At 40.2% G+C, this 72,089-nt stretch overlaps 1 protein-coding gene across 3 annotated transcripts; it reads right to left on the reverse strand.

Moving 5' to 3' along the window:
• Positions 1-30,204: 30,204 nt before the first annotated feature.
• LOC131251699 (cytokinin dehydrogenase 7) lies at positions 30,205-36,051 on the reverse strand. 3 transcript variants are annotated; one of them, XM_058252592.1, is made up of 4 exons: positions 35,174-36,049; positions 34,141-34,407; positions 33,044-33,306; positions 30,205-30,723 (listed from the first exon to the last, which is right to left on the reverse strand). In XM_058252592.1, the coding sequence occupies exons 1-4, from the start codon at positions 35,846-35,848 to the stop codon at positions 30,405-30,407; spliced, it is 1,524 nt and encodes a 507-aa protein (XP_058108575.1). In that variant the 5' UTR covers positions 35,849-36,049; the 3' UTR covers positions 30,205-30,404. The 3 variants fall into 3 exon arrangements, with proteins under 3 accessions (XP_058108575.1, XP_058108574.1, XP_058108576.1); XM_058252591.1 differs by having other exon boundaries at positions 34,132-34,407; positions 35,174-36,047; XM_058252593.1 differs by lacking the exon at positions 30,205-30,723 and adding an exon at positions 32,339-32,949 and having other exon boundaries at positions 34,132-34,407; positions 35,174-36,051.
• Between the last annotated feature and the right edge of the window lie 36,038 nt (positions 36,052-72,089).

Below are 72,089 nucleotides of genomic sequence, written 5' to 3' on the forward strand. Positions count from 1 at the left end.
GAGATGTCGCTCTACATTATTCCGGTTCAGCCGCTCCGCCGTACTTTATCTGCACTCGCTGGCTGCGGATTGTGCGGTAACTCACCACGCTATATCGCGGTGAGTGAACTCTGTGGGGCCCACCGTGATGTATATATCATTATCCACGCCGTCCATCCATTTTAACAGATCATTAGTGCATGAAACTAAGATTTAAACATATCTGAAGCTCATGTGGACCACAACACAAAGCAGTAGGGACAATGACATCCACCTTTGTAGCCTTCCTAGGGCCCACATTGATATTTATTTATCATCGAACCTGTTCATAAGGTCACACAGACATCTGTAAAACGGATGGACAGCGTGGATAAGACACATACATCACGGTGGGCCCCACAGAGTTTACTCACCACGCTATAGCGTGCTGAGTTACTACACAATCCGCGTCCGCAACCACTAGGCTGTAGCAAGTTTTATACCCTACACGTGGCACACGTCCTTGCGGATTCATGAAAGTGGGCCCGTTTGGATGGAGAATGGCCCTGGCATTATGTTGTTTGAATGATCCGACCAGTGACCAGCAAATGGACGGCTGAGAAGGAACTCGTAAACGGCTGAAAATCGCCAACAATTGGGCCAGTGAGTTGGATGGTCTGGATCATGCATGTGTGACTGGAGGGTCGGATGGCTATCCAGCCATCAACCAGCGTCTTTCACAAATCCTGGAATGACCAAATTGCCCTTTAGGGGTGTAACTATCAACTTTAGGGAGTAGAAAAGTCAGATTGGAGAAAAAGACGAGGAATTTTTGTCGCCTTCTTCTCCCACGCTTACGTAAATTCGAAATCTCGTAGATTCTCTTTGGGCCCACCTTTCACTTTTATGAGAAAGACTTGGTACTCTGACAGAATGTGATGGATGATACGGAGGCAAATAGAAATTCCATATATGGAGACAATTAAATTTAAAATAAACCGTCCAAATTATAGATTCATGTTTAGATTGTTCCATGAATGAAGATCGTGTATTTTCGATCATCTGATTATCAGATTGTTGGACATATATTGAACGGTCAAAAACGCAAACATGGAATGGTTCTATTTCAATAAACAAAATTTCACGAATCAGAACTTAGAAAGACTTAAACGATCCTATTTTAGGTTTGTAGCTTAGAAAGAGTGGATCCCACAATCTAGTCGGTTGATTTTGAGTTAATATATTCCACGTATGCATTTTCTTACTGCATGATCATCAAGCGTCAAGAACTGGCAGAGTATCAAATGGCTCTCCTTTCTTTATCATTTGCTATTTGGTACTCTGGCTGAGGGAGATGGTTGATAGGTCCGCACGCAGAGATGGTTACCTGGCGATTGACGTGCATGTAGCTCCAAATACTGTGTAGACAACTCCCACCATTGATTAAAGGAAAGCTGGCCAACCGTCTATTAGCTGTCCATCACCATCACGTCAGAATAACACTTGCCTGGTCATTTTTTTGTTAATGGGCCTTTTATAGTTTTATTTTTCGTACGTGTCTGCCACGTGTAAAGTTTCCAAGTGCATGCGTATGGAGAACCATACTCTGCCAGAGTATTAAAGTTTTCTTTTTCCCTTCTTTCTCAAAAGCGTTGAGACGAAATCACAGAGATATCCAATCATTCTCTCTGGTTTGGTGAACATATTTTTCTATATGGAATTCCAATCTCAGTCGCGGAATCTTCACGCGCGAAACAAGATCTGGACCTTTGTTCATATTTTCCTTCTGTTGTGTGTGTCTCACCTTAAAATATCAGGCCAGCCCAACTCTTTGGAAGAGAGACACGTAAATATTAAATCTACACCGTTGTTTATATTTCAACCGTCTATTTTTCCATACATGTATATCCAACCTGATTAAAAGAATGAAATGGAACTTTGGCTTAATATATTTTTATCTAAGGAAGTCTCTGATAAACGTATGAGATCTTACATCCGTATTCCACGTTGGCCAGCATGATGCACTAGGGTTTGGCGCTTGAAGATCGGGCGACTTGAATGGTCAGGCGAGGATTATTATAACATAGTTGGGAGAGTATGAAATTTTATACGGATGCACACAGCCACTGCAGACATGGGATTCATATACATTAATATAAACCGTCCAAATTGTGGGCCTCACTTTTGATGTGGTCTAAAGTAATGGTTGGTAGAAAATGGTCAGCACATGGAGAAAGTAGTGGCAGCTTGGGGTAAATGGGTCACGTGAGGTAGGAGCATTAGTCATGCAATACATGATATATGACAAGTAGAATATAAAATCCAGACGGTCCATCTACTAGATCGCTACTTTAAATGGCCGACAGTGGAAAATGACAGTGAATATAATATCCTAGCATTTAGTTTTTCCTATTGAATTTTAACCATCCATCATTGAATATATCAGTGTACGGCACTCGTAGAGATCACCACCGTATAACTAAATTTTAAATTCAATGTGATTTTCAATCAATCACGTTCAATTAGTGGGTGATTGGGTGCAAAATGTGTGAGATCTGGACCATTCATTAGGTAGGATACGTCACCAACATGCCATTGAACAAAAATAATTTTGGTACGCTAATCAGCCAACTCAGACTTACATGAGAAAATGGGCGGTTAGGAAAAAAAAAAAAAAGAAGAACAAGTCCCGCTATCCTAGTTCAAAGTACTCATGCGTCTCGCTCGACGAGAGCCGTACACTGATATTTTGGGAAGCGGATTACGGATATCCGTAGTGGCAAGTGCTGTGGGGCCCACCTTGATGTATGTTTTTAATATCTACACCGTCCTATCATTTTACCAGATTATTTTATGATATAAGACCAACAATGAAGTAAATCCAAAGCTCAGAAGGACTGCACCACAGGAACATTGGGGATAGTGGCACCAACCGTTGAAACCTTCCTGAGGCCCACCATAATGTTTATTTGCCATCCAAACTGTTTATAAGGTCACGTAGACTTGGATGAAGGTAAAACTCGAATATCAGCTTGATTCCAAACTTCCGTTGCCCTCAATAACTTTCCAATGATAAACATTCAATCTCCGTTCTTTCTGTGGTCTACTTGGATTTGCTTCATTTTTAGGGCCTTTTTGGCAGTTGCATTAGAAGGGATTGGATGGTAAAATCCCGGGATATGCCAAACGTGCCAAACAGACCTGGTGAACTTGTCCCAGGATATAGCAAACCCATGTATCTTGAACTAATCCACTTACATCACCATCATTACCTTAAAATTGATCCTATCCCATTTAATCGGGCTCGGGCACATTTGGACGGATGGATTAGAAGGGAAAATCCCAGGATATGCCAAACGTGCCAAACAGACCCAGTGAACTTGTCCCGAGATATAGCAAACCCATAGATCTTAAATTAATCCACTGACATCACCATCTTTACCTTAAAATTGATCCCATCCCTTTTAATCCCGTTTAATCAGGCCTGGGGTGTGTTTGGAGAGACAGATTAGAAGGGAAAATCTCGGGATATGCCAAACGTGCCAAATAGACCCGGTGAACTTGTCCCAAGGTATAACAAATCCATGGATCTTAAACCAATCCACTGACATCACCATCATTACCTTAAAGTTGATCACATCCATCCTAATCCCGTTCAATCCGGCCGGCCAAACAAGCACTTAGATTCTTACCATAAACGAAGCTAGCAAAACAGATGGTGTGTATAAAACACATACATCACAGTGGGGCCCACAACACCTGCCACACGGGATCCGTTTCCCATTTTTAGTACCTAACTAATGGACGGCCCACGTGATAAGCAGCCTTGACGCATCTCATTCTATGGAAAAAAAAAAAAAGAAAAGAAAAGAAAAAACATTAATACTCCACTAGAGTGTGATGGATGATACATTGGCACTTAAAAATTGCACACATGGCATACAAGTTACATTAGACTGTCCAAATCATGGTTCCCATCCAACTAGATATTTATTGGACAGTTAAAAATGAATAATGATCCAACAACAAACATGTATGCCACGTAGACAATTTCTGAGTGCCGGTCTATGAAGCCTCGTACACAACCCGAGTATCATAAACTCCTCTTCATAAAAACCATGCATGTGTACGTTAGAATATGCTGAAAATTCAAAAAACATGGAATTCCCGGGTCAAAGAGATGGATTTGAGATCTAATGACAAGAATCGTATGGAATAAAAAAACCCAAGTGGATTTAAGAAAGAGGAGAGATAGAATCTATATAGGAAAGTGCGAGAAATCTTCTTTTGTGATGGAAAGAGAGAGAAACCACATCAAAGCAGATGAGCTGAGAAACCGAGGTTTCTCTTTTCCTTGTGATGCGGGTATGCATGCAACTACGAGGGAGAAAGAGAGAAAGAGAAAGAAAGGTATTTTTCTCGTGCATGGGACATCGGAATGAACGAAGATCTCCTCTGATTATAGCTTTTGTTTGGTTCAAAATACGGCGGAGATTTTTTAAATCTCTTGATATTTTCAAAATCTATAATGCCAAATAATCGTACGTTTGAGAGTTACTTTAGGGGGGGTGTTTGTTTTTTTAATTAGAATTATAGATGTTTATTAAAAGGTAAATAGCTAATAATAGCTTTTGAAAGTTGTTTGTTTGAGAGAAATAAAACTACATCCAAATGTAGGGCATCAAAGAGAGAAAAGAGTAATGTTGAAATTTGTGGGTCCCACAATGATGTATGTTTGTGATCCATGTCGTAAATTTGTTTTATCATTTTATTTCTAGGCTGATTAAAAATTCAAATGGACTACACCATAAGAGACATGGGGTTAATGACAAGCTATCCACAGTTCAAAATTGAAATCTTCCTAAGGCTAGTAAGGAATGTATATCAATCATTAGAGGTGTACACGAGTCAAATCGAGTTGAGCTGAGCACAGCTCGACCACTAGTTGACCCCAACTCAAACTTTCCTCAAGCCTGATTGGCTAGCTCGGCTCGGTTTGGTCAGCAGCTCGGGTCAATTTGAGCCAAGATTGAGCTAAGTTCGTTTGTGCGGCATTTTCACAAACAGTGCACCTTCAATTTCTCACAGTACATAAAACAGAAGCAACAGTTTTCAACTATTTCATCAAACGGTTATTTGGCAACATCAAAATCAAGATACAAGGTATTTGTTTCATAACTATACCTTTCTCGTTACCAGCCAACACTTCATTGAGTCATTTCAACAAACACTTGGTGTGCAACATCAATATCAAAATAACCGAGTCATTGAACTAGTTTGATTTGAGTTGGAGTTTGACCTGAGTTGAGTCGAGCTTGAACTCGGTTCAAAAAATTTTTGAGCTCAAAAAATTAGCTCAACTTGGCTCGAACTCAATTTCAAACCGAGTTGAATTGAGCGAGCTAATTGAGCCAACTTGGTTCATGTATGGATCTATCAATCATCCAACCCGTTTATAAGATCACATTTACATGTACGAAGAGTATATACAAATATCATTTTGATCTAAACACATACGTGGCCCCTAACATGTTTTTAGTGTTAAGTGTTCAATTCCCACCATTTCCTATGGTGCGGCCTACTTGAGCTTTGAATCTATGCTTCTTCTTCTTTTTGTTCATGCCTTGAAATGAGTTGCTAGAACAAATGAACAACATGGATAAGATGCATGCATCACTGTGGGCCGCACAATTTTCACATGCAAAAATTATACAATGCTCTACAAACAATTTCCTTGTCAACATTGACATTGGAAACATTACTCTAATTACACCAGTAAATAATTATAACTTATTCAAATCGAATTATGATTGTAAATAAGAATTTTTACTACAAAATTTTCATGAATTATGATTGTAAATAAGAATTTTTACTACAAAATTTTCATGAATTATGATTTTTCCAAATAATGACTCTTAGATCCTTCTTTTTTTTTTTGTTAGTTTATTAGTACACCCCACTCTCAGTTCACACTTCACTGTTAGCCACCCCCACTAGGGATCGATGCCAAGACCTCAATGTTGGAACGAGGTATCTTTCACTCAGTCTACCACTTGAGCTATGGATTGGGGATCTATACCAAATAATCACTTTTAGAACTTACACTATAGGTAAGTGCTTTTTAGGTTACGGTATTTTCATAATGCTCACTGGATAGGCTTTTATTTTTGGTTGCACATAATGAATATATTACCATAATGCTCATTGTATACGGATAAATGTAATGTCGGGAATAATTTAAAATTTGTTCAAACTAAATATAAGGTGAACTATGCCGTAAAAAATAATATGCACAATTTGAAAATATTAAAATTCCTGTGCAGCTCATCGGATTATTGTATGTATCACTATGTATTTTACAAGTTGAATGTCTTATAGATATCATTTGGTCTTCAAAATTTTTCTACTTCATTACCTTTTAAAGAAAAACAATGAGGTGGATACTTTGGTTATTTTCCTCCTAAAAATACTATCTAGATATTTTGATTTATAGAATAATTCTTTAGTAAATATGAAATTAGTGAGAAATTTTCCAGTAAAAATTCCATCAAAATACATGGGTTTGCAAAATAATAAATTTGAAATTAAATCCTAAAATTTTAAGAAAATCATTATTAGAAAATATATGAAAAACCCAATGTTATAAAAATATTATTTTCTTTTCAATGCTTTCCATGAAACCAAACAAGCCCTTGATTGTATCGTGTTTTCAGTCCTTTTGTGTCTTAAAAAAACCCTCAAAAATCTTAAATCCCCACTATCACAATGCCCCATGGCACAGTATGGTATATCGCCCATTTCCACCCTTATTGCATCTTTAATTGATGATCTGAACCGTTAATTTTCTCTGTCCTATCCTATCTGGGCCATAGTAAGGAAAATTCATTGAACGGGTGATTGTGCATGAAGATGAGTATTTAACCGCTAATATTCAAATGCAAGATTCAATGGAGAGGATCATAAATGAAGCATGAATATAGGTCCATAGCTTCTGCATATTAGAAGTGAGAACTGAACGGTTCAGATCAATCTAAGGATGCAATCCGGATGTGGAAACAGGCAGGGGGCACACGTCCCTAACCAAAAAGGCGAAAACCCATTTGATAACATCAGTTGTTACCGTTTAGGCATATGAATACATAGCTACAGATAGCTAACCGTCTCTTAACCGGTGGTGACTCATCTTTATAATCAAAATCGTGGGCCCCATGTTTGTGGATGGAGCAAATCCCAAACAAAATTGCTGTTCGAATGATCATATCCATCAGTTGGATGGGTACCAAATGGACGGTTAAGATTGTCCGACGAGATTTTTGGTCAATGCTCATCCACAATGGTGACAATGATTCAGATGGTGATAACCGTTTGCCATCAAATGGATGGTCAAAATCCAACCGGTAAAATCCCATGGCTATGATTGTCTGACTGACTGAAATCAAACAATCACACCGATTGAATAATCACAACCATTGATCCCTGGCCATCAAATGGAAGGTTAAATTCAACATGCAATATCGAACGGTTAAGATTGCTCAACCACTATAAATTCCTATCCATGCGCAATCCACAATGGTACCCGCAATTCAGACGATTCAGATCGACACATATGTATGCAGACTTCTAAAGTGGATGGCTCACAGACATTCTAAAAATGGTTGTATACTAGATAGAGGGTGTACTATATTCCTGATTTGGGAAAGAGGATTTTCGTAGTGCTCGAAAAATCATGTTCCTATAATTGCATATGTAGTTCTACTTTTGAGGGATAAAAAGCATATAGAGAGGAGTGAGAAATCCGAGTAGAGAGAGAGACCGAAATCCGAGTAGATTTGCATGAAGAATCTGATGCCCTTTATCATGAAAAGCCTTTCACGGTCACGAAAAAGATAGACTGATTCCCAAAAAAACACATGGATTTTATGTTGCATGGGATTGTAGGATTGTACACGTGTCATGTATCTAACTCAAAATTCAAACTGTCTCAATCATGGGACCATAGTAGATAGATTGTAATTACAAAGTCAGAATGAGTGGGCCATCTAATCCTCTTATTAATGGACTTTCTTTCAGAACCGTTGACAATCTGCACACTTTTACCGTCAGTTAGATATCCACTGATTGACTAGCTAGGACATCATTTCCAAGTTTGTTTTCTTTATTTATGATCCATCTAAAGTGGGTCCCACTATTTGGACGGTTTGATTTGAGTTACTTTTTTTCCGTATGAACAATTTTGAGTGCGTCAGTATGAAGTATTATTTTGCCAGAATATCAGCTTTTCCATGACAATCCGTCATGAGCTATTTGACTTTGGTAAAGCTAAAAGAGAAATGAGAAAATTATCACTATAGACCCTACCTTTTATCCAATGTCTTTTACGGACATCCAAACTTTAACTTCCTAACTTAGACTTTTCACGAATGGACAGGCCATTTGAGGACAAAAATACCCCTGCTCTTCCCTGTGGTTGCTTTCACTCATGTTGCTTTCAAAAAATCCTTTTCCTCAACATGAAAATCCCTCCATTGGACCGCTCCATTCTCCCATTTGATTACATCCTCTCCATACATCAGCATTTTCTCATCTTCTAAAAATAATCGGTCCACTGAAGAAAGCACACACCACAGGTATATTTTAACATATTGCTTGTTGGATGAAGCTTGCATCTGGGCTTTTGGTTCATCTATGTATACATCGTCTGATGAACATGATGGATTACAAATAAAACATCATTGTGGGGTGTAGCAAGCTTTTTATAGTTGAATCACTGTTTCCTTTCATATGATCCACCTGATATTTGGATACGCTACGATTTTGGGCTCAAACCCTCAATATAGATGGAAAAACGGATGAATGTCGTGGATAGTCCACATACATTCAAGGTGGGCCCAAATTAGTTAACTCAACACGATAAAAGCATATTGATCAAAATGATTTCAAATTTCAAGAATTCTTGGTCTATTTGACCTACTTCTCGGCAATATGCTCGAGTTGTCGCCGACATTCTCGGTTCATGATTAGTTGAATTCCCTGAATAATACATGAATTTGATGTTTGGCTAGTTCAATTGCATTTCAAGTTCATTGAAATTCATGTTAGGCTAATTCAATTGCATTTCAATTATGTGTTATGATAGTTCAATTGCATTTCAAAAGTTCATTGAAATTCATGTTATCCTCACTGAATTTCATGTTAGCACCGCTGAATTTCATGTTTCTCGCGCTCAATTTCTAAGTTGCCTCGCTCAATGTTAAGTTTGCCCCACTCAATTTCCAGTTTGGCCCGCTCAATTTCTAAGTTTCCTTGCTCAATTTCCAGTTTGCCCCACTCAATTTCTAGTTTCCCCGCTCAATTTCTAATTTGCCCCGTTGAATTTTCAGTTTGCCCCGCTTAATTTCTAGTTTGCTCCACTAAATTTCATGTTTGCCCCGCTAAATTTTTAGTTTGCCCCCCTCAATTTCCAGTTTGACCTGCTGAATTTCATGTTTGCCCCGCTCAATTTCTAGTTTGCCCGGCTCAATTTCTAGTTTGCCCCACTGAATTTCATGTTTGCCCCGCTGAATTTTTAGTTTGCCCCACTCAATTTCCAGTTTGACCCGCTGAATTTCATGTTTGCCCCACTCAATTTTCAGTTTGCCTCGCTCAATTTCTAGCTTGCCCCACTAAATTTCATGTTTGCCTCGCTCAATTTCTAGTTTGCCCCACTAAATTTCATGTTTGCCCCGCTCAATTTATAGGTTGCCTCGCTCATTTTTCCAGTTTTTCTCACTCAATTTCTATGTTGCCCCGCTCAATTTATAAGTCGCCTCTCTCATTTTCTAGTTTGCCTCACCGAATTTGATAGTTTGCCTCATTTTTTTTTAGATAGTTTGTCTCGCTCAATTTCTATCTCGATTTCATATGAAGCTTGTTCAAATTCATGAAATGCAACATTATTTTCAATTATGTTTGATTTTGTACACTATGATTATCTCGTAAACTTTATGTTTGATATGTTTTTCAATTCATGTTTGCAGGTGACGAAGATTCTGCTGTAATCCTAAACCCAACCTCTAGGTGTACATTAAAATGGTAGTTTGACAAGGTGAAGGGTGGAGTGGAGAAGCAGGATAGTTGGCTAAATTTGTTTAGCCAATCCCCATTTTCATTTTTTTGCATGTTACATCCTTTAGATTTATATGGGCTCTATTTCACATTCTTTTTCTAAGATATAAAGGTGATCTAGTTTTTAAGATTAGGGGGAGACGATTGCAGTTCACGAAGATGGACTTCGCCCTTATTACGAGCCTTAAGATTGAAGAGCTTATAATACCAAAAAATCGTCGCACTATGAGTACATTAAGAGATAAATACTTCAAAGAATATCAAGTATTAAAGAAGCACTTAATGGATGTATTTGAAAGATTAGTTGATACCAATAAGCACAAGGATGACGTGAAGGTTGCCTTACTTCTGGTTGTGGAGTGCTTTGTTAAGAGAACCAAGCCGAAAACCATGTACAACATGGATTATATTCACATGGTTGACTCGCTAAATGATTTCTATAGCTATCCTTGGGTTAGTTTGGGATACTATACAATGTCGTAAGGAATCGAAGTTGGTGTTGTCGCATCAAGTGCCCCTCGCTATACTATATGTGGTTGCGTCTTTCCTCTACAAGTAAGAACACTTCTTATTTTCTATATGATTATAGTCTACAGTCAGTTGTGGATTATAACCTGGTGCAATTTCATTCTAACAGATATGGGCAATAAAGAGATTACCGACCCTACGAGAGTATGTTGTTTCGTATGTTCCCCATCAAATTTCACATTTCATTCAATATCGAGACTGGAAGGGTTGGAGGTACAACAAAATACATATTATTTTCGAGAGTAAAGTTATAAGTATATATATTTCTCCGACATTTACTTTGCTTAATTTGACATACACACTTTTTTATTTTACATTACTCTTTGTTCTTTTGCAGACATTGGTAGTAATGACCTTATAACCGACCCTACAAGAATGGTAAACGAACGCCATTCGTTTGTTCCATGACAGTTTCTAGGTGAGATGTTATGAAAATTTAACTATATTTTTTTATCATTATAAAAGTATCCAAACTCTTACATATCCATTGATATATTTTATAGGTCATTGAAACCCAGGAAGATGATGAGGGTAATGAGAATGAAAGATGGAGAGAGAAGAGTTGAATGAGAGAGCGCAATTGAAAAGGGAGAAGGAATTCTTTTTTGAGGATAAGGAAAAGTTAGTGAAGGAGAGAGGGGAGTTCAATAAGGAGAAGGAAGATTGTTGTACACAGAGGGGACATTTTATGAGGGAGAAGGAGGGTGAGGAGTTGAAGATGAGAGGGGAAGTAAATGATATTGAAGAGAAAGAACTTGGACATGAGGAGTTGGATGTGCAATCGTATAGTATTGACAAGGGTAATGTATTGGATGCATCCATTTCATCTCCTGTCCATTAAAGAAGAACTAAAAGGGTACTGCTGCCGTCATATTATAAGGTTTCTCCGTACTTGCCCATGTCTGCATTTGATACAACCACCCCTGGTTTGGTTCCTGAACCCGATCAAGCAACAACTTTTGCTACTTCTCTGATACCATTTCCTGTACAGATGAATCCATTCAGGATGCTATCAGTGCAGAAATTGAAAGAACTAGTGTAAGACTCGTATCCCATACCTTACCGTTCCGTAGGCTTCTGCGGTCCTTCCGGTCGAATTCTAGCGGCCCGCGATCTGTTATCGGCATTTGCGCGTAATCTTGAGTCGTATTTCGTATTTAAGAGTCGGCTCGACCCGAGACCTGCACCCTAGTGACTGCGCCATCGCTGCAGTTCCAACGCCGCGTCTCACGTGCCGAGGCGATACCCGAACTAGGAGATGTGGGCCCGCGTTCAGTTCGAGAAAACTACCACACGTTGCAATTCCTAGAGAATCTCTACGAAATGTCAAATCAATCCATCAATCAATCAAAGTACTCCCATCACCTCACACCCCATCCCTAAGTACAACCACCCCTCCCCTAAAGTCAAACTCTCTTACAACCAAGTACACTTACCCATCACTCACCATCCCTCTCTCCCATCACTCCTCTCCCATCATTTCTCTCTCTCTCTCTCTCTCTCATTCTCTCTCTCATTCTCCCAAGCAACCCCAAGAGAAGAATCATCCATGGCTTCCATGGAGAATCCATGTGTGGCCCACCTTCCTATTACCCAATCCCAACCTCTAAAATCGATCTCAACTGTTGAATCTTGTTCCCTTGAAGCTCTACAATGCTTTGGTGGAAGAATGAAGAAGAAGATCCTAAGGTGGGTGCTTATTAAGCTAGATTTTTCATGTTTTGATGATGAGCCAAGTGAGGCTTACCGATTGATAGTATGGATCTCACTTTGGACCTTTGATGTGGCCGATGGACCACCTTGATCCTCATGATCATTCCATGATGGGGCCATTCTCCATGGACCCCGTCATGATGTTTATTTTCCTTGCATAAAAGAGGTCATCTAGACCGTCCATTTGGGTGGAGAAGGAACCTTCACCATTGATCTTTGATTTGGTAGGCCCACATGTATTGAGACCCACTTGATGTATGATTGAATGCAAGGGAGGGCTCATAGTGGTGGAGCCCTCTATCACACGTGTCCCACTCTCTCTCTCTCTGTCTCTCTCTCTCTCCCTCTCTTTTTCATTTCTTTTCATGTGATGATGTGGCCGTGTGGCCCACCCGAATGGACCCCACCATAAGGCATGTGTTTTATCCAAGTGATCCATAGGTGGGGCCCCACTTATATGTGTTGTATCCACACCATCTGTGCATTTGGTGGCCCACCTGAGCAAGGCCCACCTTAAATGCATGTGTTATGGCCAAGTCGTCCAGCGTCCAGAGACGCTAGACGTGAAGTGAAACCAAATATAAGCTTGATTCAACAAGCTTTTGAGTGGACCACGTGTGTAGGCCTCACCTTGATGTATAAATTCAATCCACGCCGTCCATTCCATTCTTCAGATCATTTTAGGCGTTGAGCCAAAAATGATGCTGATCCGAATTTCTGGTGGGCCATAGCATAGCAAAATGTGATTTTAAATATTGGACTTGTTTGGCTTGTCTTGAGCCATAGCGACCAATGGTTGGGTCGGATCCACTTGATGCGAGCCCCACCTGTGAAAAACCGCAAGAAAACTCTGTTTTCAAAAAAAAAATATTTAAGCAGGCAGCAGCAGAACGCTGCTACGTTTGACGGATGGGCTGGGACCTGGGTCCCAATCATGGGCCCCACTGTGACGTGTGCTGGACAATCCACACCGTGCATTTGATGCCCCTTAGGGCAGTGAGCTCCCCTTCCAAAAATCAGCCATATACGTTACTCAGGTGGCCCACATCACAAGAAACAGTGATGATGAACGTCTGCCATTGAAACCCTTTTCTGGGTCACAGAAGCTTTGGATCATTATAAAATTTATTTTCCCTTGCATTTAGGGACCGTGTAACCTGATCAACGGGTTGGATTGCAAACAAACGTTATGGTGGGCCTCATGTGGAACCCATCATTGATGTATGTGTTTTACTCACACCATCCATGGTTGTGGACGGTGGAAACCACCACGGTGTATGTGTCTTCACCACACCATCCAGTGCTGGACGGTGGGACCCCAATGATGCATGTGTTCTCTCCATGCCATCCATTTACATGGGACCCACTATGGTGCATGTGTTGCATCCAAACCGTCCAACTATTTTGAAAGCTCATTTCATGGTATGAGCTAAAGAATGAGTCAGATCCATGGTTCAAGTGGATCCCCACCACTAAAAAATAGTGGGGACAGTGACATTCACCGTTCAAAACTTTTAAGGGCCACAGTAATTTCTAGTAAGCTGATATTTGTCATCACTTCATCTATCAATATGTTAACTTATGAATGGGTTGGAATTGTGAACTACAGATTGGTAGGCCTAACGAATGATTATGAATATACCCCTCAACTGATGTGTGTGGTGTGGCCCACATAAGCCACGAATTGACTTGATTTTGATCTCCTCGTGGCCCCACCATGATGTGTGTATTATACCCACATGTTCATTCATTTTATTAGGACCGTGGGTCCCATTATCTTGAGAGGCTCACCCTACTTATGCGCCCCAATCATGGGCCGCCTTAGGCAAGCCCACCATGATGCATGTGTTGGACCCACTGTCTATTTATTTTTGCCCAATCATGGGCTACCATATGAGGCCCACCTTTGATGTGTTTATGGCCTGTCCATGAGGCCCATATTGATGTATTTTGTGGTCCATTCGAGGTGCCCACCTTGATATACTTGTGACCCATCTGTGTGGCCTACCTTGATATATTTATGGGGCTCATTAGTACAGCCCAATGATGCGACCCGCTTAATGTATGTTAGGCCCGTGTGAGCAATTCATTGCGATGTATATTAGACCCATGTCATGCGGCCCATTGTGATGGGTATTAGGCCCAGGTATGTGGCCCGTTATGATATATTTGTAGCCATTTGATAAGGCCCATTGTGATGTATTTGTGGCCCAAATGGCAAGCCCGATATGTTGTATATGAGGCCCAATGTGATGCCTATACGGCCCATGCTGTGAGGCCCACTATGACGTATTTCCGACCCATGTGATGCAGCCCATTATGAGGTATTCATGGCCCATGGGTGAGGCCCATTGTGATCTATTTGAGGCCTATGTTTGAGACCCAATGCGATGCATGTATGGCCCGTTACGTTGTGTATGAATCACTATATGGGCTACTCCTTGGAAGCAATGTTGGTTGAATGTCCACGTTGATGGGAAATGATGGTTAAATGTCCACATTGTGACCTTCTCATAGGCCTTGTTAGGTAATTCTCATCAATGCAGATTGTCAATTCTGATTATCGATTCCGATTGTCGTGACCGATTTGTCGATTCTGATTATCAATCGATTCCGATTGTCGTGATCGATTGCCGATCCCGATTGACATGATCGATTTATCGATTCTGATTATCGATCGATCCCGATTATCGTGATCGATTGTCGATTCTGATTAACGTGACCGAATTGCCGATTCTAATTATCGATCGATCCCGATTGAAATGGCCGATTTATTGATTCTGATTATCGATTGATCCCAATTGTCGTGACCGATTCTGATCCCAATTGACGTGACCAATTTGCTGATTCTGATTATCGATCGATTCCGATTGATGTGACCGATCTGCCGATTCTGATTGACGTGATTGATTTATTGATTCCAAGTATCGAGGCCGATTGTATAGGCCTATTCCGATTGTTGAGGCCGATTTTGATTGTCGAGGCCGATTTCGATTGTCGATGCCGATTTCGATTGCCGAGGCCGATTGTTGAGACCTATGTGATGTATATGCGGCCCGTATTTGAGGCCCATTGTGATGTATATTTAACCTATGTTTAAGCCCCAATGTGATGTATATGAGGCGTATGTGATGAGGCTCATTGGGATGTGTATTAAGCTCTTGAAAGAGGCCCATGGTTTTGTATATCAGGCCCTTTGTGAGGCCATGGGTCCACCATATGGTAGGCTCTATGTGGGCCACCCCTTGGGGGCAATGTTGGTTAAATGTCCACATTGTCGAGACCGATTATGAGTATGTGACAACATAGCATCATGATACATGCCCATACGCATCATCTGCATGTTTGATATAAGATATGGTTGACCGTTGCATATGTTATGGGGCAGGTTGTTCATGGGACTCCCTGATGGGCGGAGTTGCCCCACATGAGCGCACGGTATGTACAGGATTGAGGCATGATTGGACTGTGTGACTCATGCATCTCGCATTATGTGATTATGATTACCGTACGCCATAGCGATATCAAGGCTGAAGCCTCCACATGCATATCGTAAATGGCTAGATGAGACACCAAAAATCTGTTCTACATGGGGTGCCATAGATATCCCTGGGTGAAAGTCCCAGAACCCTTTTAGTTCCAGAGGTTGCTCCAACGTCTAGACCAAGTGGATGCATGAGCGTATTAGGGCCGTATACCGTTAGGCCGCGTCTCCTACTATGTCGTGGTCGGTTGGAAGGGGGTACGGCCTTACCTACCCGAGAGGAGGGGGCAATGCTAGGCTGAGTCTGACCAGCTCGAGGAATGGGTCCGCTATCAACGAGCCAGACCCGATAATTGGCAGGTGAATAGTGAGGTCTCTTCCACTCACCTAATTGCTCGCGATGGGGCGGCAATCTGATTTGGAGTGTAATAGACCCCGGTGATTTCTCATAGAAGAATCGTACTGATATGTGGACTTATTGAGCAGGAATTGCATATTCATTCATTCATTCATTTACTATCCACTCGGGCTGATGGTGCGTAACTATTTATTACGTGTACCTTCGCATGGCCAGGATTTCGGTTAGGCGCGCCACTAACCTGAGACCAAGAGTTTACCACATTGAGTCTGACTATTCAAATTTAGGTATGGGACTGGTTTAGATAGAAGTCCCTTGTGATGGACCCCGTAGCCTGCGATACTACATACTATCATCTCGACCTCACACTCCAGCTTGGTCATTTCGTTCGCATTGCATATTACATCCGCATGCAGATGGCATTTTGGGTTGTACTAGACAGACTTAGCAGGATTTACATATTGCATTGTACCCTCGACATCTGATATTTGGCTTTCTATGACTCCTCAGTTGCATAGTTGATCTGTATTGCGTACTCTGATATCGTATGATTTATAAACTTATCAGTATTTCTGATATTGTATGATTTATGGGCTTATTCGTATTTTCGCTTACTCTGATTACTCTGATATTAATTACTTGACACTTACCTTGTGCATACACTTTCACCACCCACTAAGCTTTCTATAAGCTTATGCACGATAGATGCATGCATGTGACATTAGGTTACAACAGCGTCGAGCTTGGAGCGTCCAGAGGTCTTCTGGAGCTTGATTTTCGATTTATGTATTTCCCTTTCAGCATTGTATTCAAATGATTATATTAGTGGATATGTGATGATGATGTTGCCTTTGTGATTTGGGTAATCTTGTGGTTATGCTTATTACGAGATAAATGTACGTTTGAAAATCCTCCTTGTAGGATCCTAGGATCAGAATCTGGTGTATGTACACTGGGAGCCGAGAATGGGGGTACTACGGAGGCTGTCAGCACCGGATTCGGTGATTGAAAATTTTGTGAGCCCGATTTTCGAGTTTGGGGCGTGACAATTAGATGACTTATATGAAGCGAACAAGGACTCGACAGCGTCTTCTTGGCTCAGTACCATATGGGTGAAGGATGCGTGGTAAGCATTAATAATTCTGATGTTATATGCATTGATTTACGTATATTTATTTCTTATATTAATTTATGGGTAAATCATACTATCCTATTGATTATGCTATCGACAAATATATCAATTTCCTTGAGAAAAAACAGTCTGACCTGTCAATAGTATATCCTCAGAATTGTAAGTTTTGTCCCACGTATTTTATGTAACTATTTAATTCAGACAATCCTTAATCCGTTTTCCTTTTTTATTTTCTTACATGCATTGATCTTTGATCATGTTTGTAACAGCAATGCCTTGAGGGTCTTTGTCAATTTTAATTGCATACCGGGTCTCCAAGTCAACATCAGAACATGCCTCGCTAATAGGCGAGATGAGCATGGCCTATGCAGTTGCTAAGCAGCGAGATAAACCATACACCAAGGCGATTTGGTGTTATGAACGGGTAATGCATTCGTCACAAAACATCAACTCTGGCTGTAATGTGTTCTCTTTTGTTTTGACTAATATATTATTTTTTGAATCATGAACAGGTGTATGCGCCCATGAACCATGAAAATTTGCATTGGTTCATAATGGTCATCTATCCTAGAGAAAGAGAGATCGTTATTGTGGATAGTTTAAGCACAAATGCATTATTAAAGTACAAGTAGAAGATCAAGAAGATGACCGATGCACTCCTCATTATCTTCCATACTATTGGATACAATACTGTGCTTAAAGGGAAGAAGTGGACCGCCAAAGTTGATGAATCGATGCTGAAGCAAGACAATGGTTATAATTGTGGTATATTCGTAATGAAATTTTTTGATATATTGTGTAGTGGTCTCACCTTGGTGGAAACAGACATGCAAAAATTCACAGCCGATTGGAGGAAGTCAATAGCATATGATTGCCTGTTTGTAAACTGTAGATGATATTTGCTTAGGGCATGGGAGGAATTTTTGTGAGATGTTATATTATATACATTGTTTGATATACCTTGTACCATTTTAACTGAATAAAATTTGTAATCAATGAAAATTTATTACCTTTAATTGTTTCTCACTCATGTACCATTTCATGTTGTATACTTCATGTTTGCCTCGCTCAAATTTCTATTTTGCCCCGCTCAATTTCTAGTTTTCCACGCTACATTTCATGTTTGCCCCGCTAAAATGCAAGTTTGGCCTGCTGAATTTCATGTTTGCCCCACTCAATTCATGTTTGCCCCTCTCAATTTCTAGTTTACCCCGCTCAATTTCAAATTTCCCCTACTCAATTTCATGTTTGCCCCACTCAAATTTTAATTTGCCCCGCTAAAATTCTACTTTGCCCCGCTTAATTTTTAGTTTGCCCCGCTCAATTTCAAGTTTACCCCGCTCAATTTTCAGTTTCCCCCGCTCAATTTCATGTTTGCTCCACTCAAATTTCAGTTTACCCCACTCAATTTCTAGTTTGCACCATTGACTTTAATGTTTGCCCCGCTCAATTTTCAGTTTGCCCCGCTTAATTTCTAGTTTGCCCCGCTCAATTTCATGTATACCCTGCTCAGTTTCCAGTTTCTCCCACTGAATTTCATATTTGCCCTGCTCAAATTTCAGTTTACCCCACTCAATTTTCAGTTTCCCCTGCTGAATTTCATGTATGCCCTGCTCAATTTGAAGAAAAACTCACGAAAATTGAGACGAGCCTAAGTCAATAACAATTGATCGACTACTAGTTTAATTTCACGCTAGAGTTCGGTCAATCCCATGTTAGGATCGGTTAATTTCATGTCAGGCTCATACAATTTCATTTGTTAGGCTTTGCCAATTTTTTGTGTTGATCGTTCAAATTCATGTGAAACTTGTTCAATTCCATTTGAAGCTCACTCAAATTCATATTAGGGCTTACTCAATTTCATGCTAGGCCCGCTCAATTTTATGTTTGCCCATCTCAATTTCATGCTAGGTTGGCTCTATTTTCAGTTTGCCTCGCTCAATTTCATGCTAGGCTCACTCTATTTTCAATTTTCCTCGCTCAATTTCATGCTAGCCTCGCTCTATGTTCAATTTGCCTCGCTCAACTTCATGCTACTTAGATAATATTGATAGTACTTGATCCTCTCTGACGCAATAAATCCTTATTGCATCATAAAAGCATGAATGCTGACTAAGGTACCATGAAACAACAATACCCTAACAACCTCTATATACTGAAAATTCTTTTCCTTTGGCTTGACGTATCCCTTTTTTCCTTTTAATGAAATTGTTATCTTTTAGGAAAAAAAAAGAAAAAAGAACCCTAATCGGTGATTATGAGAAAAGAAATAGCATTGGTAAAATTATTTCTAGTCTGAATAGAACTATTCCAACAGTGCATCCTTGAACACGGTAACCACTGTTCGAAACACATCAACCATAGAAAACTGTTCTCAATGGCTAGCTCGAAATGATGTTTACTTTTCACTAACTTGTGCTAGTGTAAGTTCGATATTTAAGTCATAACGTTCGGTATTTGGCTTTTAGGGCCTGTTTGGATACCACCAAATAAGTTACTTTTTCTACTTATAGCAGTAGATAAGTAACTTATTCGAGATAAGTAAGCTCGGTTTAAGATCAATTATAAGTAAATTTTTACTTTAAGTTACTTAATCACTTCAGCTTAACAGGTAGAAACCAAGATAAGCTACAAGCAGGTGGTGAAATTCCACCAGCGTGAGTGTGTGGGGGTGTGTGTGCATGTGTTATTTTTATATATATATATAAAAGATAAGCTACTTAAGGCATAAGTAACTTATCTTAAGTAACTTACAATCCAAACTCCCCCTTAGTTGTCACTATTTTTCCAAATTTTATTTCATAGAATTAAGAAGTTGGTAACATTCAAACATGGAAGCCAGGGAACCCACTTTAAGGTTTGACAGTGAAATAGGCTACAATGTTTATCTGCCATGACTCAAGTACGCTGTAGCAACTAGCTAGTCATGTGCATATACATGGTATGCATTCATGCCAATAAGCTCACTTAAATTATGGCCCCCTATTGTGGATGGACCATGGCCCAAAAAGCCACATGTATCAGATAGTTCCAACCTTTCAATATTAGCATTAAGTACTACCCTATTGAGCTAATTGTTAGTTAGTATCTACCAATACGGCCCTTAGTTGTAGTGGTTGGATACTAATTTAGTTTCGATGTTGTCGAGATGTGAAACTGATGTTGAAAGACTACTACATGAAAGGAGAGACTAGTTGTAACAAAAAATAAAAAAATAAAAAATTTGTAAAAAGTGCTCATCAATAATATCGATCTCCTTTCAATACTATCGACATAAGTTATCGAGGAGATCGATATTATTGATAACTCAAGTCGTTTTGTCCAATAAGCTAAGGTTTCAAAGCTAATATCGAATGATATCGACCATATATCGATATTATCGAAATCAATAGCTCAATATTATCGACAATGGTTCGATAAATCGAAGAAGATAACCAAAATTGTCCAGCAACAAAATCGAAAAATGGATGAATTGTCGATATTATCGACAACTGTTCGATAATATCGATATGCAAACCTCGATATATCGAGCCATTCTCGATAATATCGAGTAAGGACATTCTCCTATACGAAAAATTTGGCCGTCGATATAATCGATCGATCGCCGATTATATCGAGCATAAGTCATCGATAATATCAAGCACTTATCGATAGTATCGATAACTAGCTCATTTTGGTCCAATGAGGTAGTTGGAGTAGCTCGTATCAACATATATCGATGATCTCTCGATATTATCGAAATCAATAAATCAATAATATCAATCACTGATCGATAATATCGAAATAGAACCTAAAATCGTCCAGCAGCTAAAACAGAAAATTGGATGAATTGTCAATATTATCGACTGATTCTTGATAATATCGAGATTCAAATCTCAATATATCGAGCATTGCTCGATAAAATCATCTCATACACTTCATCCTAGTGGGAAAATACGTTTTCGGATATTATCGAGAAGTGTTCGATATTATCGAACATTTATTCGATAATATCAAGCAGTGTTTGATAATATCGAACGGGGCCAGATTTTTATTAAGACCCTTTGTTTTTTGCATTTAGTGTTTTCAGTATCCACTTCATTATTTCATGCGTTTGCGTTTTCATCTCCATTTTGCATTGCTTCGTCTCTCAAGCCCTTCTTCCAAGCCATTTGGAGTATCGGAGGCCATCTTCCAAGCCCTTCCTCATAGTATTCGTATTTTTTGGGTAAGATTCTCACTTTATATTCGTGATTCCCTCATACATATCGGTAGTGTGCTACAACCAATTTTAGGTTTTGGAGTTCTTTCTTACTTTGTCTCTCTTTAATCCATCCAAATAGTCGTAATGCCGAAGGATAAAGGGAAAAAGTCTACAGTTGGAGAGTCCTCGAGGGGAGATCGAACTAAACTCCGATCAAGACCTAGATCGGAACTGGCTGATGAACCAACTTCCCTGATTGAATCACCTACTAGACGAGCTTGTACTCAACGAAGTGCTCCCACTCGGGCTCCTCCTCTACCTATTCAACCAGAAGTCTTGATCCCACAAGTTCCTCCTCCTCTTGAGAACCTGTATGACAAATTTCGTGTCAGAAAAATGGTGTACGAGAAAAAGATCAATCGAGAGTGCATCTGACCATTTAGGATACGTAAAATTTTGGAGAAAGTTGGTTGGAGTAACATCCTAGATTTTGGAGGGACAGTTAGAAATGAACTAGTGATTAGATTTCTATCCTACTATCATTCACCAGTGTTGCACCCTGCTTCTTTTGTAGTCACCTTTAGAGAGACCTCCACTACCATTACTCCTGGGGTAGTTACCTCACTTATAGGGATTCCAGCCTCATTTCGAGGGTTAACTGATCACGACATTGATTCCGTAGATGTATGGATACAAATCACCAAGTATTTATGTAAGGGACAGATGTGTTATGGTATCAGGGTAATGCACTGAGAGTATCAAACATGGAAGACAAGTAAAAGGTGTTCCACAATATCTTCTGCCTGAATGTTTATCCGATGGGGAACAAATAAGTCTGACATTACCCCGTATATGTTAGATATTCTCTATAGCATCTATGAGGGTATTCCTTTGTGTCTTCCCAGCATCATGGTTCACCTCATTGCTGACTGCATTCATAGCACGAGATGCACATCCATTCCATTCTCATACCTATTATGTTTACTCTCTCGCCATGTTGGCCTGATGCCCACCATTGACTGACCCAGACCCGTTCGCATGTTTTCAAAAAACAATATTAAGCGCATGAAATTGGGGACGAAAAAGGCATCAACATCAAGAGCGCGCAGTGAAGATTTTGAGGGAGAAACAGAAGAAACAGAAGCAGAGGCAGCAGAGACAGAGGCAACAGATACGGATGCAGCTGAGATGGAAGCAGCTGACACTGACTATCCTACAAAGGGAGAGCAACGTGAGGTGCCACGACCCTCATATAGTCATACCAGTTGGCGGATGTCATATCGTGACTGCAAGGAATCCATTCTTTTGCTACTAGATGAGCAGGACAGACGACTTACGTGACTGGAGTGACTTTCTGAAGATATCCAGAAGGGTTTGGAGTGGGTGGAGCAGAAGATTTAGACCCTTATTGCCATAATCACCTGCTAGCGTGATGATGTCGCTCCACCGGAGGAGGGTCTCTCCAGTTAGCTAATTCAATTTGTGCTTAGTTATGACTGTTCGCTTACGCGTCAAATATCTTTTTGGGATGCCAAGCCAGACGGATCTTATTTTGGAACTGTTTCCTTATATAGTGGCGTAAATATTATTTTGACTGATAATTTTACTACCCAAACTTGGGGTAGTTATTTTGATTATAGTATGTGGTTTTATGATGAAATTTTTTAATGCACTTCATATAATTTTGCATGTTCTCATTTATCCTAATTCAACTTGTGCTTGATAATATCTCAATCTTATCGGTATCACAACATGCACGATATTGAGACCACAATCTTTCATTTTCCTTCCAATTGTTGATGGATTTCTTACTGAAGTTTCACCAAAAGTTCCAATACTACGTGCAATAGCATGCATATTGATTCATACATAAAACAATATTGGATATGTATGAGACCACAATCTTTCATTTTCCTTACATTCTAATGCATGAAATAGCATGCATATAATACAATATTATGGATCTCCCTAGCGTATGTAGTGGAGTGATCCACATGATCCTATGCCTAGCATACCGCGTATTGGAGGAAGTAGTGTACTGTGTACCTATTCCCATTTTAGAGTGACCTGTGATCTAGGTAACCTTGCTTCATTCATCATGAATTTTTAGTCATATGGAAGGATCTAATGCTCCTTATGTTTTCCCTTGATAGGATTGTAAAAGGTTTTCAATATTCTTGCTATAGTCAATTTCCTTGGTTGTCCTACTCCCACAACAAGCAGGAGCCTTTATCATAACAAGTTCATTGTTTGACAGGAGTATCTTGTAGTGTGCAGTGCCTTTATGATTGACTGATATATTCATATTTACAAGTTTATCATTTTGCAGCATTTGCACAAGGAATCATTAGTTCTTTCAAATTCTCATGGCTTTTAGTGTTCTAGATTAGTTTCATTGCCTAGTCAAAGATGATACTCCTAGTGGTGATAATTGGGCTAAAACTGAATTTCATTGCAGCAAGGCATGTCTTCTTGTTGCATGCCATGTGAAGCTTGAGGCTCCTCATGCTACAAGTTCTTCAAGTTTAGGGTGTTTCTCATCTCTATCGCCTTCACTCTTGTGGAGCTCTCTCCAGCATAATATTCTATTGCAATAATTTTGTGTTTGCTATGAACTTTAACAAGTATTTTTTGATGGAGTCGAAAAAAATGCTGTCAGAGTCATCATCCTAATAACTAACAAGTACTTCTTACAACAAAATGGAAGGGATAAGCCTTGTGAGGTGTATTGGTATACACTGGTGGATAAAACCAGTGGAAGAAAGTTGTTGCATTATTCAATCAATCCTTAGACGAAGCTGGCATTGTTCTCTCTTAGAATGGGTTTTGAATCCCCTGGTTCCACCTTGAATCTCTCTTAGAATGCACATATTAACATCTCATGAAGTTTCACTGAATGTTCCACAGTTTTCCCAATGTTTTCCCACATTTTCGGTTATCAGCAATATTATCGGCGATATTAACATTGTTTCTGCATTCCTGGCCAGCCAGAATGTCCAGCGATACCGATTTTTTGACCACTGGTTGGTAATAACAACTTAGCACCTTACACTTTATTTATTTCTAACTGTTCTGAATTTTGTATTAACAAACCAGGCTTACTATGCATTTAAGCGATTAGCACGAGAAAGTATACTTTTAAAACTAACATGTTGCTAACTGTTTCGTTAGGAGTTTTCATACATGACATCTGATTTTATTAATAGACATTCAGCAGGCTAAACTAGATATTCAATGGGGCAAATGGAAAATTGAGCGGGGCAATCTAGAAAATCAGCGGGGCAAACTAGAAAATCAGCAGGGCAAACTAGAAATTGAGCGAGGCAAACTAGAAATTCAATGGGGGAAATTAGAAATTGAGCGAGGCAAACTGAAAATTAAGCGGGGGAAACTAGAAATTCAGCAGGGCAAACATGAAATTCAACGGGGCAAACATGAAATTCAGCGGCGCAAATTAGAAATTCAGCAGGGCAAACTACAAATTGAGATATCCAAACTGAAAATTAAGTGGGGGAAACTAGAAATTGAATGGGGCAAACATGAAATTTAACGGGGCAAACTACAAATTGAGCGAGTCAAATTGAAAATTGAGCGGGGCAAATTAGAATTTTGGCGGGGGAAACTGGAAATTGAGCGAGGTAAGCATGAAAATGAGCGAGGCAAGCAGAAAGTTGATTTCATATTCCACCAAAATTTAATTACAAAGCATGTATCATATAAAACACTATATATCATACATCGGGTATAGAAAATTTACACTTCCGACGATTATGCCATGTTTGTTTACATCGACCGCATTTTACTGTTTTCTTTTCCTCTCCACGCGAGAGAATTCTTAGCTATTTTGGTCTTCCAATTGACCTCCTGTCTCGGGAGTTTAATCTGCACATAATACTCCTCGAAGGCCGCTGAAATTTTTCATTCGCTCTTGTCACGTACTGGGTACACCGATTCACTATATGTGATTAGGTAATTTTGCACCATGTAGAATGAGGAAGATTATAATTTATACATGCTGACAGGACATGCATATAAGGGTACCCCTTTACATCAAACTCTCGACATGTACACGTAAACTCACTGAGCTTGACTGTATCATTATAATCTCCCACAAAAGAATACTCATCTCGAGAAATTACGGCACAGCGAACATCTTGCGTCTTCTGCACAAGATCCTTTAATTGTTCCTTCGCCCATAGTGTCAACGGACCTACAAACGATGTTACAGATTCTCTTCTCTTATAAAATAATTCATGTATCTTAAATCTTACCGCCTCTATCAATTTAGTAACATAGTATTTGCGTGCTTCTTTGAAGAGAGCATTAACACACTCGGATATGTTTGTAATGACTAAGTTGAATCTTTTTCTTGGAAAGTGCGAAGATGTGCATCTCTCGTACCCGGTTTCTCTCAGCCATACATGTATTGGAGGGGTTAGTTATTTCGATATCATGCATTAACTTATTGAATTCAGCCCTCCTGTATGTCTTCACAGCCCACCAGTAGTACATCCCCAACGACTTGTCTTTAAAAGTATCTATCAAGCTTCTATAGATATGGTACGCGCAATATTCATGGATTGCATGAGGGAAGACTTGTAAAACCTCTTTCATTAAACCTTTATGTCGGTCAGATATAATCACACGACCCGAAAGAGACCCTAACGTATGGTTGAGGTAGGTAAGGAACCAATTCCAGCTGTTGTTGTTCTCTGATTCTTTGATGTCAAACGCAACTGGAAAAATATGATTATCCCCATCTAAATTTATGGCAATGAATAGCACACTCTTGTATTTACCCTATAAGTGTGTCCCGTCGATGGCCAATACCCTCTGCATAGAATTTTGAAAACTTCGAACATATTGTTCGAGTGTTACAAAACACCTCTCGAACCTTTTAATCTCTTGGTTAACAACTGCGACAGTCACCGTCCCCGGATTGGCCATCCTCAACTCATGCAAATACAATGAGAGTTGATTGTAGGAGTCTTCATAAACCTCATCACGCGATTTATCACAAGCTCCTTAGTTTTCCATGCCTTCTTATAACTGATAAGAATATTATATTTCTCTTGCATAGCGAAGATAATATCATGTGGCCTCAACCTTACGCGTTGCTCGATGCAGCTAATAATCAGATTACACGTTAACTTACTACTTGCTTGCCGGTGATCGCTCTTCATCCATGACATATCGCACATGTGTTTAGACGTATAAGTCCATATCTTAAATATCTTCGCATCAATCACCCAAGATGCATGAACCCTCCATTCGCTTGTATTTTCGAAGCACGCCATGGTGAATCTCTTAGAATTTGAGTACAATACCATATACTGGAAGTTATTGCGAATTGTAAATTGGCTCAACACATACTGACACCAACTTTTTTCCTTAAACGTTTGCCCTACAGCTATCTCCACCTGTTCACCCAACGAATTCGTATATTCCAGCATTTCTTCATTGGTGAATGTCGCATCATCGAACGGAACGGGAACTCGACGAGTGATGAAATTTGATGTTTCGAGAAGTTTTATAAGCGGAATGTGGCTTACACGTTTGATGTATCTTCGGGTGGTGGATGATGACGGCAGATCTGTTGTTGTTACTAAAGGCGGTGTCATGTAATCATAAATGAGGTCAAGGTCATGTGCACCGCTGACTTGGCTATTCACAAAGTTTGATGTTTGAGGCGGCTCGGGCAATTGATCATTTTTTCCTCCCACTTGTAATGGACATGGCTTATATTCAAATTCCACGCCATGCTCCTTAGCCACACTGTCCACGTGTGTTGTCTTATTAATGTGTTGCATTGTCTCGATGACTAAAAGGATGAATTTTTCCGAAGGCTCCAACTGTGTTCCCAAGAACTCTCTCACGTCATCGTCATCTTCAATTTCGATTGGAGGGATTGATTCATTGGAACAAAGATATAATACTTTTATCCTAATATCACAATCTGTTGGTCTACTCTTAATAATCCTATACATTCTGGATAGAGTTCCCCGTACGTAATCTCGACACGTAGCGTAATAGTGTTCGAGCTTCCACTCGTGTACGTCAATCGCTTATTTTCACATTCTAACTCCTCGCCATTATCTGAAAACCAATACAATGACAAATTATCAATGAATCGTTAAACAACGGAAGCTTGCCATAAGAAAAAACTCAATTAAATAATGGAGGTCCGAAAACTCACTTTCCCTTATAGATGAGAATGATATAAAGCTTAAGGAAATAAAGAGTAAGCAAAGCGTTAAAATTTCAAGTAAACAACCAGAGCTTATATGAATTAGGCCTTCAAAGGTACGAATGATTTCATGTAGTATTTTATTAAATTAAGCGAGGCTATCTATCATGACATTAAGCGAGGCAAACTGGAAAAATGAGCGAGGTAACCTAGAAATTGAGTAGGGCAAACATGAAATTAAGTGAGGCAAACTAGAAATTGAGCGGGGCAAACATAAAATTGAGTGGGGCAAACTAGAAATTCAGCAGGGCAAACATAAAATTGAGTGGGGCAAACTAGAAATTCAGCGGGAAAAACTAAAAATTGAGCGAGGCAAACATAAAATTCAGTGGGGCAAACTGAAAATTGAGCGGGGTAAATTAGAATTTGAGCGAGAGAAACTAAAAATTCAGCGGGACAAATATGAAAATTGAGTGGGGCAAACTAGAAATTTAGCGGGGCAAACTAGAAATTGAGCGGGGCAAACATGAAATTCAATGGGGCAAACATGAAATTGAGCGGGGCAAACTAGAAATTGAGCGGGGCAAACTAGAACTTCAACGGGGCAAATTGAAAATTGAGCAGGTCAAACATGAAATTGAGTAGGGCAAACTGAAAATAGAGCGAGCCTAACATGAAATTCAACTGGGTAAACATTAAATAGAGCGAGCCTAACATGAAATTCAGTTGGGCAAACATTAAATAGAGGGAGCCTAACATGAAATTGAGCTAGGCAAACATGAAATTGATCGATCCTAGCATGAAATTGAGCGATCCTAGCGTGAAATTGAGCTGGGCAAACATTAAATTGAGAGATCCTAACATAAAATTTAGTGAGCCCTAACATGAAATTGAGTGAGCTTCAAATGGAATTGAGCGAGTTTCACATGAATTTGAACGATCAACGCATAAAATTGACTAAGCCTAACAAATGAAAGTGTATGAGCCTGACATAAAATTCACCGATCCTAACATGGAATTGACCGAGCTTCAAATGAAATTGAACGAGTAGTTGATCAATTGTCATCGACTTGGGCTCGTCTCAATTTCCTTGAGTTTTTCTTGAAATTCAATTGTGCAATGACTAAGTTTGACTAATCACCCTCGGTGAATTACTAGTTGAATTTCGACAAGTAGTTAGTGAATTGTCGTTACATTGTTGTTCAATACTACAAAGGGAAGTAACTATAAACCCCACTAGTCTTTTTTTTTTTTTTTTTTAAGACCTGTACCTTCAACAAACATGGTACTGGTCAAATGCAAGTTGAGGAAGGGTGCTTTGGGGTGAGGGAATATTTTGAACATTTTCAAATATTGCAGCTGCAACCAGTTTAAAGGATTTCACGTAATCCTAACTAAGATAGAAAATGACAAATGTAGAATGATAATATGCAGATGATAAACGGTGATTTTAGTAAGGAAAATAAGAAGAAAAACTTGCTCATGGGTGTTTTTCGTTGGAGTGAGAAAGGCATGTGTTTTGAATATGCACACGTGGGTTATCCGTTAAAGAGAGTGAAAGCAACGGCAGCGAAGAGTAGGGGTATTTTCGTCCTGTGCGTGCAAAGTCTAAGTTGGGTAGTTAAGGTTTGGATTCCTCGTAAAAGAAGCTGGATAAAATGTGGGGTCACGGTGATAATTTTCATGATTCAGTGGCCGAGGTGTATGGAAACTTACACATGCACCTAGCTGCATGTGGACTACTTGGAATCCATATCATCTATCTGCACCGTCCATTACGTCCAGTCCACCTTGTTGTTACCGCATCTTCCAGAAAACCACAAATCGGATGATCCTAACCATCCATAACAGGAATGATCATTAACGAACTGTCTTGTTCATCCATTTTCATGCTACTGAATCTAACCTTTCAATTGTCTATTCAATACGATTGTTTAAAGGCAGCCTATGAAGAGTAGGTCGAGTCTAATGGACGGTCCAGATTGGTGGTGCGCATGCCTCAACTTATTAAACTGTGGCAACCGTCCACATGCTCAAGCAAGATCTCATCAGTTTAATCTGAACCGTCGATCATTTCCAATGGCCACTAAATACAAATATAGAATTGCACCATCATTTTGAACATGGATCAGTGTTTGGGCGGCCCAGATTGAAGTGTATGCATGCTGCATGTGTTCGATGTACAATATCAGTTCAGCCCCTATAACCTTAAATCTACACCCTCCAATCACTGCACAAGCACATCAATCCAGATTGTCAAATCAGTGGGCCATAGATTAGATATTGGGATATTCCTAACCATCTGATCTATGACCCACCTCTGGACATATAGCAAAAACAACAAGCATATCTGTGAACAATAAGATAATTGAAAATGGCCCACCTCTTAGATGGCCCATTAGTCGCACGTGCATAAGATCAGACGGTTGGGAAATAATGGACAGCAAGAGATGGTGTTCAATCAAGAGAAGGGGTAAACATTACATGGCTAGGATCTTTCAATCTTGGGAATTTTTGACATGTGGCCCATCTACCAACGGTCAGGATCACTGAAAAATGAAAATAATAAGAACCAAAATTTCCTAAAAATTAAAATTCTCATTTACATTTTCCACATTGTTCTTGTCATTACAACAAGTAAAATTCTCAAAATATTTCTCTTCTTCCATCAATGGCCCACCACAATGGAAGAACCAACTTCAATTCATAGATCATCCCATCACATATCAAAACAAGATTACAGATGATCCATGAATGTCATAGAGATTTGTGGGTCCTAGAGAAAATCCTCTGGCCAGGTGCGAGGATGGCCATTGGATCGTAAAGGGCCTTCCTCTCGATGAATCTCGGCCACTGCTTACCAAAGTGCCGTTTCCATTGCTCTTCAGATCGGTAGTGTGGTAGATAGAGCTTAAAATCAAAGCCGTTGGTGATGCAGCATTGGATGATTTCATGGTTTTGGGCGAGCACCTCTTCAAGAGGTGGGCCCTCTGGAGATAAACGGCTGAAACGAAGCAATGCAATCAGGTAGAAGATCTCTCCTTCAGGTAGCACGACGGATGTACGAAGATCCCACCTGAGAGAGATGCACAATACAAATGATACAATGAGAAACACCCATATTAAAACCCCGATGTAGTTGAATTAGTCATGTATGAGAAATGGGCCAATGATGACATCTTTGAGGTGGGACCCACTTCCCATCACAGCCCAATCAAGGGACATTCGCTCCACAGCTGATACAATGGGGTGAAACACCCATACCAAAACGCTAATGTAGTTGAATGGGTGATTATTGGAAATGGGCTAATGCTCACCTTTTTGGAGGTGGGACCCACTTTCCATCACAACCCAATTTAAGATTCCCTCAGGTGGGCCATAGGTACTTTTGGAGGTGGGACCCACTTCCCATCACAACCCAATTTCGATTGAAGAGTAATAAGATTCCCTCAGGTGGCCCATGGGTGTCACTGTAAGACCCACTTCAAAGGGGTAGGCGCTATCCATTTTCTTTACGGTAGAAACGATTCTAACCAATCAAATATGGACCTTTAATTCTAGTTTGGACCAAATCAACGGCCAGATCTTAACCAGCGGTACTCCAGCCTTCACCTTGGTCCTCACAGCAAATGTGAAAGAAAAATATGGTTATCAGGACTTCTGAACTGGTGTACCAACACTTCCAACCATCCATCGAGATTATTTATTTTTCAACCGTCAGATTACAATGATCCTCGGTGTATGGTCTATCCACATGGTGGTCCAAAAGATCAACAGTCCTGATCACCTCAAACACACCCCACTCGAACCAATACAAGGTGGCTGCGTAAAACTTAAAAGTAGGACACCTGCGTACCACAGACGAGGGCATTTTCGTCAATTGAGGCGATTTCACTTCCAACCAGCTGCGAGTGGGACCCACCACATATCAGGCCAGACAAAGTGTAGCGTCAGCAGTACATCCTTGTGAGCATTGAATACACCTGTCTTTACCGAAATGGCAAAACTGCCCCTGGAAGTTAACGCCCCGCCCAAATCTCTTTTTCCTTACGCAGGTGGAACCGAGGAGTCGCAACGCTGACAGGAGGAGCCCAAACCCCAAATGACGAAAATACCCTTTTCAAGTACACTCCGTTCTGTCAACCGTTCTGTCATTTCATGCACATTAGCTTTTGAACTTTACAGCGCGTCCTATCACCCGACAGGGAAAGGTTCCGTGGGATAGTCTGTGCGTTGGTTGTGCCACATCTTAAACACGGTGGTGACCCATCCTCCTCACGTGTGGCACTGATATAGGCATATCCAGACCGCTTATATCGTAGGTCCCACTGTGGATGAATCGTAACTCTAAAATTATACTAAGCAAGCAATCCTAAACCGTCAAATTAATAGCTAAAGATTAAATGGCATCAATGCCCCCATCGTACATATGGTCAGCGATTTGGACGGTCTGGATTTTCATACAACTTATACCTGTATGCATATTCTACTATTGGGATGGTTACATTTGGGCCCACCATGATGTATGTTGTCAGTCTATTATATCATTATTTGATAACGTGACCTCAAAATTCAAGTCCACACGATTGGAAAACAGTAGTGATGCGGTCCACCTGAGATTTGGATTTACCTTATCTTTTTTGGCTTATGCCATTAAATGGGCTGTCGACGGACGGCGTGTATAAAACACAATCATGGTGGGCCCGCAGAGCACTTTTCATGAGCTTAACGGTGGTGTCGATATCACATGGGCGGCTCCACGAAGGCTCGCCGCCAATTTTTAAACCGTTCAAAACTAAGACGGGAGATTTGACGATCGCCAGTAGGCTTGTATATCTCACCTGCTCCATCTCCACACGCAGCACGTGCAAGAATTTTGTAAGCGTGTGAGAAATCAGGACCACAAAATGAAGACAGCCCAGGGTAGAAGAGACCAGCACACATGAGGTGGGCCGCATGCATGGTTTGAATGTGATTGTCTAGATATTGCTTTTTAGCCGTTCATTCTTTTCTTATATTGATGACTTATCTGATGAGTGGACCAGCCCAATCTTTTTATTACGATCGATCAGGGCTACCACTCAGATGTCCCACACGCTTGCAGCAGCACGTGTGAAGGACCAAATTACGAAAATGCCCTTACCTCAAAAGTAACACAATGCAACATGCGCGCGTGTTAAAATTTTTGTACGTATTTGCGATTTCTAGAAGGTAATGCATTAAAAACAGGGCTGGGAATTTTGTGGATATATGCATCAACAGGGGTATTTTAGTCAGCCGTCATTTTTAGCAGTTAAACACCCTGCCAGCAAAATTACAAAATTACCCATGGTTAACATTTAAAAATAGTATAATTACTAAAATGCCACTGAGAATGCGAGGAGAGGAAATCTTACTTGCTTCTCAGCAGTGGATACACGAGCATGGGCCCACCAATGCCGTTGCGGAGAATTCTCTTGAACACCGTCCGATCGAAATCGATGATGTCCCGCTTCGAAACTAGCAGATTGAGCCATGGATGCGGCGCGTCCCATATGCCGTTCACCTTCGCCGCATGCTCGACACGCTTCACACGTAGCAAGAAATCGACGTAGCTGACGTCGACGGCGAGTTTCAGCCCCGGGAGAAATCTCAGTGGCCGGAGCATGTCGTTCACAATCTGCAAGGATGGGCAGTTTGGTAAAATTCGACTGTGGGAGATGCGAAGGGTATTTTGGTAAATTCATCCCCCGCAAGAGGACAAGATATTAGATTATTTCACGAGAGGGGAATGATTTGATGATTCGTGGAAAAAAAATCAACGGCATATGATTTGCGGTCGATTCAGGAAAATGATGGGCATTTTGGACATTTCTGGGAGGAAAACGGCCCACTTCTGGGAGGAGGGGAGTACGACAATACCCCTGGGTTTTATGGCGGATGACGAGAATGCCCCCGCTTTCAAGAATCCGAGGAAAATCCTCTTGTTGGCATTGGGAATAGAGGGATGGATCTCGGGCGGAGCTTCGAACGAATATTGATGGCAGCTTCTGTAATTACAAGGTGAAACATGGACATTTCCAGACTTCGTAGGGTCAGAAGATCCAAGGAGATATAGACGGACGTACGGTCAGTTTCAAGTTGAGCGAACAAAAGGAAATCTGACGGACGTAAATCACCGAAACATCCCTTCTCTCGTCCCATAAAATAAATGCCCCTAGAAACTAGAACAATGCGCCTGTGATAGTTCACCATCACCTTAAAAATGGTTGTGACTCTTCAGGTGTACACGTGGCATAGATGTTCGCCAATCCAGACATTCCAGAGGTGATATTAACCCACCTGATTTTGTTCTTGGAATCTTGATGAACCATCCATTTTTCGACTATCAATCGAACGGTCTCGATATCCGAATGTTAAAAGTGGTTAGATGGTGGTAAACTATCCACGAGATTTCGGGGATCTGAACGTGGGCATTTTCGTCATTTTTGCAACGGGATTTCACCTTATCTACCGTTTTGAAGCTGTCTTGGTTCCGGTAATGGAGAGCGACTTCAAGGCAGTAGAGAACGGGTCCGGCGTTGGCTGGGATCCGATCCGGGTCGATCCGATTGACTGAGTCGAGGCTGACCGAGTCCCACCCGTTCACAGGATCGTCGCTGTTAACGAAGGCAAAACCTTCCACGTAATCGAACGAGTCACACTCGTTCCGAGTCACTAGAAACTCGGCGTCGGACGCAAACTCCTCGAAGTCTCCGTACACCACCCTTATCCACCGCACCTATAAAAAAGGAAAGAAATTCACAGAAATTTTCCATAAATGGCTAATCCAACACCCAAAATTTTGATAGTTCCACCCACCCAAAGGGCAATTTGGTCTTCGTAAGATAGCTTTTATTTACGAAAACACCCTCCTGAGAGTAGAACTACCGTATTTCGGGGGTGCTAATATCATATCCCGGAAGCGAAGCGCGTTCGTGTCTCTGTCCATCCAGTACAGATCCATACTGCTCCATCCGCTCCATCTCCCGCAAAAATGGCCACATGTGCCAGTGATCCAGACCGTCCATCAAAAGCATCCCATTCCGGATGAACAATGGCCCAAAAACACAGATGCATGATCACTGAGATTAGTGATCGGATCGACCCCCATCTGTAGCGGGCCCCACCCAAATAGGCCATCCGGATCACGTGCATGCAACCACGTATACAAGAGAGAGTTCAGTTGGATCAGACGTACTCGCCGGACGGAAGAAAACATTCCAAACTGCTCTATCTCTTGCAAACGTGGCCACGCGAACTAATGATCATAGCCGTCCAAAAGGAGCGTCGCATTACGGACGGGCAATGACCGAAAAACACAAGTACGTGATCACTGAGTGGATCGAGCCGAGTCTGTAGTGGGCCCCACCAAGTGGGCCATCCCCGTGCATGCAACCACGTGCTTCAGAGAGAGAGCAGATGGGCCGTACCTACTCGCCGGACGGAAGATAACATTTCCAAAGAAATTCTAGAAAAAAAGAAATAAGAAACAAATAAGAGCGGACCATATCAGGAGCAGGCTGCAAGATAATCGTAGCCCGCGTGATCACCCCAAATTGGCCAAGACCACCGAGGACAGCGAAGAAAAGGTCTGAATTCTCGCGCTCAGAGCAGACCACGATATCGCCCTTCCCCGTTACGACTTGCATCTCCGAAACATTCGACGTCTGTGGCCCGTATCGGAACGCCTGCCCGCTAATCCCTGCGTTCGAGAGGGTCCCACCAACAGTCAGACCCAGATAATCCGTCCACGATCGAGGAGCCAGTCCATGCTCCAAGCACTCCATCAAAACATCTTCCCAAAGTACCCCTCCTGCAACAACCACGTACCCCTGCCTCAGCTCCATCCGACTGTCCATCGCACGCATCTCCAGCACCACCCCCCTGGCGGCCATCGCCTGGCCGTTGATCGAGTGGCCGTTCCCCCGCGCCGCGACAGTCAGGCCCGAGGACCGCGTCGCTGCTCTGATGACCTTCGCCACGTCATCCGGTCCGGCTGGCCTGGCGAGGGCGAGAGCGAGCGGCCTCGAGCCATTCAGGCCGCCGAAGTCGGTGCAGGCCGGGGCGGGGCAGGAGATACTTCCCTGCAGGTCGAGCGCTTTGCAGAGGCCGATATCCGTTTCGTTTGGTAGCGTTTCGGAGTCGATGTCCGGCACGAAACGTTCCAGAAAGGCGATCATGGTCAGAGAAACGGGATTTTCTTCTTTTTCGGTCTTTCCGAAGGGGAAGGAAAGAGAATGGGGGTTATATATAGGGAAAGAAAGGGGAGTGAGTTTTTTGCTCTGTTCTTTTGGGAGATCTATATACCATGCTTTCGGTGTATATACGACTGTGGGGGCTCTGATCCGATAGAAATCCTCTGTCTGCCACTTCGTTTTTATTTTTTATTTTTCTTTTTATTTTTTCTTTTGCCCTTTTGTTGGGTTTTCCGCGGGATTTTGAAATTAGCATGATTTTATCGCGGGAATTTGAGGGTGGATAAGTAACGGACATTTGCAAGGGAGTGGATGTGTCATATTACTGTGGGGCCCACCTTGATGATATGTTGTATATCCACACCGTCCATCCGTTTTTCCAGCCTATTTTAGTTCTTGGTGCGAAAAATTAACCTGATCCAAATTCTGGTGGACCCCATCTCAGGAAACAGTGGTGAATGAATGCCCACCGTTAAAATATAAAAAAAAAACATTTCAGGGCCCACCGTAAGTAGATCCGTAGAGTATTTGCCATCGAACCTGTTGATAAGGTCAAGTAATCCGTCCAAAGTGGAAGCTTCTAGTTTAGAAGGACTCTTGACTCGGTAGTGACTCCTCTCGGTGCTGAGGGCCCATCGTGATTTACGTGTTTTATCCACTCCGTACATACATTTCACCAGCTCTTTTAAGGCATGAGCCCAAAAGTCAGGCAGATCTACTTTCAGGTGGACCATAGGACAGGAAACAACGGTGATTAAATGCTTATTATTAAAAACAACCTGTTGATTAGGTTAGATACCGAAATTTTGTGGCCTCAAGAAGTTTTTAATGGTGGCCGTTAAATCATCACTATTCCTGTGGTGTGGTCCACCTGAGATTTTGATCTGCTTCATTTTTGGGCTCATGCTCTCAATGAGCTGGGAAAAATGGATGGACGGCATGGATAAAACACATAAATCATGGTGGGCCACTGAACTTTTCCACTACTGACCAGTACCACCTGGGTGGTGGAGGGGTCACTACTGAATTCAAATCCCATTTTCAAGGACCGAAAATGAGAACTTTTGATACTCTGGCATAGTGTGATGACTGATACACAGTCACTAAACTGAATCATTTAAGTCGTGGTAGCAATCTTGATCGCTTGTTAACATAAGATTTCACAGATTAGATTTTCTGAATGGATCGATCATGAGAATTTAATGGACGGTCAAAATGAGAAATTGTTGACGGTTGTAATTTAATAAATAAAATGACCATTGATCAAGGGTTAGGATTGTTCTGCAAAGATGAATTTTGGTTGACTCATACTTACTATGGGGTCCAGCAACTTGAAACAGATTGATTTTATTTAAATATATGCCATGTGTACTATTTTTAAACATCTGCCTATCAACCATGTCAGTGTGTTAAAGGGAAGCAGATTAATACCGTGGGGCCACCTTGATATATGCATTCTATATCCACGCTGTCCATATGATTTGTCAGATTATTTTAGAGCATGAGCCCAAAATTAAAGTAAATCTGAAACTTAGGTAGACCAAGCTACAAGAAAAGGTGGTGATTGAACACTCCACCGTTAAAAATTTCCTATGTCCCACTGTAATTTTTTTGTTAATGTTTATTCACCGTTCAACGTATTGATAAGGTCATACAGGGAAAAAAAAAACACAAATATAAGCTTAATCCAAATCTTTTGTGGTTTTTAAGTTTTTAGTGGTGAATATCTTTTGTGGTTTTTAAGTTTTTAGCGGTGAATATCTTTTGTGGTTTTTAAGTTTTTGATGGTCATTCCCCACTGTTTTTTAACATATGTTCTAAGTGATATTTGGATCTGATTCATTTTTGAACTCCTGCACTAAAATAATATGGAAAAATGGATGTATAATACATACATCATGGTGGGCCCTACAGTAAGGGCCTCACCATCTTGGGTGAGGTGAGGTAGGGGATGCACCTAATCAGCTCCCATGTAACCTAATGGAATACCTGCCATCTACAAGTGAGAAAACTTGCAAATATAGAACAGGTGAAATATCAGAGCCTTTCATCAGGTTGAATCATTTTGGATTTTCTGTACTAAAAAATTCAGCCGTTCAACAGGTGGGCCATAATGTTCAAACAAATAGTAATAGAAATTTCATACTAGCGTTGTAGGTTGCGCATCAAAAAGCTAACATCCATTAATTATGCCAGTTTAGTTCATGTTAGGAAGTGAAGAAGTAGATAAGCTAATCAGACCTGCAACATCCTCAACAAAGACATTGTGTGGTGGTGAAATGTACCAAAGAACTGCACCTATCTTTGACAGCAACTCTATCAATCACATCTCACCACGTCACCACATCTCCACTGAAGGTTGCCATAGCCCGTTGGCTGGTGGTCGGTGCTCTGTGGGCCCCACCATGATGTATGTGTTTCATCCATGCTGTTAATCCATTTTTACAGATCATTTTAGGGCTTGATCCCCAAAAATGAGAGGGAAATAATTCTCAGGTGGACCACACCACGGGAAAATAATAGTGATTGGATATCCACCATTAAAATCCTCCTAAGGCCCACTATACTGTTTATTTGACATACAATCTGTTGAGTAGGTCATACATACCTAGATGAAGGGAAAAAACAAAGATCAGCTTGATCCAAGACTTTTATGGGCTCCAAAAAGTTTTAAATGGTTGACACTCATCTAACACTGTTTCCAATAATGTGTTACACTTGAGATTTATATATACCTCATTTTTGGTCTCATAGCCTAAAATGATCTAGAAAAATAGATGGACGGCATAGATGAAACACATACATCATGGTGGGGCCCACAGAGCACCAACCACCAGTGGGGGGAGGGGGGGAGTTCACATAGACAAGCACGAAGGAAAAACGCGAATTTCAACTCAGCCGGAGAAAACGTCTGCGGGCCCAAGAAATCTTTAATGTGAAGTGTTCAGTTCACATTATTTCTTATGAGTGTGGTCCACTTGAGCTTCGAATTTATTTTTATTGTAAGCTTGTGCCCTACAGTAAGATCATAAAATAAATAAATGTCATGGACAAAGACCCAATGGGCCATCCAAACCTTCTCGGCAGCCACCTTGATGTTTATATGTCACCCCAAATAATCCAAAATCATTTTGGATCTTCCATGCTAAGAAATCCAGCTGTTCTACTTTACAGGTGGGCCACAAATAAGAACGCGAATTTCATATTGCATTTGTTGGAAGTGGCCAATGACAAAAAGCTATGTCAGGCTACCGTAATACCTTTATGACATCGACCCTTACATTAACTGTGCCAGCTCAGGTTAGGAGGTAAGGAGTAGTAAGTCTGGCTTACTACCTTAGTGATTAATGTCATGGTGAGATGTACATAAAGCCAAGATGTACAAAAGGCAGCTGCCCATCTTAGACAGCATGTGACCTATCAATCACATCTTGGCACATCATCACATCACCACTCTATGTGACACAGGCCTAACTGCCTATCTAAACGGTGGGTGCTGATTAGATGTTACTTGGATGAGCTTAGTGGGTGTTACCCTCACCATTGGGCCCACCTTCATAATAGGTTGTATATCACTGTCTTTATTTTTCCATATCATTTTAGAATGCCTTCCTGAAAATTAAGCACATACAAATTTCAGGTGGGCCATGCCACAAGAAACGGTGATGATTTAACATTCATTATTAAAAACTTCTTGAGGCCTACCGTAAATTGATTCATGATGTTTATGTTTCATCCAACCCCACAATAAGGTCAAGCATAATTGGATGAAGGAAAAAATATAAAGATTAGTTTGATCCGAAACTTTTATAGCCTACAAAAAGCTTTTAATAGTCATTTACTACTTTTTCTAGTAGTGTGGTTCACCTGATATTTGGATATGCTAAAGTTCCAGGAGAATGTGCTTAAATGAGTTGAAAAAACAGATGGGCAACTTGGATATGGAACACATTCATCAAGGTGAGCCCCACATAGTAAGGATCATAGCTAACCCGCTCCCTCTAATCAACGTTTATAAACGGAGCCTAAAATTAAGCTAAGATGGGACTTAAGTGGGCCACACCACAAGAATTAGTGGAACCAGGAATGCTCACCATTCGAACCTACTCAATGCCTATGAAGAAAGTCTTTATGGTGGGTTTTTCATTCCTATTGTGATGCATGACAATTAACTACTTGCTCTAAAAGTTAGAACTATAGAGCATGGTAAATGAACCTATTTATTTTATATCTTAGGCCCCACATCCCATGATTTAGGACCTTGGCTGAACCCCCTCATGAACTCCACTTCACATGTGTTCGGCCTCACATGGGTCACTTACATGAGTGTGGCCCTGCATCCCATAGGTAAGGGTGTACATCAAGTCGAACCGTGTCGAGCTGGCCTCAGCTCAACTCAGCTGGCCACTAGTTAACCCCAGCTCGAACTCAACTCAGCTCGGCTCGGACCTCGAGCCTAACTGGCCAACTCTGCTCGATTCGGTCAGCAGCTCAGGCCAGTTCGAGCCGAGTTCACTTGAGCAGCATTTTTCACAAATACATGAACTGCACTTTCAAAATCTCACTATATGTAAAACAACAAAGTGATTTCATAGATATTTTATCAAACACCTTCTAAGCAACATAAAGATTAAGAAAAAAAATGGTATTTGTTTCATATACATACCTTCCTTGTCGTCCACCACACTTCATTAAGTCATTTCATCAAACACTTGGTGAGCAACATCAATATCAAAGTAACCGAGTCATTAAACTAGTTCGATCTGAGTTTAATTTGAGTTGGGTTCGATCCAAGTCGAGTCAAGTTGAGCTGGGGCCAGCTCAAACTCGGCTCGAACTCATTTTCGAACTAAAAATATCAGCTTAACTCAGCTCAAACTCATTTTTAAGCTAAAAAATCAACTCAACTCAGCTCGAACTCACCTTCGAACCCAGTCGAATCAAGCTTTTTCGAGTCAAGTTAAGCGAGCTAACTAAGTTCATGTACACCTCTACCCATAGGTAACCCCACTAAAGCCTGATATAAAAATACCCCTGCATTACACTTTCACGTAGTGTAGCCCACTCTAAAATTTGAATCTGCATTACCTTTGGCCTAGCCGTGAAGTAAAATGGCCACGGTGGATTGATGGTCCTTGGTAGAAAGTTGGATCTCGCACATGCCCGATTTATAGGCACGTGCGCTTGCCTATGGGTGTAGCAAGGCTCCACAGGTGTGTGGCCTTGGACTTGATGCATGTGTGGATGGCCAGGATCCACAAGCATGCCATTGAGGCAGGTGTGGATGTGTGCGGACGGTTAGTGACTGTCACGATTTGATGAACGTGTGGATGGCGATCCACATGCACACGTGCCTATATATATATATGCCATGTGTGTGCGAGATTCGACTTTCTACGAGGTGCCATCAAATCCTATCGATCATTTTTTTTGACACTTTCCCTTATTGGTTGGTCCCGTCAAATCGAAAGTTTAGATCACCTAACCGTCGGACCTACATATATCAAATTATGGCCGTCCACAGCATGTGCGCGCGGAGGTGAGCTAGACTTACTGTAACGCCTCGGAAAAATCCATACAAGGACCCGAGTACCACCTCAGGCAGAAATCACCCAAGACCAAATCCTTTAGAAATTAGGTTAATATTAGCAAGTGCTAAACTAGAGTGCTTATGAAATTAGCACTAATCACTTTAAATATGATCTGCAAGACCCAAAACGTGCAACATCATTGACGCTACATTACCCTAAAATCTAGAATCTATCCTTAAACCCGGTTGCTCTCGGGAGCATCTTGAAACTCTGTATTGGACCTGGACCGCACGTCGAAAGTCCGATTACCTCGAAACTATACAGTTATAACCACATTACTGGACTTGACAACCCCCTCGAAAATCAAGTCCAAACTGTGTCTAGAAATGCACAACTTAGGCCCGGAGCGAAGAGTGTGAGAAATGTGAAACTATTTAAAAATAAAAATTCAAATTTAAGAAATCTGAGTCGTGTCGCTTGCGGACCAAATATAAGGATTCAGACCATCAGAATCTGACCCAAATACACCCTCGGATCAGGAGAAATGTCCCACACATGTCAATGTACTTGTGACCTTGATCGAGTGACCGTGACCACTGAACTGAAACTGGTCCGCCACGGCTGATCTACAAATCCGATCAATACAAAAACTCAGTCTGACTTAGATCCATGGTCAAAGAGCTTAAGTCCGACCGCACGTGATAAAGGGGCCACCAGAAGTGCTCTGTTGGACCGGAACGACCCATATTCGGTTGTAACCTAAGTATACCTTGGCCCTGGGACCATTTCCATTAAACCTAGGCCTATATAAAGGCCTTAAACCTCCACTCTCAAATTTCATAAGAATTTTTCAAACCCTAGCTAAGAGAGAGAGAGAGGAAAAGAGAGAGAAAGTGAGAGAGAAGTTTGTGAATCATCTTGAAATTCTTTCCAGTTACCCTGCGTACCTAATCCATCGCATCTGAATCGTTATTCCGGCGATTTTAATCTCATTTCTGGGTAAGTCAATTAAACCCTAACCTGTTTTGGAACTTAGAATAGTTTAAGCGTTGATGTAGCTAATATAACTCATGCCTTAGGTTACTTATTCGCCGGTGACGAAGACTTATCGTTTAAATCGAATCCGTTGCGTAATTTCTGGTTTAAGGTGCGGACTATATTCATATAGGTTATGGTTTTCAAGGTTTTTAATGTCGGTTAATGGTTTATTATTGTTATGGGTGCAATTTCACATGCCAAATGCAATGTTTGTATTGCGTTTCTGATATATATGAACTATATTGAGATTTGTGTATTCCCTGTATATGTAGAAAGTATCGTATACGTATGAAATACGAGCATGTGTTTGTCATGATTAATTGTCGTGTGTTTGTGCTAGTTGTATGTGTATCAACTCCTTGGCGAAAGGATTTGTCCTAATGTGTACTATCACCAACATACATCATGTATGTTGGAAATATGTAGTCTAAGTGTTTGTAGAAATGTCTGAATGAATAAGTGTGTAATATATCGTACTTTTTATGGGCGTTGAGAAGAGATTCTCAACTATCTTAATGATGTATATGATTTCCTCCATGCAACCTACCTTTTTTGTCTATTTAACTTAGGCATTACTTAGGTGTGAATTCATATTAAGTTGAAATTCATCAAATGCTCACATGCTTGTATAATTGGAATTGTTGATCCATTACTATTCTGAATTATTTGTATGAGTATCTGTTATAATTAAATGTGTTTGGGACTATGAAATAGTCCAGGGAATCGGTAACAAGGTTTGAGTTCGTAGCTGAGGTCGCTTTCGTCATGTAAGACGTGTTTGACGAACCCGAGTCGTATTAGGGTTGTCGGCAGTGGTTTGGCCACACGGAGTGTTTGCGCACTTCATGTCATTCAACTCAAAGTGCGCTCATGTTAGTCGAGCTCGTTAAGTAACCCGATTGTTCCGGTGGATATTCACCATATGGACGCTACTGTTTGAATCTAGAGTACCAAACTTACCAATGAAATCTCGTTAACTATGGTACCTCGATCCGCTAAGACTTATGAGCCGGGAATGGTGGTATGGGACACCGTGGTCGAGCTGTCGGCCTACGCTGGGGTGACAAGCCTTCCCGTAGTGACTAGTGAGCAATCTAGACTCGTGAGCCGATTATGGTGGTATGGGACATTATATTCGTGCTGTCGGCCTACACTGATTGGTGACGAGCCCTTTGTAGTGACCTCGAGCATACTTTGATACTGCATTGAGGCGACGAGCCTTATGGTAGTAACTAAGGTATGATAGGCATGCATTGATTGGTGACGAGCCCTTTGCAGCGACCTAGAACCATACTATCGTATGAGATTGTCTAGGACTGACGACCTTAGAATGGATCACCGTTTGGGAATTGATATAAGGAAGGTACCTTAGCTTCCCAATCCTGCTGTATAAAATGGACTAATAACAATTTGAAAATCATGTTCATGCACCGCATTGCATGTGCCTTGGCGTTGTGGAACACTGCGGGAGGTTGTCATGCGTACCGTAAGATGAAGACGCTAAGGGAGTGCAGGCGAGGGCATGCATCATTTCAACATACATTCTTGCATTAACAAGAGTAATTAGGATATGTTTGATTGTATTGCTTTATCATTACTGCTTGATTGAATTGATAACATGTTAACTTTTACTGTATAGTTCCACTGAGTTGATCACTCATTCCCACGTTTTGGGACGATGTTTAAATACCAACCAGACTCTGTCTTAGATGAAGATGATGATGCGACCCACGAGGCAGAGCAGGAGTATGAGGATGACGAGGAGGCGTTCTCCTTTATGCAGTTCTCAGGCGGGTTCATGTGAGCCGTGTCCTGAGCTACGGGGATTCAGGGTTATTGTTGTAATGGTGTATTTCATTTTGATACTTGTATTTTGAAACAAACACTTGTAATTACGACCTGACATAGCAAACATATCTCAGGGACTTATATATATATATGTTTCTTCAGTCTTCCGCTTGCATATTTCACTTGTCCCTGGATTATGTTTGCACTTTGGCTTAATCTACTCCATGTTTTATGCACTAACACAGACAACATACATTCATCATTACATATGTTGCATAAGTGATGTTTTGAAACTTGGGAGCTGAGTTAAGCTTGACCCTTGAATTTCAGGGCGTTACACCTATCGAGGCACATGGGGCCCACTGTCTAGTTATCTTATCATGGTCCAAACTGTGTACGGCGCATTTATGAAAAAATATCCTATTGTGGAAGATCCAAACCGTTCAATGACTAATCGACAAATAGATGGATAGGCAAGGACGGTCGAGATTCACATTCGTTCAACCTAATTAAGAGACCAAATTTAATATAATCTAGGGAAGATTTCAGTACTGTTTGGGCCATCTAAGTGAGGCCTGTTGTATCAATGGTTTGGATCATTTAATGTCTCAATTTTATGAACTAAAACCTAATTAATGGATGTTCATGATACATGTTGTCATTCCAGTACAATCCAGATCATCCAATTTGTGGACCTCTCCGCGTTTTGCTTGAATCAATCTTAGGAGCTTGTATTTAGAATAAATTAGAATGCATATCACAGATACCATCTAATCAATGTGAATTAGAATCTTCATCGTGTTTGGTAGCTTAATGGAATTCAAAATTTAATCTCTTAAATTAACCAAATCAATTTAATTAATATTTCAAATTAGTGTACATTTATAATATTTAATAGAATGATTATAATAAGTGGATTAGAGTATAAATTTTAACCACAAATGAGGAAAATCTAAGCTTGATGAGTGGATTAGTTGTTGCATGGAAACATCTTAGTAGGTGTTACCGTTACCTGAGGCCACCTTGATGATGTACTATATATCTATGCGGTTCATTCATTTTTTAAACCTATTTTAAGACATGGCTTGAAAAATTAAGTAAATTGATATCTTAGATGAACCACACCATAGGAAATAATAGTGATTGAGCGCATGCTATTAAAATTTTCCTAGGGCCTACTACAATGTTTATTTGTCATCGAACTCGTAAGTTCATCCATAACTTTTGTAGTCTAAAAAGGTTTTTAATGGTCATTTGATGCAGGGAAGGAAGTGAGGTCGAGCACCGTCTTACTTGGGTGGATAAATGTTCTGAATTTATGAAACTTCTCTCGACTCCTCACATAAACTCCTCGAATCCATAAGGAAAAAAATAAAAAAATAAAAAATAAATTCTATAAAATTTGAAATTGATTGATGAATGAAAAAATGAGTTCATAATCTTTTAAATAGGGATTTCCACTAGCGCGCAAGGTTTCTGTCCAAAAATAGTAAGTATCTTATTTGGCTTCACTAAGCTATTTCTCTCATTATTCTAAGCACTTTCCATGTTAGGCACAACTCTTAAAGCCCAATGGATGAAAAGTTATAATCAAACTAAAACTAACTATTGATAGTAAAAACGAAATTAAAATAAGGAATTGATTGCCAATTTGATGGTATTTCGCAAATTTAGCTTAAGCAACCCGGCATTGTGTGATTGGGTGGCTAAAGCAGCTTGTTTTACTCCAAAATCATATATTTTTCATCCAATAACTCATTCCGAATTGCAGGATATGTCCAATTTAAAGTCTAACGGTCTAGATCACTTCCAACGTATGCCAACGTTTTGTTATCCATCTTAGCCGTGAAACTGTCCGCGACTAGCTCTTCATCATCATTCATAGTTATTTTTAGTGGCAAGATCTACGTAAGATTTGGATATGCTTGAGTTCTGAAATCACATTTTAAAATAAGCTACTAAAATATATGGATAACATGGACATGCAACAAATTAATCAATCAAGGTGGGTCCCACATAGATTAATAACTTATCGGTACTGTTGTTACTTTTTTTAATCTTTCAATGAATCTGGATCCTCTAGAGCAAGCACATGATTCCTTCTGATCAGTATCAAAATCGGCATTTGAAGGCTTTGACGCTGAAATGACAGCCAAACAAAACAAACTAAAATGTAACTTTTCATTTACTATAAATTCACTTGTCTTCAATTGGATAATGCCAAAACCGTCCATTTGATGGCTGCCAAAATTCCTACGGCTAGCATCAGCTGCATAGTGCAATTTGCGCATGCTTCGTCCTTAAGGTGGCCCATCATCTGGCCGTGCGCATGCATGGTACGTAACATAATTTGAGTAGTCATGCGTACTACTAAAACGTTGCTTTTTCACACTCGAGTGCAGTTTGGCCATTCTTATGTACGCCACTCGAACATTTCAATGCTGAGTGCACCCACACGAGTGAACTCTGAATGGACCTTTGCATCACACGTGGAAATGAAGAATACGTGTTAGAAATCTGATCCGTTAATCAAGTCATCCTCAATTTACAAATACCATCTCATATAATCAGGTTGATCTGATCATCTTGTGGCCCGCACATCCTCTATAAGTTCTAAAGAATGGAGATTAGTTGGGATCAGCTTAAATTTTAGTAAATAGAATCTAACCAACGATTGGAGACTGACGAACGGATCAGATCATTCCTACGCTTTACTCCTTTACACGTGTGATGTGCGTGCACTTTTAAAGTGCTATCCTGATAGTGCACTTGGGATTTGGTTATCCTTGGGGCCAGCAGATCTCCGAATCTAAACGGCCGTGGTACGCATTCAATTCGACCGCCAACGTCATCTGATGCTGCCACGTGTACACGAGCTTCTGATGATAAGGGTATTTTAGTCATTTCACTGATAACAAAGTTAGTGGAGAATTTAGGTGGAGATTAATCTTCAATTCTGTTTTGATGCTCTGAGAGAGTATGACCATCCATACACATGCGTCTGGTTGCTTATGACATGGCATGTATATGAATCAATCATAGACTGTTAAAAACATTTGTTTTTACTTCGATGGGTCTCAAACCAAAAATATAAACAGAAAAGTTATTTCTGTTGTCCAATTTATGGTCACCAAATGGACGGTCGAAATTAAAAGTAGTCGACTATTCAATTAAAGAAAGATAAATAAATTGGAGCTTTGTCCCATGGTGGGGCAATGATTTGATGGTTTTGATAGTGTGACACGTGCACACGTGTGCGAATCTCCGATGGCTCATCTTTTGAAATTTATTAGATTGATTGTAGAGATACTGAGATGATTGATGAGGTTTGCTAATCTGTACGCTCGGACCGAATGGTGTAGGATAACATATAGATCATTCAGCCGTTGGATGTGGGGCCTGTTCAGCGATCCCAACCATCCATAGAACGGTCCGCAGTGTGGATGGTCGCTGCATCAGAAATCTTCAATGGTAGAAATCTGACACTTCAACGAGTGGCCCATGGAAGCGGACGGTTCACATTCGATGGAAAAATACATGAAATAAAACAAACAAAGTCCACAAATAAATATAGATAAAGAAGACGGTCTAAAACAGCTGATTATAGTATTACGCAGTGCTACATCATCAACTGTATTGTGTGCCCGATCGAGCTAGAACCGTTCAACGGATTGCCCATGGTCCAAAAAAGTCAACCTAGAACGTTGGAACTGGTGGGCCTACTTTGGATTTGCTGATGGGTGAAAAGTCGACGTGAGCAATCTTAAGATCATGTTCTAACCGTTCAATCAAGATTGTGAAAGTGGACAATTAGAAGACAAAAGATCTGCAACGATGGAAATAAAAGGTGGGGCCCACTGAAAGTAGGATCATTTGTCCAGATAATCTCTGAACACTTTTAAAAGGGACGGACCTGGGCTGTTTAACTGGGTTTTGCCCAATTCAGACCCTTTGTGCCTCATGTCACAATCAGCACCGTAGATCAAGATGAGGTGGGCCATAGTTGCTTCCTTTAGTTTTTTCTGTTGTTATTTTGCATGGATTATAATGGGGAAAGCTTGATATTCCTGGGACCATTGGTAGAGCTGTACGCCAACCGAGTTAACTTGGTTAACTCGCTTGACTTAGAATCCAAAAAATTGGATTCAAAATTGAGTTCGAGCCAGTTGAGCTGCTCTTTTGAACTCAAAAAATTTCGAGCTGGGTTCAAGCTTGCCTGAGCTCAACTCATCTTGGACTGAACCCTAACTTGAGTCGATCTTAGATCGAATTAATTCAATAACTCATTATTTTGATATTGATGTTACTCACCAAGTTTTTGATGAAATGACTCAACAATGCGTCAGCTGGTGACGAGTAAGATATGAATATGAAACAAATATCCTTATATTAAGATTTTTATATCACATGTTAAGTGTTCAATGAAATACTTGTAAATTATAGTTCCTGTTTTACTACTTGTAAATTACAGTTCCTGTTTTACACACTGTAAGCATCATGTGTTTCAAAAAATGTTACGGAAGCTCGATTTTGGCCTGAACGGGCTTGAGTTGTTAATCAAACCAGACCAAGCTGGCTAATCAGGTAGAAGACCAAGCTGAGCCGAGTTCAAGCTGGGTCAGCTAATGGCTGAGCCGAGTAGAGCTCTCGGTTCAACTTCAACCCTTGTACAACTCTAACCATTGGTACCTGGCCCCCACCACTCTTCATGATCGGAACCATTCATCATGTAGATTTCACCACGGACAATGGCGTGGTACAAATTTTACATTGAATGCATGGATAGATTGGTCCCACCACGGCCTACAAACAAATGGTCAAAGAGAATTGATCACCTACAGGCAACTGCACCACAATTTGTGGCACCGTGTCATTTTTACCGACAACATGTAACCCTTTCATGAAATCAGAACCATGAAAATGGTAGGCCCCACCAAGAAGATCAAATATGTCAAAAATCAGGCTTTTCCCGCTCTATGAGGAGACATCCTGTATATTGAGTCAAACCATCGGTTGTCCATTTATTCCAACGGTGTGGCCCATATGATAAGTAGACCCATATAATTTTTGTATCGGGTTATCTTCATGGTAGGGCCTATGATTTTAATGGTGCTGATTTCTCACGTAAATGTCTTGTTGGCAGGAAAGATGTTACTGTACCTTAAGTTGTGGTGCCTTGCGTGTATGTGAACAGTTCTCATGTGTAGACTTAAATGGCCACCAGTTCAAACCATAGGTGATCAGAGAGTCATTTTAAGCCATGAAAAATGGGCCAAACCAGATGGATGGCTCTGATCACCCTGAGGTGGCCCATGTACTTCGGTGGGCCAACAGACTACTGAAATATTACTCTAATTTGAATTTATCGTTTTTTTTCAATTAGTGAACGTCTTGTCAAATTACCGCGGTAAGTTGATAAAACCGCGATATTTGTTACAGGAGTTTCAGAAATAGCCCCGAGTGTGAGTTCATCGTTCCGTGTTAAGTAGTGGTAATTCAAATTTCGTACGCGTGGAATACATATACTTCAAAACAGACCTCTGAATATCTGACCAAGAGTAAAAAATGACCATAAATTCAAAAAAACCGAATTTGGATGACTAAATTTATTAATTTTATCACTTTATTTAATGGTCATAAATTAGAAGTACATGATCATTTTATAGATTTAAAATTCATTTTATGCCCTATACACATAATATCAGAAGTTTTCAATGGTCCAGATTAACTTTAATATGTTCCAAATGTACTGCACAAAAATCACCACCACTTAACGGTACTGTTGAACCCACACTGAGTCCATTTTCAGTCTCGATCAAGATAAAGGGCTTTTTGGTCATATGAGCTTTTACCATCCTAGGCAGCCGAAAATTCCTTTTGGGCTTCTCTTTTAGGTAAGGGTATTTTTGGAATAAAAGAAGAAAAAGCGATGTGCAATGAACGGACACAAGATGCGGATGAGACAGATGAGGTCATGAAAGAGCAATTATAAGTGGCGAATCCTGGCCGTCAGTTGCTTTCTTTCTTATTTCTAGAAAGGAGAGCAGTGGATTGGTTTAACTCAAAATCACCTTACTAGAAAAGTAATCATATGGTTTTTAGTGGATTTGGAAATCTCTTCCTACAAGTTATTTCCCAAAGGAATAGTTGTGGGGCCCACCTAAACTTGTCTTAGTTGAATTCGATTTGCAGTTGGCCAAGATATTTCAGGAATAACCTGTTTCAGTTGGAAGGAAGAGATTGGAGATTCTCATTCCAATGTATAAAACCATTTGATGGGCCCACAATGCATTCTAATTAGATTATCCTAGCCATATAAATGGTGGCATGAAAAATGGACAATTAAGATCATGTAAAGCAATGGTATGTATTTTTATTGGATGGTTAGGGTTACTCTACGTTCAAGTAAATTGTATTTACTAAAACTTTTATATATAAAAAAAAATAACTTGTCTATGATTCGTTTGTCAAAGTTATTGATAAATAAAAATTAAAAAATATATTTAAAAGATAATAAATAAACAAAACAATAATGTAATCTATCTATACACATAAGGTGAATTAATAATACACTTATCCAAAACTACCTAATGTGCATTACGGATTAAGTTCTAGTGCCTTACATGCAACATAAATGCTACATATGGGACCATGGCCCCATCTAAATGAAAATTGGATTGGCTTGAGGGCAACTCTAAGTTGAACTTTGTTTGTTTCGTTAATTATTTTGATAATTGAAAACAAAAGTGTTATTATTATTATTTTATCACATTAAAATTAAACACGAAAATTATATAAATGTGTTTTATATTTTTCATGATATTATTGTGAAAATTTTAAATCTAGACAATAATACTAGTGTATTTTGATAATGAGTTAATATTGAAGTAATATAAAAATGTTATCACTATGATTTTTATTATTGCTAAACTGAACATGATGCTTGGTAATAAAAAAAAACAAATGTGACCCAAAAACAGGTAAAATAATTTGTAATTTTTGCACATTTTAATAGACAATAATTAGATACATGCGCATAATGTATGTACGTTTATATGCATCCTACGGTTGAATTGAATAGGCATAACATTAAGCCTCAATTTTCAATCTTAAGCCTTAGATCCATTTGGATTCAAGAAAAGCATAGGAAAGGAAATGAGATTTCTTGGAAAATTTAATTTTCAAGAAATTATAGAAAATGAAATATTATTTTTTTAATAATATTTTTAAAATTTTTAGAATTTATTTTCAAATTTATTGTTTGGCAAAATAAGAAGATATTTTTTAAGATTTTATTTTATTTATTTTTATGTAGTCACCAGCATGTATAATATATATTGGATGCTTGAAGATGGATAATTAATAACACGGGGTATATGTGGGCACTTGAAATTGAATTGTGGTATATGCATTACACGTGAGGTATGAAAGGTTGTACGATGGCACATGTGTGCATTTGAAGTTTAGATGACAATACGTATACACGTTGGCACCATTGGCACATGTGCTATATTTGGAGCAATTGAAGATACATTTTGGCACATTGGCATGTGTGGAGTGCTTTACACATGGGGCACAAGAAAAGATAAAAGGTAATACATGTGATGCAGTAGTACATATGGGCATGAGCACATGGATAGTGTAACATGTTCTACATTATCACATGTATGATGTGTTATATAAATAGAGAGCGATAGAAGATCATGGTAACACGTGGCTTGTTGGTATGTATGGGACATAATTAAAGATAGACATTGGCTCATTTAATACATACATTGATAGGTGGCACATGTGGCACATGTGATGAAAGGTAATACATTTGGGCTATAATCATTAAGAAATTTATTTCCCTTTAGCAATAGGAAAGTATTTTTAACATCAGTACTAAAGGTGAGAAAATAAATTTATTCACTTTCCAATAATGATATAAAGTGAGGAAAAATGTGATTTTCACAAATTTCAACAAATAAAAGTTCTACAATGACCGAAAATAAAGTTTCATGAAAAGTAAAGTATCACTTCTTTTCTTTTCCTTTCCATGAATCCAAGTAAGCTTTAAGAGTGGTTGTCCCAAATGAGTTTTGGTTAGTTGTAACACATCCAATCATAATTAAATGAGTTGGGTTAGGTTGGGTTAAGTGGGTTACCTTCGTCTGCACATGATGAGTCGTCATTGGGTATCAGCTGTAATTCTAAACCCTTTAGTGAGCAAGTGAGCTCATGACCCCAACTATCGCCACCATTACTCAACTTGAGAGATGGTTAGGTAATGAGTGTTCCCCTGACCGTGGGCCAACCTCGACGTATGTGTTGCATATTCATGTAACCTTGATGTATGTGTTCTATATTCATGCGGTCCATTAGTTTTTTGAATCATTTTAAAGTGTAGTTTAAAAATGAGGTAGATCTAAATGACCAAATCTCAAGTAGACCACACCATAGAAAATGAATATGCATCATTAAAAACTTTTTAGGGTTACAAAACTTTTAGATCAAGCTGATATTTGCATTTTTACTAACAAGTTGGATGATAAATAAATATTACATTGCGCTCTATAAAACTTTAAATAGTGGGTGTTCAATGGCCTTCATGGCCCACTTGGAACTCGGATATTTTTCATTTTTTAACCATGCTCTGGAAAAATTGTTGGACAGCATGGATATACAACACATAAATCAAGATGGGCCCCAAGGTGAGGGAAACTCCCACTAAGACATTACTTGGTTATCACCTAATTCATTCCTAACCCACATGAGTTATGGTCCATCAGATATCACTCAACAAAATAACTAGTCTAAGACAACATATTACCTATAACCCATGCAAAACTGCGTGACCTAGCTTGACCTGTAAAGTACATGGCATGGATCCTCTATGAATTGAGTGGGTCCCATCATCTCCAACCAATGAGATCCTTAGTACATTTGCATTTGTTATAACCTCTTGTATGATTAAAGAGCTGCAGCTGGTTGTAGGCCCATTGGAATAAAGATCCATGTGGTCCCCCAAAGTCCCATCGACTGCGACAATGGGAGCCACCTGCTTTATGCTGGAGGCCCATGCAAATACAATTAGTGGACCCCACACCACTGAAAGTAAGGACCACTAATCGACAGCTGTCCCTATACCATATTCAAATAGGATTTGGTATGGATTCTGTGATGTTAGTTTTATGTGTGGGGATGGTCCACCTATGATCAACAAGGACCGTTCGTTGGGTTTGTTCACCATATCTTGCATGTGATTCAGAACTAACCATGATGCGTTAATCAACACCGTACGATTAAGTTCATGAAAAATGGACGGTGAAATTAAAAAGAACCCATCGTACGTCCATTTTAGGGAAACTTATTTCAACGGTTGTGATTATCATATGAGGATGATATTAGATCCATCTTATCCAATGGTTCGACATTATGAGAGATGGCCCACTTGGGGCCCGCATATAAATGGCTCGTAATTTGCACACAAGGAGAGATGATTTCTAGTGATTTCCATTGCCAGAATATGTTACAACCATCTATCTAGGCTACAAGCGGAAGAGTAACTTATCAATCAGGACCGTCCATCTGATGGGTCCACCGTGGATTAAAAATTATTCAAGAAAAAAAAAAATAGAGATCTGATGTTCCTAGCCATCTGTTCCGTAGCCTTCAAATCAATGGCAAAAAACCCAAAAGGTTCACAATATTAAGCAAAAAAATGACGTATAGGATTGTTAAATAGATGGGGTTATCGAAGATAATCCATCCATTTTACGGCCCATTAGATGGACGGTTCCGATTGATACATCTTCTGCGCCGAGAATAAATGTTAAAATAGAGAAATGTGCACATACAACGTTTATATTTTTGGCTAAGGTGTCATTTAATGGAAAATCCGAGCCGTGGAAAAGGTGTGTCGTACCATTAGGATTAGTGGATCGAAAATCATAGAAATCAACTGGTCATGTGGACCACGCGGATAAAGATATTCAGACCATTAATTTCAATTGTGTTGCTGCCTGATAAATGGATCATTCTGATTTTCGATCCAGGTGTTCTTTATGATACGCCCTACATTTTGTACGGGTCAGATTTTATACTTAAGAGATTTTTTTGATGAAACGAAACCGTTGCATGTGAAAGTTCACATACAGCATTGTATGCTACCGTTAAAAGCTATATAAAAGGGTTGAAATTTGTAATCACTTGAGATACGCGTGAAAAAGACAGAAATATATGTGGCGTATAAGTAAGTGTATTTACACGTTACTATCCCAAGGGATGGTTCTAAAAACGATCCATACTCATGCAAACAGCCACACAACATATTGTACCCATTTTCCTCAATCCAAACCATTCAATCTCCTGGACATTCCGAAATAGACATCTCCAAAAACCCAGACTGAAATAATATTCATTTTCCATCAAATGGACGGCTGAAGTTGAAATGGAAAATGTTTGCGGTCCATTTTCAACTTCCAAAGTTAATCACCTTAGGTAAGGATTTTCAAATAAATATAGTTCTTCGTTATACACCATATAAAGTGGGTGGGTTTCGTGATTTATACGGTTCTGATTGATGCACATGTACGATACATGGCCACGTGTAGAATGGGTGGGTGCATGCATATGGCGTGTCTGCTAGAGTACCTAATGTTACCTCCTGCGATAATGGTAGGTATCTACCGAAGTAGGGATGAGTTGTTTATCCAAATCACCAAACTTATTTTATGGTGGAGTTAATTGGTACTCTGGCTGCCTATGAAACTTGATACTCATGCACTCTTAGGTTGCATACATGGCAAACAGTAACTCAAATTGAACCGATAAATTTTTGGAACTCCAATTTTTTAATGTGATCTTCTCAAATTAAAATTGTTTGAACAATCCTAACCCTTGATTTGAGGCACTTGTTTGGTGCTTTTCATTCTTAACCGTCCAATAAATGTCCACCAGTCTGATAGTCACATCACAAAATGACCGTAATTTTTGGTCCATGACTAAGGCACATAATTTGGACAGTTTAATTTCCAGTACTTGTATTCCGCATATGTAAGCCTTGAGTAATTTCTAAGGGCCTGCGTATCACCCATGGCACTCTGCCGGAGTATCAAAGTTTTTCCCTATTTTATTTTATGGGAAAAGCTGGTGTACCATATCTGTACTCTAACTTAGATGGAGTGGTGGGGCCCACCCTTGAAATGATGGGACCCACCCATGTAGTCCTATGGGGGTCCTAAAGGAAAATAGCTGGGTCCCACATTTCAACCATTAAGTAGACATGAGTTGTTTATTCGAAACAACCACCTTATTTTATTCATAGGGCATGTAGGAAGATCCTGCGGCTCCAGTTTTTCGTTCTGATAATTCCGGCAATCCATACCGTTGATATATTCCATTACACCACTAATGGGCCAGACCCAAAATATCTCTTCAACAGGAAGATCCAAACCTTTCAATTTTGAGTCCAAAGAACAGATTAAGAAGAGAAATATAGCAACGGTTGGCATCCAACTTGAAAATATCCCTAAGACAGAGGTTACCATCCTTTCGACCGATGAGATTTTGGTGAATGATACATCTGTAGTGGGACTCACATAGCAACGGTCTGGATTACCAGGACACTTGGCCCACTTAGAAGAAACAAAAACCCGAGTATAGCGTGCATAGCCTTGGTCGAGGATCTCGCTATTCCTCTTTTATTATTGGTGCGTCGAAGAGAGTGGGTTTTTCGTCTACCTGGCCTTGTAAGATGGTCCGGTTGTGTAAGGAGGCCTGTACGGCTGTACATTGATAAAGAATGGTAGTCCAAAAATCATTTTTTTCATTTTTTAAAGGATAAAAATGTCCCTCCGCTACACTTGCATATGGTAGGGTGGGCTCTCCGCTTGGATAGTGAAAGGTTATTTTAAAAGGAGACGTGGAGGCTCTGTTGTGAAGGTTGTTGCTTTGAGGTTTCATTCATTTTTCTGATTGACCTTGCTTTTGGGCTTAGATTCAAGCTTAGTTTTTGGGCTTATATAAGTAAGTTGGCTGGGTTGTAGGGTTGGGTAGGCCGGGTAAGTTGATTGGGCTGTAGGGTTGGGTAGACTGACCGATTGAGTTGATTGGGTGAGTTGATTTGCCGACTTGACTTAAGGCCTTAGGGTTTTATGTCTTAAGATCGAGGGTTAGGTTGACTAGGTTGACCAGGTTTATTGGGCTGAATGAGTTGAGTTTAGGGTTTAGGATTTTAGTTATTAGGATTTAGGTTTCTAGGGTTAGAGCTTTAGATTGGGGTTTGGTTGACTATCTATCAGTTCAAACTCAATCAACTTAGCAGCTTAGGGTGAGGAGTTTAAAGTCGTTAGCCTAAGTTTGAGGGCAAAACTCATCATAGATGGACTACACCCAAGGAAGCTGTTTAGAATTTATGCACAATGTTGGTGTAGTTGTAGGCCACATAAATCTTCAAATAAAAATCTAAAAATCCCTCATTTGGGTTCATGGGACTACATTAAAGGAAACTATTCAGAATTAATGCACAATGTTGGTGTAGTTGTGGCCCACATAAATCTTCAAATAGAAATCTAAAAATCACTCATTTTGGTTCATGGTTGTTTGATTAAAATGGATCAAATTGACCAATGGGTAGATTGAATTTCAGTTTTTAGTAGGGCCCATATCTATTTATTAAAAACATTTTCACTTTTAAGACCAAAGCTCACCATACAAGGAGAAGAAACCAAAGTGAAACGACCACCTCATGCATACAAGGGCCCCCACCTTTAGAACCCCTCCACGTCTTATATGGGTTTAACTAGATTATCTTGAAGTAAATCCAACTCGTTCACAAGTAAGGAGTTTTTATTTCATCTATTTCGCTCAAGTTTAAGTGCAAAACTCATCATAAATGGACCATATCAAAAGAAATAATTCAAAATTACACACAACATTAGTTTTGTTGTGGGCCACAAACATCTTCAAACTAAAAATAAAAAGTCTTCTGTGAGTTCACAATTCTCCGATTAAAATAAAAGGATCAAATCACTCAAGAAATGAATCAAATTTTAGTTTTATGTGGAGCTCATATTCTCTTTCAAAAGAATATTTTTATTCATGATGCAGAGAGCCTACCATGCGAATGGCAATTGTTATATAGGAGCACTTTCATAATTTGAAAAACGAATAATAATGGGAAACAACAAGGACCAACCACGTCATCTTACAAGGCCATGAGGACCAAGAACCTGAAGATAGTGGGAAACAATACGGTAGAGCGGGGAGAACTGGAACATGGTACACCCCATCTATTCACGCGACACATGGCAGATCAATAGGGCTGTCAATCTAGTGGGATCCATCCTCTCGTTTCAACAATCAAACCCATCAGAATATCCTAACCAATGAATATCTGTCCATTAATTATTTTCAATCTGTACCTCCGCTTTAAAGGCCACCCATCGGATGGATAGGATAAGCTCATCACATTATATTTTTCCATCTACAGTACAAGAAACTACATGGACGGCCCCGATCTGTACATCACCCTGCCACGTGTACAGTACAGACTTAGCTTAGCAAAGCTTCTATACGTACACTCCCACAGGCCGAGGTGGTGGGGTCCACCCCGTGAACGGTTTGTGTCGGATCAATTCAATCAGCAGATCTGAATTTATTATAGTAATAGCAAAGAATCTGTAGGGGATATTGATGTTAATGTATAGCCACCATGGAAAGGGACATTAGATCTGCGGTCAGTAATTCATCTATTATTTATAGATTTGGATGGCCCTGATTTATGTCATTCCTACAACAAAGATAGATATGGGATCTTCATATTATTGTATGTCACCATAGAAAAGGATGAGACATGGCCCACTGTTTTTGACAGATGGACTTGATTGTTTTGCTTTTGGTGGTATGATAGTACAATCTTGTACTATTTTATTACCAAAAGTAGAGAGAAGAAAGAATGTTCTATCAACGGCTATAAAATAAAACACTACTGTCCCACCATCAGTACAGAAGACAGAGTGCCCTATCAAAAGACAGGATCCACTGCAAATCTTAACCTACAACCCAAATCCAATATGTGGTCCACCACAAAGCTTAACCTACAACCCAATATGTGGGGCCCATTTTGATGTGGGTATGACAACCAATTCGGGCGTCTGATAATCAAGACCATACAAAAATTAGGTGGGGCCATACCATGTGAAATCATGCTTAAAAGCTTCAAAAATCACGTGGTGGGGTCCACTCATCCGGGTGGGATGCATCTTGTGAATGGATTGGATGGTATAGACAAGATACGGTGGGCCCCACATATGATCTGGAAAGTTTATATATATATATATATATATATATATATATATATATATATGGAAAAGGCACTATGCGCTCGATCGGAAAAGGCACTATGCGCTCGACCTCACGAGTCCGTCCCATGAGGTCGAGCTGTGTGGGCACCACCGTAATGCCTTTCAAAACTCTAACCCATCAGTCAGATGTACCATTCCATCGTGGGCCTAGGTCTCAAAAATCAAGTCAATCCGTGACTTTTGTGGGCCACACTACATACAGAAGTGGGAGGGGCTGTGCACCATTAAAACATTCATAATCAGTTTTTTGGGCCCACCGAGATGTGGTTTGTAAATCTAGCCCATCCTTTATGTGTGTCCCACTTGGATGAGGGTTTATACCAAATTTCAGCAAGTGGTGCCCACCAAATGCTTTTATATGTTTTAACGGTGTCTTCACACGATTTTAGATGGTATGGCCCACCTAAGTTCCATATACGGATGATTTTTGGGATATCCCATAATTTAGAGGGGACCCATCAAATGCACGGTGTTGATGGTCGACACGTATCACGGTGGGGCCCACACATCTCGACCTCACGGGAGCTTATCGTGAGGTCGAGCGCACAGTACCTTTTCCCTGTGTGTATATATATATATAGTGGATATCTCTACTCCAACTGTTTCTTTCTTGTGGCGTGGATTAGTTGAGTTTTGGATTAGCTTGAAGAACTAGTAGGGTCTATTAAAATACTAATGGGTCCAGGTCAGGTCTAAATCAAGCCACTCTTAGGACAAGGACGGTCCCAACAGGTTCGATTCCAAGAGTTGTCTTATTCCAGATAATTCAGCCCTGATTGGCTGACTCGAGCGAGTCTGACTCAATTCAAAACCAAGTGAGTTGGTCCAAGTCGTCATGACCTAGAGTCTTAGACCATATGAATCCAGACCTGGACCTGGCCCACTTGTCTAGGTTTAGGATGGTCTAAGTTGGATTTGCCAGTTAGAGCTGAGCTGGCCCAACTTGCCTGGGTCAGGGTTGACCTGGGGGTGACTCAAGATAGATCGAGTCTGAGTCATTTGCCAGTTAGAACCACATCAGATTTTTTTTTTTTAGCCTTAAAACCATGATTGCTCTATCTTCTAATTCCTTATTTAATATAGTTTTTTTTTTTTTAAAAAAAAATCAATATTTAAACCTAAGAAGTAGACGTAGACCTGTTTTCGCGAGTGGTTTGGCCCAACCCGTTTGATGGGCTTTGGCCCATTTGACCTCAAAATATTCTTCATGAAAGATTATAAAAAAGATAAAATTCTTTTTAGCTTGGTGGTTAAGAGTAATTGATTTTCAAGGAGCATGGGCCCAATTGAAATATTTGGGCCTGGCCCATTAGAAAAACTTCTCGAGAAGTATAACCTGAGTCCGTCCCGCATCTATGACCCGTAGATTGAGACCGAGCGAACTACTAAATGGGTCTAGAATTTAAGCTTGAGCCCAATCCATGTACTTGGCAAGTCTCGTTTTCTTGTTTGAACTGACCCACAACTCATTAAGTGTGGCCCAATCCAACTAAAAAGCCTGACCCACATTGAAAATCCTAGCACAAGCCCAATCCATGATGATTATGCATGGCCCAAGCACGAACCCACCCGTCCGCTTTTGTGCAGGATCTAAGCTGTTCATTAGGTGGACCCCAATGGGATAAATCAGATGGACGGTTCTTAGATACGGCCCAAGCCTCAGACCATTTAATAACAAACTTATGTTTTAGGCCCAGGGCGGACAGGCCAGCCTACGATTCCAGCTGCAGCTGGGCCATTGAAAGGCCCACTAAGAAGTGGCCCCATCTAGGCGGCCCATGGGCTGAGCTGACCATTGCTAGCATTAGTTAGGGTGTCCCATCCAATGAAGGTCTTAAAGATCATCTTCTGCTCAAAATAACGCCCATCGTTTCCACCAAAATGCCTACCGATTGTGATTTGCTGCGCATCCAAACGGGCCATATGTACATCTGGTATATTGGAAATGAATGAAATCATGATGGACGGGTGGGATCCATGATCTTCCGTTTGGTACAGTTGGGGCCCATGATTCAGTGATCCGCACATTCATATTATGGGTCCCACTTTAGATGGCCCATTCACTAATAATCCCCAAGATAGAGAGATCCTACCCGTTCATTAGTTAGCAACAAATAAATGGTTGGAAAGAAATATGCAGCAGCTCTTCAAATTCAACCAGAAAAAAAAAGGTAGAATATTCTACGGCTAGGATCTTCCAATCTGGGGGAATTATTTATTGCATTACCAATCAACGGACCACACTTATGCTGCGTTTGGATGTTCAATTGAATTGGATATATTGTAATAGTTTCACGCGAACAGACTGCAAAGTCACATGGATCGGACATCTAGGATTCTCCAATCACTTGGTTTTCAAGCTGTCCTGTCCACGTCGTGGTCCACCCAGATGAACGGTTCCAATCACCCAGGCTAGACTTGATGCAGGGAAGGATATGAAGGAGTAAAGAGAAGATCACTGTCTTCTTAAAATAAATAAAACCTTGAATCCACATGATGTAACGGCTCTCGAATCCACGTGAAATTTTGAAAATAATTTATTGAAATTTGTCTCCCAACAAATCTACATACAAAGCTTTAAATAATAAAATGAAACTTTAATTAAGACCCCTAATGTTAATAAACTAAACTTTTCCTAAAATAATAAAACCTACTACAAATAGGAAGTTTTAATCTAACTACCCAAGATGATTCCTGACATGATAAGAAGCAAATTAATAAAAAACACTTAGTACTAAAACTCTAAGAATAAAAAATTATATCCAACCTAAAATTAATTAAAAATAATAAGTTTTTCAAATAATGGGAGACTTAAGTAGGAAGTAACCATTTTCTCCTAAAACGGAGTGACATAATATGCTTATGGGTGTTGGTTAGCCTCAAAACTAAATTTCAGTTGAAATTCATATGTCGTGTGTGTCATAACTCAATTCGAATCAAAAGTTATAATTGATTTACGGTTTATGCTTTGAATGATAATTTTTGTCAATCCGGAATGAATTTATTTGATCTGAACGTGCTGGGAGCCTAGTTACACCATACCCTACATAAGTCTGGCCTAGATATGATAGATTACGTCTGCTTCCATTTAAACTTTTTTCGGTCCATCTGAGCTAAGAATAGGTCTACAGCCCACTCTACATCAAGACATGGGGTGGTGATTAGGCCCAAAGATCGGCCCTATACAATAATTCAAGCTCGCTTATTAATTGGTCTTGGGCTTGTGATTTGTATGAGGCCGTGGGCCTTATCTGAGCCTGGCCATTTAGAGTTTCAATGGCATATTTCTAATATACAGCGCATGATGAAGCCCACCTAATGAACAGCTCACCCGGCTCGGGCAGCGGATATTCATTTCGGGCCAGGCATCAGCCTGTTTGTTTTGCCCAACATGAGCCAGGTAGGCCCATCCATCAACAGGCCCAGATAAGATATATCTCCGATGTCGTAACCTTGTTCATCCATCACAGGCCCAATATTCTAGCTATGAGCCATCAGGAGGTCAGGTGGGCCAGGCTACTGGGTCCCATCTGTTTAGTAATCAGTGCCTGAAAAGCCATTCCAAATTTCAGCCCATAGGACCCATGGCTTTGAGAAAATCTGCCGGCCCACTTTTTTACCCTACTCTTGGAGATGGAGGCTCATTTCTCCAGCATTTTCGCCACACGTGTTGGGAAATCAGAGCAGTTGATGTAGTGGGCTACCATCCAGAGAAACCAAATGTCGCCTTTGATTTGATAATCCCAGCCATCCGATTAGTGTAACTTATGCATGTTGCCTAATGAAAGTTGCTCTCTTTTGCTCCACTCATTCTATATATCCATTCCCCGACAGCTAATGCAATGGCCAAGAAAATGTGACCACTACATTCTCTATACTCTATGTACATGGTGGTCCACCAGATCAACGGTTCTGATTGCCCTGGAAGCCTGTTGAGTGTCAACATAGATGCTACATAGCCTTCAAATGGCTTAATATAGTTTATTTACAATCCATCACAGTACATGGTGGTCCACTTGACAAGCAGATCAGCAGGGTCTTTGGGCCATGGCATCTCCATGGTGTGGCCCACCTAACGGGGGACTAACCATGTTGAAATTTGTGGTTTTTGAAAAAAAATCAAATATTCGAAAATTTCAGGATTTTGTTTTGGAAATTTCAAATGAAAAACTCTCATGTAGGAGAAGATTTATGGTTTATATATGGAGGTGTGTATAATATTCTTAAAATGAAAATAATTTATTTTATTTTTTAGTATTTCTAACACATTTTCTTAATAAGCCTTTGCTTGCTTGAGCAACGAGAAAGAAGAAGGCTTTCAGAGGCCAAAGGCCATGAGATAGAGACCATTGTCTGTGATCCGTGGATCTCTGATTGGTAAACCACAACCGCGGCTCTGTGGCTAGTCTACATCAAACTTTTAGACCTAGTTTGCTTTAGGCTCTTAAAATATTTAAAATAGTAAAAATCGAGCTTACTAAATATAGTAAATTTTGAATTAAAACATAATTTTAAACTAAAATCTAGTCTTTTTGGAGAAATTACTTCCATCCTACTTCGTTAATTCTCAATTGTAGGGCTCGTCGTCGATACTTTTTCAACAATATATTATACACGTGAATAAGGTTCAAAAAACTATGGCTGTTGGCATGCAGAGTATGCATTTAAGATATTTTTATATTGAATCAAACTTTTTAGCCTGATTTTTTTTTTTTTCCTTTTTTGTTTCTACATATCTGACCTAATGAACTAACCCAACTTAATTTTCATGCTAGGTAATCTCCAAGGTGGGTAAGATTTGCCTTAAACCTGAAATATCATTTCAGCTTAGAAGCCGAGTTGGGCATTTGTTCTTACTCGGTGGTAGACTCTTAGGAGTTTCAACACCTGTTGAGGGTTCGAGTAGCCATAGGTGGTGAAATTCCATTTGGCGTTAGTGCGTAGTGGTGCGTGTGCGTGTTTTTTTTTTTTTTTTTCCTTTTTTAAAAAGATGAGTCGCTAGAGATCGGGTTACCATCATAACTTAAATTCTTTTATTTTATAATTTTTTTTTTGCCATCCAACCAGTTGATAAGATCGTGCAGATATAGACGAAGGAAAAACACAAATATAAGCTTGATGCAAAACTTTTGTGAGCCCTTAGAAGTTTTTAATGGAGGGGATTCGATCACCACTTTTTTTCCAGTGGTGCGGTCTACTTGAGCTTTGGATCTACTACATTTATGGACTCATGCCCGAGAATGAGCTGTAAAAACGGCTGAACAGCGTGGGTAAAATACGTACACCACCGTGGGCCGCACAGCACCTGCCACCAGGCAATTCGCTTCCATCGACACACCACGTGGCCCCTTTTCAACCGTCTGCACCATGACAGTGGTGAGACCATTTGCGGTACAGGTGGTACTGCTATGAAGTAGGGCCCACGTGACATGTGCACATCATCAAACCCGTCAATCAGATGCACCACCTCAAGAACGACCCAGGGCCCATAAATCAGGCCAATCCAAAGCTCAAGTGGGCCACAATGCAGGGAATAATCTGAGATGGGATGCCCACGAATTTGTGGATAGACACTCATAATATTTTTTTCTAGGGGGACTTGGAATGGCTAGTGACCCTGCCACCATGGCTAGTAGTCGGTGCTCTGCGGGCCCACCATGATGTGTGTATTTCATCCATGCCGTCCATCCATTTTTTCATATCATTTTATGGTCTGAGCCCAAAAATTAGGTAGATCGAAATCTCTAGTGGCCTGTATCCTAAAAAACAGTGTTGATGGAACATCCACCGTTAAAAACTTCTGGAGGGCCACAAAAGTTTTGGATCAAACAGATATTTATTATGTCCCTTCATCTAAGGCCTGTATGACCTTTTCAACAGGTTAGATGCAAATAATCATTACAGTGGAACATAGGAGGTTTTTAACGGTGAAGATTTAATCATCACTGAGGTCCACCAAAAAGGGTTCAATTTCAGCCACCGAGTTAGGATCTTCCAAACTGGTGGATTTGTATCCATGTAAAGAGTGGGGCCCACCAAATCGGATCCGGACCATTTTCCCATGAGCCTTACCTGTATAGGAAAAGACCCATCAAGCTACGGTCAGGATCAAGGACAGATTTCCCTGATTAGAAACTGACTGCTCTTGATTGACCACAATCCATGCTTCTGTTCAACTACAAAGGTTCCATGATTTATTTGCATTTATAGGTAGTAACAAAAGAGTCCAGCTGTGCTGGATCAAAAATTACATCTCATCACCAGACAAGTGACACGTGGAAAATGAATAAGTTGATCTGGTCGATCCAACTAGTTGCATCCTACCCACGATGGTCCAGTTTAAAAATCACACCAAAAAGATGATCCTATCTATCTGATTCTTCTGTTGAATCTATTTTCATCCAGACCGTCCATTTGAGATATCCAGGGATATGGGCTATCTAGAAGGACGGTGTGGACCAATGGACCTCATCTGCCACGTGTCAACCTCATAAAAAGAGCATAGAAACTGCGAAGCAGTGAATGTCATATTTAGTAGTTTGACAAAAGTGCAACGGATGCGTTTAAAGAGAGCCATTACTACTAAGTATGGAGAGTCCATCACATGCCTTGAAAAATGAGAAGCCAAGATATCTCTCTGTTGAGGTCAGCATGGCCCACCTCCATAAAGGCCTTCTTTAATTTACACGTGGCACTAACTGGGCCAACTTGGCAAACATGGGCAAGATCTGAGCCGCTCATCTGGTGGGCCCCAAACCTTCTCTTGAAAATGAGGGATGCATGTAGTTTTGAAGGAAGGCGGATTGTGTACTGAGTAATTCACGCCGTCCATCCATTTTTCCAGCTCATGTTAGGGCATGAGCCCAGAATTGAAGTATATACAAAGTTCAAGTGGACCACACCATCACAAAAGGTGAGGATAAAACGTCCACCGTTGAAACCTTCCCGAGCAGATGTTTATTTGTCATCCAACCTGCTCATAAGGTCACACAGAGATGGATGAAGGGAAAACAAAAATATCAACTTGATCCAAAACTTCGGTGGCCCTTAAAAAGTTTTCAACGGTGGTAGGTGTTCAATTCACACTGATTCCTGTGGTGTGGTCCACTTGAGCTTTGGATATTCTCCAATCTTTGTAAGATGCCCTAAAATGAGCTGATAAAACAGACGGACGGTGTGGATAAACAACATACATCACAGTGGATCCACAATGTTTAGTCGGTAGCATACTGATTACTGAGTTACTCTGCAAGGAATCCGCTTGCTTTAACATGAATGAATGGGCCACTTCTTTCTAACCATCCATTATCCTTAAACATTTGTGGCCCACTAAATGAGTGCACGGGCCTACTTTTGGACCAAACGATGTTCATCGTCTGTCCAACCAGATCAGCAGTTTGTAAGTGTCCTTTTGCCCTTAAAATCTTAGCCGTTGACTGACCTTTTTAAGTAAATTTTGAACCATATGTTGCTTAAAGCCTATATCTCTAAATTATCTTATATTTTAGAATATATAACTAGAATTAAATAGTTCAGTTATCCATCCAAAGATAAGTTAGTATAGTGATAGTACTATAATTTTTTGGTTTACGACCCACTTAAAGTAGAGCTCATGTGTAAGACTGTCAACAGGTTAGGCTAGTGTTTTTTTTTTTGGTTTACATCGAATCCAAATTGAGTTGGGTGCCCATTAAGTTTTTAAAACTAAGTTTCACGTCAGTTTTAGTTAGATGTCTTAGATTCAGCTCAGTTTATAAGTTATACCAAGACTGTCAATTAAATCGATTGGGTGTTAGTCCGATCTACATGGTGCAAATTTTTTCATAAGTAGAGTGGATTCTGTGAGTCTAAGTCAGCTCGATTGTTAGTGTGGTCAATTCAACTGAACCACATGGACTTTGTCACGCGGTTTGAGTAGGTCAGGTTATGTATGTCCTAATTTCAATTAGGGCTCAGAACATAAGACTGTTTTCTTATGTTTTCTTTCATGAGGCAAGGGTTTTGCATGTTAAACAGGTTTCTAACACTTGCACGGAGAAGAATTTTCTCAGATGCTAAGGTTTTTCTTGCATTATAATGAGACATTGAATTACTTTTGTAATTTAAGAAAGTGAGTAGTATAATTTTAAGATTTTGTTTATAACAAGGATATACGTTACTTTGTGGTGTAGTTATTATTATTATTATTATTTTTTTGCAAGAATTTTTTATGTAAAATTATCTATTTATTATTGTTTGACTAATTATTTATATTTTTATTGTCAAGTCTTTATTGTATGTACTTTCAAGTGTAGAATTAACAGTAGTATTAGATCCTGAAATTTTTTATATTTAAGGTTGCTGTGAAGTTATTGTGGGCTTAGTATTGCAACAGATTCACACAAAGGCATCTACGTGATCAAGCCCACTTGAATGGATAGATTTGGTCATACACAGGTGTGCCACTTTCACACGCGTGTATAGCCTGTTGTATTTTAAATTATTTTAAAATAATTTAGTGTTTCAAAATATCCGTTGGGACGAACCATGGCTGTAGCCATAGGTATGCATGTGCCCTACGGATGTGTCTTTCTACTGAAAGGTTATATCCTTTCAATTTTTGTTTTGAAAAGTTGTGTCTTTTGAAGCTTAAGGGTCGCACCATTTGAGTTTAAACCCAATAATCACAACCCTTTGTGAAAGGGTGTCTTCACAAAGTCTATAAATAGACTTTCTCTCATCTGTTTTTTTTTTTTTTAGTTTGTTTCATATTAAAAGTATGATTTAAGTGTTTTCTAGTTCGGGTTAAGACTACAAAGTGGTTCAAGCCCGTGTACAGTGAGTGCACCGCTGGGACCGGGTCATAGTCGTTGTATCTTGGAAGTCGATTGCTCTGGAAACCTATTGCACTTGGGACGCTGTCCAAGGGGAGAAAATTCGATTTCAAGCCGAGTGACTTTTGTTACGCCTCGACTTCTATAAACCGATAAATTTTCTCTTTTTCTCAATTTAAATTTATTTTATTTAAATAGTTTTTCAAACTCCATATCCCAACAGTCTTGAAATCGAATATGTTTGAAAAACTATTTAACAATTATGGTTGCATCTATTTGGTTAGAATAACTCACAATGAAACCACTCCAACCTGATTTGTGAGCCATGACCCATATAATTTAGAATTGTCATATCCCACCTAATGGTCAAGATCTTGTAGATACTTGTTATGTAAGTTCTTTGGACCATATGTACAAAAGTGAACGTATGCACCGACTGAGAATGGTTAGAGTACTTTAGATCTTGATATCTACAAATGAGAATGATTAGATTATGATCAAACATATAAGAGGCCTGGATTCCTGAATAATTGGCCGGGTTCGTTGTAACCCTTGTTAGCACAAAGTATGATCATCAAGTTGTCAGATAAGTCGGGCTAAAGCTATCTTGGGTACTAGAGCTATAACTTACATATGGTTTTTATGTCCCAAAGACATGTCATTCTATCACACACATGTAAAATTTAAGAAATCTATAGTGCCTACCTCTTGAATAATGTCAAGCCTTGTTCACTCATAAGAAAGCCTGTATTTAGTAGATTTTCTCAAAAATATGATATGACATTGAGGAGCATTTCTTTTTAAATATCAAAATTTACAATTTATTTTCTCATAACTTGAGCCAACGTAACCTTTACATGAAAATAAATCAAACTGTTGAACCATACTGAGCAGGATATACACTAATCTCAACATTCATGTACAATAAAGATCAACCCAAAATGTATTTCAAAATAAGATTTTGTGTTGAGATTCCCATCATATTAGGAATTCTTCTTTATAGACCACCATACATGGTTAAAAAGAAAATTTTAGAAAGAAAAATGTGAAAGAAACTCGAGAATACAATCTTCCAAAGTATTTTATACAATGGGCCTGATAAGTCGATGGTGTGGTTACTATCTTATAAGTTTGCTAGTTGCTCACATGCAGATGGGTAATATTCATTGTACAGTCAACCGGTTGATGGATCTAAATCCGTCACGTACGTGCCAGAAATAAAATTCTTAGTATTGGAAAATGTAGTTGTTAATTATGTACCTTCTTATCATTTTCAAGTTGGCGTAACCCTTAAGGGTTCTAACAAGCAGCATCTGGTGGTTATAATAGTTTTATATGAACTTGACATGTTGCATGAGAGTAAACGGCATTCCGATGACCCTTTATCTAGTCCACTGATCTGATGGACCTCACATGGAAACCAAATCATCAAATATAGAAGGACTCGAATATCCCAATAATGAGATTTTTTGGACAATCTCATTAAATAAATAAATAAGATGGAGATGACTCAAATCTAAAAGAGTGTTAAAAAAAAGAGTAATAATGAACCGATAATCTAACTCCTTGTTCAGTGGGAATGAAGTGGACAGTTAGAATCATCTATCATAATTGCTCGTGGGTTTATTCTCTTATGAGTTTACTTTCCTAGGCAACTTTTTAATACTTTAATAGAGTATCATGGTTCATATACATGCAATCTATAATTTTATATGCTATATGTCACACCCCGAACTCGGAAACCGGGCTCATAAAATTCCCGATCGCCGAATCCGGCGCCGACAGCCTCCGTAGAACCCCATTTTCGGATCCCGGCACCCATTCACCAGGTTCCGATCCTGGGATACTATAAGGAGGATTTCAAATCATCAGTCTGATTCATAATGAGCATAACAAAAGCATAACCCACAAACAATAACCACAAGAACACCACCACAAAATCCACTATGATCAAAAACTTTTGAGTACAATGCGATAGAAAAGGAAAATACAATGTAATAAAAGAAACAAAACTCCAGAAGCTCGTCTGCAGGGTCCAACTACGGCGAGACTATGGCTGCGACTGCGTCCTAGCGTCACCTGCACACGTCAATCGTGCATAAGCTTATGGAAAGCTTAGAGGGTGGTGTAAGTGTGTGCGCAATATAAACGTGCTCAAAATGCAAGGTCAGAGTGATGCGGAATCATGGAGATGAGCACATGAATGCAATCAGCCGTACCAAGGCTATGCGGTGCAAGATATGAATGCTATCGGCCATAACACAGCCATGCGATGCGAGATGCAACTCAAGCATGCCAATCCTCATCATGTATCGGCAGTTCTCATTCCGGATAATCACCGGGTTCAATACACTCCAAATGGCACTGCTCCTCTCCGGCCTCACACCAAGTGAGCGTAAGAAACCTCACTATCCGCCCGACCAATAGTCCGCCAATACCTATCCAGACGTCGATAGCGGACCCATTCGCGAGGTGGTCCTCAGCCTAGTATTGCCCCCTACCCTCGGGCGAGTAAGGCCACACCCCTTTCCAACCGACCACGACACAGTGGGAGACGCGGCCTCCTGGTATTCGGCCCTCGTGCGCTCATATTTCCACTCGGTCTCGACATTGGAGTCATCCTCTGGTACCATCGGGTTTAGGGATTTTCACCCAGGGACATCTATGGCGCCCGTATGCTAGAACCAAACATTTCCGGTATCCAATCCAGCCACCCACGATGTGTCTGTGGAGGCTATGGCCCTGGTGTCACTAGGGCATACAGTAACTACAATCACACAATGCAAGTGCATGAGTCACACTACCAGTCATGCAATAGTCCTGCGTAACCCATGCGCTCATACAGGGCAACTCCGCCTATCAGGCTCATAAATAGTCTGCCCGAAGGCATATGCTATGATCAATCACTCCTCATACCAGTCATACATATGATGCGTATGATAATAAATCATGGATCTATACTAAACATGCATATAGGGATGGGCTCTGCGTATCACAGAAATGGGCCTAGACGGCCTGCAGAGTATAAGTATGGACCTATCAGTGGCCTTAAGGAGTGTGACAATGCGGACATTTAACCAACATTATCCTTACAATGTGGACGTCAAACCAACATTGTTCCCAAGGCATAGCCCGCAATAAAGTACCATTACACAAACCATAGGAAATCACACATTGCAATGGACTAATATACATCTCATTGGGCCTCGACCCATAGTTCTCAGATACATCAAATGGGCTATCTCATATGGGCCTTATATAAATCAAGTGGGCCGCATTAGTGGGCCTTATGTACATTGCAATGGGCCATAACCCATGGGCCTTTAAATACGTTAAATGGGTCGAATCACATGGGCCTTATGTATATACCAAGGTGGGCCTCAACAATGGCCACAAATACACATCCACATGCATACACACGTGCACACACACCCACATGCATACACACGTGCAGCAGGGAGGGGGGGGTCCCACCGTCCAGGACGGTGCGGACGAACACATACATCAAGTAGGCCCCACCGTCCGTCTGGACGGTGGGCATGTAACACATGCATCACTGTGGGTCCCATGTGAGGCCCACCATAGCGTTTATCTTCCATCCGCTCCGTTCATAAGGTCACACGGGCCAGGGAGAAGGGGAACAACAAATTTCAGCTTGATCTGGAACTTCTGTGGACCCAGAAAGGGTTTCAATGGTAGAGTTCAATTCACACTGTTTCTTGTGATGTGGGCCGCCCGAGCGTTGGATTGGCCTGATTTTTAGAAGGGGGTCCACGTCAGATAGTGGCCCACCAAATGGGTGGTGTGGATACAAAATATACATCATGGTGGGGCCCACGGATGGAGCCGTGGGTCCCTGCCTCTTGGCCGCCCGCCCGTGTAAAACGCAGCAGCGTCTGCTGCTGTGTCAGTGGCAGCAGGCGCTGCCCTTATATATTATTATTTTTTTTAATTTTTTTTTTTTTTTTTAAAACAGTTTTTCTATGGATTTTCATAAACGGGGCCCACATCCGCAAGATCCACTCCAGCCATGGGTCCCTATGGCTTGATACAAGCCCATAGAGTCCAATATCGGGTTATTTTTGATATGCAGGAGCATTAGGGAGTAAACCGAAGGTAGGAACACTGTTTCCTATGGTATGGCCCGCCAAGGAAAGGGATCAACTTCATTTTTCGGCTCAACGCCTAAAATGAGATGGGGAACAAAATGAACGGCTTGGATTTGACTTATTCATCAAGGTGGGGCTTGCATGAGGGGCCCACCACTTCTTTCTCTCTCTCTCTCTCTTTTTTTTTATATAAAATAATCACCCATGCCAGTTACTCCTCTGTTGCAACGTCCAGCGTTTACAATCTCTCATCATTGTGGTGGGTCCCACGTAGACATGGCCCACCACTATCTATGCATATACTTATAATATATCTTATATTATATATATATAAAAATACATATTATATTATATATATATATATTATATAAAATATGCTCATATAAATATATACATATACATATATAAAGATGCATTGGGCCCATCCAAACAGTGGATAGTGTGGATCATCATTTGTAATAGGGCGGGCCACACCGTCTGATGTAGATGGACGGGGTAGATATAACACATATTGGTGGGATCCACACCATTACAAAGAAAGAGAGAGAGCTAGAGAGAGAGATATACGGTGAGATAGAGGAACCCCGCCACTATGGGCC

Source organism: Magnolia sinica, chromosome 7, assembly GCF_029962835.1.
Source record: "Magnolia sinica isolate HGM2019 chromosome 7, MsV1, whole genome shotgun sequence".
Classification (NCBI taxonomy): Eukaryota; Viridiplantae; Streptophyta; class Magnoliopsida; order Magnoliales; family Magnoliaceae; genus Magnolia; species Magnolia sinica.

What these genes read in the sequence shown, in the direction of transcription:
- LOC131251699 (XM_058252591.1), bottom strand. Translation starts at nt 35,848, where the DNA reads ATGATCGCCTTTCTGGAACGTTTCGTGCCGGACATCGACTCCGAAACG. An exon ending in TGCAGCCTGCTCCTGATATG is followed by an intron (nt 34,408 to 35,173) that starts GTCCGCTCTTAT and finishes CCTTTTTTATAG; the next exon opens with GTGCGGTGGATAAGGGTGGT. An exon ending in GCTTCAAAACGGTAGATAAG is followed by an intron (nt 33,307 to 34,131) that starts GTGAAATCCCGT and finishes CCATCCTTGCAG; the next exon opens with ATTGTGAACGACATGCTCCG.